Here is a 71,553-nt window from a genome sequence, read left to right as displayed (position 1 = left end):
TTAAATATCTAGTTTTTTTTAGTTACATATATACTCTTTCAACTGTATCCACTACAAGAAACACGGATTGTAACGTCATTTGTTTATATACTTAACGTCGGTACTAATCCGATGTTAATAATTTAACGTCATTTTGTTAAACGACTTAACAGTGACGTAAAAAAATTTCCCGACACTTGCAGAAGTGACGTTATATTTAACGTCAAAAGAATAACGTCGGTTCTTCTCACTTTAGCATCGGTTTTAGTTTGACGTTAACTCTTTAGCTTTGGGTCAATTTATATAACCGACGCAAGTATGCATTATTTATTTCTTTTTATACTGTCCCATTATTTTTTAAAAACAATACAAATATGATTCAACAAAAAAATATGTAAAAGCCGATTCATATAAATCATTCCAGATGTCTATTGATCAAAATACAAAATGTAATTTTGTCACTGTCTTACAAAACATAAACATAATATCATAGATACATTTACCAACTCAAAAATTCCATAGAGTAAACCCCAGAGCCATAAACATCTTTGGAATTGAGATAACCAGATGGTCCTTTCATGTTGGCAGCATGTTCTTCATTATAGTCCAAAGTCAGCTACCTGAAGTAAAAGACAATCCACCATGAGCAAAACTCGGAGTCGGGGTGGGGTGGTTTAGACAGAGATTTCAAGGAGAATGAAGATATATTTACCTAGATATTTGACCCATGGATTGACATTAACCCACCATCAACTTGTTTCTTGGATGATTTGATCTTTGTGGATTATAGGATGGACATCCTAGAAAGAATTTAATTGAACTTGAACATGGGTTCTGAAGATATGTTTTCTAGATACGCATTAAACTGGTGGATAGTTTTAGTAAATTACCCCATCATGAAGATACTGTAGAGTCTAGACATTCTTCTCAACCTTCCATAGAAATGCCAACGAACACCAACTCTTCTAATATAGCCAACATAATCAGCAACTGGAAAGTAACAAAAACAACATCATTGTCTGCTAATGTATCAATATGACTGATGTAGTGGACTCTAAAAAGATTCTTACTTCAAACTATGGAGTGTAAACGAAAAAGAAATCATTAAGAGAGCAAAGTTCAATAGATAATTAAGCACCATTGTTCACTTTCCCTAGCTATTTATGAAAACTCCTAGAGAAATAACAAGATTGTAGAACTAGAATCAAGGGCTGTATCAGTATAACTAAACTATATAGTATTAGTTTTTGTGAAGTGATCCCAACCTGTTGTTGGTGTTTATATGTTCAATTGAATATGGTTTCCTAATAAGTGGAAGAGAATAATGGTTAAGTGCTAACCTTTTGATGCCTAGCAATCTTTGCGTCCTCTACTTCTTAATATGATCTTTTGGTAGTCACCTTATATATAACACATGACCATACCTCAGGACCTGCAACACAACTATTCTCATAAGCACTCAAAATTCAAGACCTGCAACGAAAAGTTATTTTTCATAACCAGTCTTGAGAATTTTTGGGTGTGGTAGAGCTCTGAGTAGCTAAACTTGTTCTCCATTCCTGATTTTGGATTCATTTGGCCACAATAATGAATCAATACACTAAGTTGGGCAAACAGAACAGTAGAATCAAGTAATATACTACCATCTATTCGAATCACTAACTCTCAATCTTATCAATTTTCTCATGATTCCTGCAAATATCTCCACTATAGTAATATTCATTATTGAAAAATTCTTCAAAATAGAAATCTAATCAAAACCTTACCTTCTACTTACGATTTATGAATCCTACCCAAAAAAAATCTACAAAACTATCTATCCCTTACCGGTACAATCCAAGTTATTCATTAGAACCAGAATCAAATTATCAAATGCATCTCAATCGACTATAGGAGAGTACTCTCAGAGAAAGAAAAAGCAAACCTGGGATCGAATTGAGATTTAGTTCTTTGTCTAGGGATTTGAATGTCGATGGAGATTATCAATTTGAACGAATCGGAGATGCAAAAGTACCAAGAACTCCATAGAAGTTTCAGAAATTCGAGCTTTTACCGAATCAGAGATAAAATAGTATGAGTTCATCTGGATCGATCCACAACTCACGATTCTATTCAAACTTATTCGTTTTGTTAAGGAAGAAATATATGTTAAGTTATTTTATGTTAAAAACTTAAAATTGAAGTCGGTTTAGTAACCAACGCCAAATCCCTTCCCAATTTAATTTTTAACGTCGGTTTTGAAAATTACTCAGAAAAAGTGACGTCTTCTACCGTATTCGTTGTAGTGATCTTCACTGTTTGATTTGGCAATAAATAAAAAATAATAATAAAAATTAATTACAATCTTAAATCTTTATAATTTTGTTAAAATTTGTTTAAAGTTTATTTAACCCTGTGTCCCGAGAAAATAAATGATTTAAATTATATTGGAAATTAGAGTGAAATCGGTTAATTTCACTAGGTTTATGAAATTAGTCAATTTATTAATTAAACCAAAAATATGATTTAAATAATTATTTGTTTAGCTAAATCTTGGTTTGGTTAAAAATTAAACCAAAAACTAGGTTTTTTAAGGACGTTTCGGTAGTGGCGAGAGAGTAGAGAGGGCTGAGGTTGATTTCGGTCGAGAAAGGAAAGGGTATCAAGTCGATGTTGTGTTGATATGCTCATGTCGTTGTGTACTTGTGTGTTGACGACATTTGTTGTGAGTAGAACGATGACAAGGTGTTTGTTGTTATGCTTATTTTTCCGTTACGGCTTCATTGTGGTAGGGTCGTCGGACTCGTGAGGAAGAGAACCAATATGGGCCTTGGAGTCACCTTAGTTATGATGTGGCTGTGAGTTGGTATCAGAATAAAGAGGGAGACGGGGGAGAAAAGAGAAAGTCGTGAGTTGTAGGGAGAGAGAGAACATGTTTTGGCGGAGGTGGTGGACCACCAGTGGTTCTGTACAGCCCTCACATAGCTGAAAAGGAGAAAAGAAGTGAAAGAAGGTCGGAGATAAAGGCAGTGTGGAGGAGCCGACTTTGGAGGCTCACCGGCGCCAATACTGACATTGGTTTAGAAAGTTGAAGTTACCGGCGTAATATACCAAGAGTGCATAGCAATTGGCGGACTGTTATTTGGAGTTAAATTGAAGGAGTTATGAGCATTACTTCCTGGACAAGTAATCGCTGTAACTCTGAAAATCTGGGTTAAGTATGAACCCTAGAAACTATTCCTAGACGGCTCTTCTACGCAACGTTTGGAGGTCTAACACTAGTTTGATTGGGATGAAACTTGGTGGAGGGACTCATGGTAATACATGCTCCTTATCTAACGGTGGGATTGTGTTTATAACAGTTAGTCTGTGTTTTATTCGAGTATTGATATGGAGGTTTTATAGTTTGAATTGTTATAGCCAACAAGCTCGGTACGAGCTGGAACCTTGCATGAACTTTTATGGCTTATGGTGTTAGGTCATGGTGATTGGAGAACCAAGTTATAGCTCAAGAGTGCGGGGTTCAAGCTAAGAGCATGAATCGAAGGGTTCATCAGAAAAGGGTTATATGGCTGGATGGAATAAAGTATTCCAGCCCACCTCACTTGTTACTCGGTCGCTAAGGGTTGTTGGTTGTGCGACTCAGTAACTAGATGATGCGGTGTTTGCGGATACATGAATAAGCAAAGCTTGCTCGGAAGGTAGAGTCAAGTGGCTTGTCCGGTCAGATGTCGAAGGAGTATGATGGAGGGTGATCGGAGTCTACGAATGTGAGGTGCTTGTGGAGCTGAAGTACGTTCGTATGACAATGGTTGGTTGAATTTGTGGAATTGTTGTAAAGAGTAATTTCTACGCCGGTTGTCTCGTCGGAATTATGAGGTTCCGGTGAGATTCTTTTCCATGTGTCATGTATGAGGATTGAGAATCCGGATGTGGTCGTTTTAGTTTCTAAATGAACTCAATTTCGAATTTTGTTTATATATATCTCACGTATATCCTCAGTTTCCCTTTTAGAAAAGGTGAAAGATATTCTTTTTAACAAGTAATAAATGTTTCAAATATTTTACCGCATAATAAAAATGACATTTTCCTTTTATATAGAAAAAGAACTAATTAACACATTCTTCTTTTTCAGGGATCCTCGATATTTTATTCTTCAACCTCAAGTTCACTTACTTCATAACTGTTAGTTCTTCTCCATCTCATGTTTTTTTTTTTGGGAGGTTTTAACTTTCTCATTTTCTTCAATAAATCTATATATGTTGAGGCTTCGATTCCATTTATTTCAAAGGTTGTAATTACACTCATTCTCATATTTTGCTTTGTTTATGTTCTAATCATGATTTTATGAACATTGTGGAGATTGATATGTATGTACTCCTACATGGTTTGGGAAAAGATATGTAACATCTATGAACCGAAATCCTGGTTTAGGGGATACATCGGTTGATGCACTATGTACATCGGTCGATGCATAGTCGGTTTTCGTGGACGAGTTTTAAGTTAAACGCTGCGTTTTGGGTTAGGGAAAACCCTTAACTCGAGTTTTTGTCTCATTAGTCATTTTGGCCGCTTTTGAGAGAAAAGAAAAGGAGAAAAAGTGTTTTTGGGTGTTCTTGAGAATTTTGGGAGATTTGAGGCTGTTCCAGTAGAGATCTGTAGCTGGGATCGTTGTAGGAGATTCCTAGGAGCGTTGTTTTGCTTGTTTAAGGTTCAGAATTTTCTTGGCAAAGGTGAGTACAGGACCATGGCTTATCTAAGCTTGAGATTTCTCTGATCTGCTTGTTTATGTGTTTTATGGCTTGTTAGAACATTGTTTAAGGCTTTGGGAAGCTTTCTTGTGGCTTGGGATCGAGTTTGATGGTTGTAGGAACAGAGATCCGGCGAGACGCTTCGGGGAAAACGATGCTCGGCACGTGCGTCGGTCGATGCATTGCGAGGACGATGCGTTTAACCTAGGCGCATCGGTCGATGCCATGCGGAGGCGTCAGTCGACGCAATTAGGGATTTCGTGCAATGTCGAGCATGCGTCGGTCGATACAGTGTTAGTGTCGGTCGATGCAGGCTAGTCTTGCATCGGTCGATACAAGCTCATGTCAGTCGATGCAGCCCTTGTTGGTGTCGGTCGATGCATGTTTGGTGTCGGTCGATGCAGTCTGTGGTTTGTTTGTTGATTGTTGTATGATGGTTAGAGTATCTCAATTGCTTGTGTGTATAGCCCAATAGATAGGAGGATTGCCTCACTGAGTGTTTGTCAAATACTCATGCATCTCAATTTGTGTTTGTGGTGCAGGTAAAGGCAAAATGTGATCGTGAAATCAAGGCAATGAAGAGGAGGATGTTCTAGGGACTCGATTGGTTGTTGTCTGGCATTCTAGGTTGCTAGAGTTGGGTCATTAGAACATTACTAGGTTGCTGGTTTTATGTTTCCTGCTGTTTGGTTAATGGATATTTGCTATACTTATATTGGTTAATTAATTATTGGATGTTATTGGTTTAATATTATGGTTTATGTTATCCGTTGTTGTGTGAATATGGTTAGGTGGCTAGTGGATATGAGACCACTAGTTGTAGAGTATTTATTATTATTATTATTATTATTATTATTATTATTATTATTATTATTATTATTATTATTATTATTAATATTATTAATATTATTATTAATATTATTAATATTATTATTATTATTATTATTATTATTATTATTATTATTATTATTATTATTATTATTATTATTATTATTATTATAAATAGGTCGGGTCGTTTCAAGATAATGTAAAGGTATTCTTATACTTTCAAATAATTTTTCTATATCAAACAATATTCAAAATATATAATCCTTTAATATTTTATGTAGAATGAAGATATTTTCAAGCATCATGATAATTCAAATGTTTATTTGCTAGAGCCAACTTACAATCATTAGTCTACATGTAGAAATGGCAACATAAAGAAGAAAACCCTTTTCAAGGTAAAGGAATAATGTCCTCAAGACAATAGAAATGAAATAACATGGAACAAAAGCAAGATTTGTTTCATAAACGCGGAAGAAATCATTGCTCGATTATAATCTTCGATCATATCACTATTTTTGTTGGACATAATTTTAATCATATAAATTATAATAGATAAATTCTATTATAATTGTGATATATTCTATAAATAATAGAGAATTATGCATTCTCTAGAACATTGAGTCAATACCGGTCGTAACGGTAAGCATCAAGCCAATGCGGGCCGTAACGACCAGCATGAAGCCAATATGGGCAGTAACGGCAAACATTGAGCCAATACGGGCCGTAATGGCAACCATCAAGCCGATACGGGCCGACACAACAATTAATGAGCCAATACGGGCTGTAACGACAAACAACGAGTCAATACGGGCTGTAATTGGACTTTGGGACCGACTCTGATTTGCTACGACATTATCAAGAAAATATTTGACTCAATCTCGTGTAGAGAATATTCGAAACGACTTTATCTCATCTAGAGGCGGTTACTCAAACCCAAATCCCATGAGGATCGGGTAAAAAGACTTCTCTATAAAAAGGGAGCGATATCGACACAATACGGGAGGAAATGGAGAGCAAAACAAGAGATCCAAAGCATAGCCACACGACTCAATTCCAAAAGCATTGCTAGGGTTCCTAAATTGACTTGTTGTGCCTTAAACTCTTTTATTTGAACTCGATACTTTGATCAATAAGAACGACTATTCAACATCTATTTCTTGTTTCTGTAGTCTCTAAACGAATCGATTATTTTTGCCCAAACAATTGGCGCTAGAGAGAGGGGCTAGAGTAAATTACGTGAGATGACAGGAAACAGAGGCGATACGGCTAACATCGATGCGAATGTCGCTGCTCAGCTTGAAACTCTGACTACTAAGCTGAACGAGACAATGCAAAAGCTATCACAGATCGAGGCAGATAACGCTATGCTACGGGAGGAGAACGCTTCGCTGGTGACAGCAGGGAGAGTTTTTACCGAAGCAAGCTCTAAATTTCGCGGCGTGCAAGTGAATCGGATGCAAGACCTTAACTCAACGCCTAGAACCAATAATCGAACACCCACAACGGAAGACGAATGGCTGGAAACTCCTCGTTAGGAAGAGAACAGCGGAGGAAACATTGAGACAAGGCAGGAACGTGAAAGCCTAATCCAAGAAGAAAATTTGGATCAACAAGGAGTTTTCAACACAACGTGCATGACAGAAATCGACCATGGACAATTTGCCCACTTGGAAGCAATGTTCAACAAACGTTTTGGAGAGATGGAAGCGATGATCGAACAACTACCAGGTGTAGCTCAGCCAATCCGGAAGAGCATCTTACACTCGTATGCTGACACACCGTTCTTTGATGAAATCGCACTCACTGAGATGCCGAGAAAATTTGTGCTACCAACAATGAAGATGTATGATGGAACATCCAACCCGGATAACCACATAGCACAATACAAACAACAAATGTTCACGACGGCCATTCAAAGAGAATATCAAGAAGCTACCATGTGCAAAGGATTTGGCTCAAGCCTTACGGGGGTTGCACTTTAGTGGTTTATCAACTTGCCAAACAGCTCAATAAATTCGTTTGCATCATTGACGGACCTTTTTGTTGAACAATTCGCAAGTAGCAGGAACCTCAAAAATACAGCGGATGACCTTTACGAGGTACGACATAAGAGAGATGAGTCATTACGTGCCTACGTGGGACGATTCAACAAGGAGAAAGTGTTGATACCAAGTTGCAACGTGTCTACTGCCATATCGGCATTCAAGAGAGGTTTAGTCCCAGATGGCGACTTGTACAAGGAGCTAACCAAGTATCAATGTAGAACGATGGATGATGTGCTCTCACGGGCATGGGCACAAATAAAATGGGAAGAAAATACACCATATCGACATCGACATTTGTCAAATTTTGACTATCGCGTAGTGAGAAACGAAAGATCAACACGAGATGATAAGCCTTACCAAAGACATCAAAGCGAATACACTAGCATTATAAGTAATGGTGAGGAATCTTATCAAACTTTAAACAAAACTGAAAGTGAGGAGCGCAAATCGTCAAAATGACAAAGACGTCAATGACGTCTCGATTTTTACGGCATGGTGATATCAGGTTATTGAAAGGTTTTATAAGTTATTATTCATTTTCGTTTTTAGTTCTAGTTTTACTTCTTTTTTAACATTGATATATTTTGATATAAAATAACTAAGTTTTTAGTAGCTCATTACCCATTTTGAGAGTATACTTTGTCAACTTGGTAGCCATATGTTGATGACAAAAATAAGTAGAAAAATGCTTACCCTTGGAGAACCAATGCTAATGAATCGACAGACTTGAAAAGTTTATCAATGCTTACCCATGGAGGAAGCATTTTTCAATATGATTGTCGCTGCTAACCAATTGAGGAAGCAGGCGCTAGCAAATTATGTGACGAATCACTGGATGCAAAAACTTGACAATGAAACACTCGTTAACAAGAATCTTATGGTGAGACACTTGATGCACAAATCTTCAAGACGTTCTCTACTAAAACTTAGAACTCATGTCATGAACATGGGCTATAAATCTTGTTGCAAGACAATAAAATCATGTTATTCGATGTGAAGCTTGTCACGATACAAGATAAACATGACTTACAACACAAGATATGGTCCTGAAGTTGTTCATATAGTAGTGAGGCCATTGATACACGAATACGTGAACGATAGGCTCGCTACAAAAATTGGGTAATCACCTGAATGCGAAACATTCGCTACAATTGCCTATTAGCGAGACGTCGCTATAGGAATGTAATAAATCTGGAATCCACCTGATTGTCGGGTCCAAAATTAGCAAACTTGACAGCAAAACAGTTGCTAACAATAAATTTGTTATGAAGCACTTTAATTGGGTCACGAACCCGGATCATATCACGAGCATGGCGTTAATGATTTGGCTATGACAAAATCGTCAATGTACAACCATTATAATTCATCCCCTGAAATTGCTATGACCAATTGTCATTTTGAAGCCAATGTAGAGTCAATGTGTACCCAATTCAAGAAATTGGTTAGGAACCACATTGTCATTTTGAATCTAATGTAGAGTCAATGTGTAGCCAGTTCAAGAAATTGGTTAGGAACCACATTGTCATTTTGAATCCAACGTAGAGGCAATGTGTAGCCAATTCAAGAGATTGGTTAGGAACAACATTGTCATTTTGAGGCCAATGTAGAGTCAATGTGTAGCCAATTCAAGAAATTGGTTAGAGACCACATTGTCTATTTAAAAGCCAATGGAGAGTCAATATGTAGCCAATTCAAAAAATTGGTTAGAGATCATATTGTGTATTTAAAGCCAATGCATGGTTAGGAACCACATTGTCTATTGAAAACCAATGTATAGTCAATGTGTAGCCAATTCAATAAATTGGTTAGGAACCACATTGTCTATTTATAGCAGATGCATCAATGTGTAGCCAATTCAAGAAATTGGTTATGGTTGCACTGCCGTTTCTGAACCAATGTGGAATCAATGTAAAGCCAATTCAAGAAATTTGTTATGGTTGTTTTGTCATTTAGGAACCAATGCGGAGTCAATGTGTAGCCAATTCAAGAAATTGGTTAAGACCAAATTGGCGTTTTAGAGCCGATCCGGGGCCAAAGTGCAGCCAATTCGATAAAATGGATATGGCCAAATGTCGACTTAAAAGAACACTGAGTCAACCGTGTATCCGATTCAAAGAATTAGAGTCAATGTGAAGTCAAGTTGTAGCCAATTCAGGTCTTGCCATGGGATAAACATCGTCCCAAAACTACAAAACTACAAGATCACGATGTGGATCACGGCATCGTTAATGGAAGGCAGCGAATTAATCAAGTGCGAGAAAACGGCTACATCTAAAGGTATGTCATTACTTATACAAATATTTAGCTTTATATTTATAATTTATTAAAATGATACCATTTGTCTATACTACTCTCTAAATTCTTAATAAGAAAATAGAGAGTGGGGGGCAAACTGTTGGAAATAATTTTAATCATATAAATTATAATAGATAAATTCTATTATAATTGTGATATATTCTATAAATAATAGAGAATTATGCATTCTCTAGAACATTGAGTTAATACCAACCATAACGGTAAACATTAAGTCAACATTGAGTCAATACCGGTCGTAACGGTAAGCATCAAGCCAATGCGGGCCGTAACGACCAGCATGAAGCCAATATGGGCAGTAACGACAAACAACGAGTCAATACGGGCTGTAATTGGACTTTGGGACCGACTGATTTGCTACGACATTATCAAGAAAATATTTGACTCAATCTCGTGTAGAGAATATTCGAAACGACCTTATCTCATCTAGAGGCGGTTACTCAAACCCAAATCCCCTGAGGAATAGGGTAAAAAGACTTATCTATAAAAAGGGAGCGATATCGACACAATACGGGAGGAAATGGAAAGCGAAACAAGAGATCCAAAGCATAGCCACACGACTCAATTCCAAAAGCATTGCTAGGATTCCTAAATTGACTCGTTGTGCCTTAAACTCTTGTATTTGAACTCGATACTTTGATCAATAAGAACGGCTATTCAACATCTATTTCTTGTTTCTGTAGTCTCTAAATGAATCGATTATTTTTGCCCAAACAATTGGCGCTAGAGAGAGGGGCTAGAGTAAACTACGTTAGATGACAGGAAACAGAGGCGATACAGCTAACATCGATGCGAATGTCGCTGCTCAGCTTGAAACTCTGACTACTAAGCTGAACAAGACAATGCAAAAGCTATCACAGATCGAGGCAGATAACGCTAGGCTACGGGAGGAGAACGCTTCGCTGGTGACAGCAGGGAGAGTTTTTACCGAAGCAAGCTCTAAATTTCGCGGCGTGCAAGTGAATCGGATGCAAGACCTTAACTCAACGCCTAGAACCAATAATCGAACACCCACAACGGAAGACGAATGGCTGGAAACTCCTCGTTAGGAAGAGAACAGCGGAGGAAACATTGAGACAAGGCAGGAACGTGAAAGCCTAATCCAAGAAGAAAATTTGGATCAACAAGGAGTTTTCAACACAACGTGCATGACAGAAATCGACCATGGACAATTTGCCCACTTGGAAGCAATGTTCAACAAACGTTTTGGAGAGATGGAAGCGATGATCGAACAACTACCAGGTGTAGCTCAGCCAATCCGGAAGAGCATCTTACACTCGTATGCTGACACACCGTTCTTTGATGAAATCGCACTCACTGAGATGCCGAGAAAATTTGTGCTACCAACAATGAAGATGTATGATGGAACATCCAACCCGGATAACCACATAGCACAATACAAACAACAAATGTTCACGACGGCCATTCAAAGAGAATATCAAGAAGCTACCATGTGCAAAGGATTTGGCTCAAGCCTTACGGGGGTTGCACTTTAGTGGTTTATCAACTTGCCAAACAGCTCAATAAATTCGTTTGCATCATTGACGGACCTTTTTGTTGAACAATTCGCAAGTAGCAGGAACCTCAAAAATAATGACCTTTACGAGGTACGACAGAAGAGAGATGAGTCACTTATATTAATTGATACAATTTAACAACATTTATAATAAATGATACAAAACTTAACATCATTTTTTTACAAATGATACATATTAACATTGATAATAATAATTGATGCAAATATTTTTTAAACTGATGCAAAATATTTTCATTAATTATACATGATGCAAATATATAAAATAAGTAATGTAATACAACTTTTTTTTAGTGAATATTCATGCGATTAGATTTGTGGGTATGCTTAATTTTTTTTTTTGGTATGACTCAAAATTGGTTCGACTGTAAAACAATAATATTAATTAATGCGAGGATGATTTGCTCGTAGAAGTTTTGACATGGGTTTTCCTTTCCACTTCTATTTTCTTAATTAGCACTCTTGAACAATTTTGTTTAGCAAACAAATACCATCTTTTCAAATAGTAACAAACTTATTATATGCAATTAAATATAGTTATGATGAGTGAGTCTGGAGACGATCTTAGGGTTTTGAACGGAGGGGACCAGGATGCCACGATGGAGGATATTGGAGGTAAGACTCGCCCCCCTGGGGACCCGCTGGACGCTCCAGGGACATAGGTGAGGAAAGTAGTCGGGGGTAATATGGGAGGTAGGCCGGTTCAAGAGCCGTAGTGGATGCGGCTTTTGTGACGGAGAGGGTATCATTAGCTTTTCCGGATGGTGAGGATGGTGAGCCAGTGGTTACTATAGGACCAGAGGTACTGGAGGCAATGAATGGCTTATGGAAGAACTGTATGATAATGAAAGTTTTAGGGCAGAGTTTTTTGATCTCGGTTCTGAGTCGGAAGTTGAGAGAGTTGTAAAAACCGAGTGGTATGATGTCTGTCCTGGATTTACCAAGACAATTTTTCATGATTCGTTTTGGTAATGAGGAAGAATACTTGGCAGCTTTGACTGGAGGACTGTGGAGGGTCTTTGGGCATTACCTGCTCGTAAATGGTCACCAGGTTTTGATCCGCTGAAGGACGAGATTGCTACAAAACAATGGTATGGATGCGTCTTTCGAATCTTCCGCTGAACTTCTATCACAGTGAGATTTTTTCAGTGATGGCTAGGGGGTTGGGGAATCTGATTAAAGTTGATAATACTACTCTAAATGTCGAGAGAGCTCGTTTTGCTAGAGTTTGTGTTGAAGTCAATTTGAAGAGACCACTTAAGGGTACCATCATGGTTAATGGTGAGAGATATTTTGTTGCGTATGAGGGGTTGAATACAATCTGTTCGGGTTGTGGGTTGTATGGTCATCTTGTTCATAATTGTCCTAAAAGGGTGCATAACCAGGAGGTGTTGTCTCCGGTGGTGGCGACGATGGCACGTGAGGCTGTTAGGGAAGTCACTCCGGTGACAGACGGTTTTGTTGCTGTTAAACCGCGTGGTCGGAAGGTGGAAGCTCCACGAAAGAACTTTCTATTGACGGTGATTGGTGATCAAGGAAATCTGAGACGTAATTTTCATGATTCGAGGAAGGAAAGTAATCCCGCAAATATTGCGATTTCAAACAGCTTTGGAAGGCTAGCAGTGGATTTGGCATCTCCACAAGAGAAGGAAGGTTTAATGTTGAGTGAAGCGAATAAAGAAAATATTGATCAATCGAATCAAGTAGTTGGGGAAAAGAATGGCGTGAGCGGGAAGGGTTTGATATTCGGATCTCATTCGAATTATAATGTTAGTGGGCCTCGTATTGGAAATGACGGGCCAAAATGGGCCCAAGGGAAGGGGTTGTCGAGAAATATGACTCGGTCCAAACATTCTAAGGTCCATCAGCCTGTGATGGGACTCATCTATGGTCCAACGAATGACGATACAACTCTGACCTCGAATGGGAAGCGGTTACGAGTTGAGGTAGAGACTGTGGGGAGATTAGGGGATGTGTTTGTCTCTGGTCACCCTGAGAGAATGGAATCAGGTGCGAGTGCTGGTGGTGGTCTGTCGCAGGTTCATACTGAGTATTCGAATGCGGAGCCAGGATGTACGGAGATGGTATTGCGGCTTGCACCATCGAAAGAGGGAGGAGGTAATGGGACGCCATAATGGATCGCCCCGGTTTTTCCTATATCTCTGTCGTATCTAATGATTAATGCTCTATTGTGGAATTGTCGGGGGAGGGCAAATAAACCTAATTTTAGGAGATCAATTCGTTATCTGTTGAAGAGGTATGCTACAGATGTGTTAGCTATCTTTGAGACACATGCCTGAGGGGAAAGGGCAGGAAGGATTTGTCGGGGATTGGGGTTTGAGAATGTGTTTCCAGTTGATGCTGTGGGGCAAAGTGGGGGGTTATGGTTGTTATGGCGTTCGGAGATTGGGGATGTTACTATTGTCGAATCCTCGGATCAGTTCATCCATGCTCTGGTGGTGAATGGTACCGAAGTGCTGAATATAATTGTGGTTTACGCTGCTCTGTCAATGAGCAGGAGGAGTGGTCTTTGGGATCGCTTACGGGATGTGGTTCGTATGGTCATGGGACCAGTGGTGATCGGGGGGGCGTTTAACACAATTGTCTACCTCGATGAGAGGACTCGAGTAAATGGCTTGCTAGCCGCGGATTCACTAGCTTTTGGTGAGTGGATAAATGAAGCTTCTTTGATTGATATGGGCTTTCGGGGAAATCAGTATACCTGGAAGCAAGGCAGAGCTGAGAGGTCGTTTGTAGCTAAGCGGTTGGATCATGTGCTTTGTTGTGCGCATTCGAGGCTGAAAGGGCATGAGGCGGTGATTACACATCTTCCGTTCTTAGCATCAGACCACGTGCCGCTGTATGTGCAGCTTGTACCAGGGGTTGTGGGTAATGCACGGTGCAGACCGTTTCGGTTTGAAGTTGCATGGCTTAATCACCCAGGATTTAAAAATTTGTTGGTGGCATCTTGGGACAGGAACCTTAATACCTGTGATGCCTTGCAAAGGTTGGGAAAGACGTTGGGAGAGTGGAATAGAGAAGTCTTTGGTGACATCAACTTACGAAAGGAGAAGCTAGTGAAAGAAATTAAGGAAGTTCAAGATAGCCTTGCGGTGAGTCAAACTGATGACTTGTTGCTGCGCGAGGACCTTTTGTTGAAGGAATTTGATACAATTTTGGAACATGAGGAGGTGTTGTGGCTGCAGAAATCAAGGGAGAAGTGGATTGTTCATAGTGACCATAACACAAAAATTTTCCACCTATCAACTATCATAAGAAGGAGAAGGAATCAAATTGATATGCTAAAAGATGGTACAGGCAGGTGGATTACAGAGAGGGAAGATCTGGAACAGCTTGCCATTGTGTTTTTTAGCAAATTGTACTCCCTTGATGATGTGGTGTTGAATGAAGAGCAGTTGTCGTGTGAGGGCTTCTTCCATTTGTCGTGGGATGAGAGGGTTACTTTGAATAAACCGTTTACAGCTTTGGAAGTGGAGAAAGCGATTCAAAGTATGGGCAAGTTTAAAGTTCCGGGACCGGATGGGTTTCAACCAGTATTTTATCAACAGTGTTGGGACGTCGTTGGTGAGTCTGTTGTTCAATTTATTTTGGAGTTTTACCACACATGATGCTTACTTCCGGAGATGAACGATGCACTTGTGGTTCTTATACCTAAGGTGGCACGTCCTGAAAGGATCACGCAGTTTCGGCCAATAAGTTTCTGTAATGTTTTTTTAAGATCATTACTAAAATCATGGTGGGGAGGTTGAAAGGTGTGATTGCTAAGTTAGTAGGGCCAGCGCAATCAAGTTTTATTCGCGGAAGGTTGAGTACAAATAATATTGTAGTTGTGGAAGAAGCTGTACACTCTATGAGAAGAAAGAAGGGACGCAAAGGGTGGATGCTTTTAAAGTTAGATCTGGAGAAAGCGTATGATAGAATACGATGGGATTTTTAGAGGAAACGCTTAAAGCCGTAGGCTTGAATGACACATGGGTTGGTTGGATAATGAGCTGTGTTTCTGGACCGGATTTGAGCTTACTATGGAACAGTGAGAAAACAGCACCTTTTAAACCATTGGACGTTTGTGACAGGGTGATCCTCTCTCACCATATTTGTTTGTGTTATGCATGGAGAGGTTGTGTCATTTAATTGAGAAGAAGATTACGATTATGGCTTGGAAACCAATACGGTTGTCTAATGGTGGTCCTCCGCTCTTGCATATTCTATTTGCGGATGACCTGATATTGTTTGCTGAAGCCTCTGTGTCACAAGTTCGAGTGGTACGCAAAGTGTTGGAGCGCTTCTGTTTGGCAACGGGGCAGAAAGTGAGTTTAGAGAAGTCTAAAATTTACTTTTCAGATAATGTCTCTCGCGAGTTGGGGCACCAAATTAGTGTTGAGAGTGGTATTCAATCTACAAGGGTGTTGGGGAAGTATTTAGGAATGTCAGTCTTACAAAAAAGGATTAATAAAGACACTTTTGGGGATGTTCTTGCGAAGGTGTCAGCCGGTGGCAGGGTGGAAGAGTCAGATGTTGAGCTTTGCAGGCAGACTTACTTTAACAAAGTCAGTTCTGTCGTCAATCCCCATTCATACAACCGAGTGTAATTAAGCTGCCAGAATCTACTTTGGATAAGTTGGATTGAATCTCTCGTGATTTCTTGTGGGGCTCTACTCCGGAGAAGCGTAAGGTGCATCTGGTAGCGTGGGATAAAGTTTGTTTACCTAAGCGAGAGGGTGGTGCGAGCTAAATACAAAGTTGGAACGGTTCTGGAACCTCATTGGACTACGGTGAAGAGTAACTGGTCGTCTACTTGGAGAAGCGTGTGTATGGGGTTGCGAGAAGGGATTTTGAAGGGACTGAGTTGGGCAGTTGGGGATGGTAGACAAATACACTTATGGACTGATAGGTGGGTGATGAATCGACCGTTACTTGAGGCAAGCTCTGGAGGACTGCAGGATGGTTATGAGGAAGTGGTGGCTTGTGATTTGTGGTCTGATGGGCTTGGTTGGGACTGGGCCAGGATATTACCTTTTTTGGTGGAGGATCACATACTGGAACTATCTGCAGTGGTGCTTGATAAGGTGACAGGTGCGAAGGACTGTATGGCGTGGGGAGAGACTGTTGATGGTCGTTTTACTGTTAAGTTTGCGTATGAGATGCTAACGAGGCAGAGGTCACTGGAGCAAGATATGGGGACGTTTTATAATCGGGTTTGGAAAGCCGCAGTGCCGGAGAGGGTGAGAGTGTTTCTTTGGCTTGTTGCGCGACAAGCGATTATGAATGCAGAAAGGTTTCGTCGACATCTGACTGATTCTGCGATCTGCTCAGTATGTAAAGGGGGTGTTGAGACGATAATCCATGTACTTCGGGACTGTCCGGATATGGCAGGGTTATGGCAGAGGGTTGTTCCGGCGAGTAAGCGTCGGCTATTTTTCACTCAGTCATTACTTGAATGGCTGTTTGGTAATCTCGGAGGTGGTGGTGGCGTTGATGATTCGTATTGGAATGCTCTGTTTGCTCTGGCTATCTGGTGGGCTTGGAAGTGGCAGTGTGGCAATGTGTTTGGGGAGAACAGAGTATGGCGTGACAGAGTGAAATTTATCAAGGAGGCTACGAAAGAGGTTTTCACAGCTCGACGGGTGAGTGAGGGAGGTCGTCGGGAGCGATGGGAGATTTTAGTCAAATGGGTAGGTCCGCAAGAGGGGTGGGTTAAGCTCAATACTGATGGTGTCTCTCGTGGTAATCCTGGTTTAGCGGCTGCAGGTGGGGTTCTACGGGATGCAGACGGGGGTTGGTGTGACGGCTATGCTTTGCATATTGGTAGATGTTCGGCTCCCTTGGCTGATTTATGGGGCGTTTACTACGGGCTTCTTATTTCTTGGGAAGGAAGGAGTAGGAGAGTTGAGTTGGAGGTTGATTCAGAGATGGTGGTGGGTTATCTTAAGACAGGGATTGGGGAGACTCATCCGTTGTCCTTCCTGGTGCGGTTGTGCCATGGCTTGTTATCAAGAGACTGGATAGTCCGTGTGAAACATGTGTATAGAGAAGCTAATTATCTTGCCGACGGATTAGCGAACTATGCCTTTACTTTATCTTTAGGTTTCCATTCTTTTCGTACGGTTCCGAGTGCTGTTGCGTCTCTGTTGCACAATGATGCTTTGGGGCCTGCGTGTCCTCGTAGTGTTTCTATTGTAAACGATTGAAATTTGTCTTTTTGAATAATAATCTTGGGGAGATCTCTCCCTGCTGCTTTACCAAAAAAAAATACCATCTTTTCAGATCCTTGCCTTGGTAACCAACTCTTTTTTTTTGTTATTGATGATTAAATTTGAGAGGAATGTCACATGTTGAAAGAATAGAGCGCCATTTGTTAGTTTTTAAGAATATGATTTTTTTTCAAATTTACTTTATTTTATGAGAATTTTTGAAAAATACCCCTTTTCAAAAACACCCTTTTCATCTATCCATTTTCAAAAATACTCCTTTTTAAATATGAAAAATTATAAAGTTTTATATAAGGTTTTTCAAAAGGTTTACAAGGTTTTAAAATAATTTTAAACAGTTTTTAAAAGGTTTTTGAAAGGTATTTATAAAATCTATAAAAAAAATTTACATCCATACAAAGGTAATTTGTGTATATATTTATAAGGTTACACACTAATTTTGAAAATTTGCAAAAAAATTTAGTGGCTTTTTTGGTAAAGTTTAATAGAAGGAGTATTTTTGAAAAATGATATGCAAAAGAGGTATTTTTGAAATTTCTTCATATTTTATAAGATAAATCATGGTTTGGATTTTGGAGTCAAAAGAGACTTTTGTATGACTATTTTTCATTTTATAAATGAATTACCTCATAAGTTTTATAAGGCCTGATGGTGGATCCTAATTCTCTTATCGGCCTTCGTGGTTATATTAGGGCATTCCCATCAGTGATACTGAGTGAGTGTCTCTTCATTTAAGAAAAAATGAAAAATCAAGAAAAATAGGAGAGAGGGTGTGATAGTGTCTCTGCACAAACAAATTAAGACACTCTAGGATCTTTATTTGCGAGATGTCTTCTTTTTAGTGGTTGACATTTTTAAGGAAATCAATTGTATTAAAATATGAATATTATTAAACTTTGACCCTATTTAAAGATATTACCAATGGAAATGCTCTTATAGGAGTTATAGGTATAAGATCTTAAATTCACCAAGAACAAGAACAAGCCTTTAAATAGGATTATAAACTTGATTGAGGGATTAGGTACTAAGAAGCAACATTTCGAATTATAGGTGAAGCAAACTACTACAAGCGCTAGATCATTTTTGTTTTCTGAAATACAGAAGAACCATACTCTGATCTCTTCTAGTTTATTCTTATTTTGATTTAATAAAGATGTCGTTAGGGCATAGGTGGGATGCTCTGCTCGTGTCTGAAGAAGTTCTCTGGATCAACCTTCGATTTAATACTCACCAATCTGTTGAAATTGTTTTTGAAGTAGTTAGCTCCCCAGCCTTGAGCTTGTTTGAAGCAAGTTTTTCTGTCTTTCGTGTTCTTTCCTAGGTCTAGATCTCTGTAGTTCACGTAAGCTTGTCGTGGATTACTTGAGACATACGGCGTCATGTAATTGTAGAAATCCCTGATCCAATTCATGTGTTTGCTTGGCCTCTTGTCGCTGTCCAGCCAACTCGTTACGTACTGAACCTTGAAGAGAACTCCTTTCCTATGCGGAAAAGGGATTTGAGATTCCGGGATTTTCGCCATCATTCCACCGTAAGGGTTCCATATCATCAATGGAATATCTTCTTTAAGTAGCTTCTGGAAGATCCCTTTAAGCCCTGATTCGGGGATTGGGGTTTTAACGAAATCCGATTTGGCTTTGAAGTTGACCTTTGGGAAAGGCGACTTCCCTTGAAGCAAGATATTAGTAGGAGTGTGGGTAGGGAATCCAGAAATGTAAGCGATGGATTCAAGCCAGCTCATTTCGATACAATCTTTTAGTGTGAGCCCTAGCTCCGGGAAACTCTTCTTCATAACTTTCATCAATATGCCTTTCCCGCCAAGAAACAGACTGTTGTACGACATGGTGACTGTCTTGTTCCCACCGGTTCCAGCTACGTTGAAGAGCACTCGGATGAATAGCTCTTCAACGAGCTTGTCCGCGACTCGTTGCCACTTTGTAATAATCTTGTGGCCAACGTCTTGTTGTAACGTTTTGGTGATGGTGAAGACGGTCACGGTCTGAGGAACAGGAACAAGTTTGATCTTCCACGCTAGAATTATTCCAAAACTCCCTCCAGCGCCTCCTCTAATAGCCCAAAATGTATCCTCACCCATCGCGGCTCTGTCGAGTAATCTACCATTGGCATCAACGATCTTCGCGTCTAGAACATTGTCTGCACCAAGACCGTATTTTCTCATCATAGAACCGTATGCACCGCCAGTTATGTGCCCTCCTATGCCTAAGCTCGAGCACAAACCCGCAGGGAACCCATGGACTTTGCTCTTCTCCGCAATCCTACAAGTAACAAACATTTTGATCAAATCTTGTTTTTGTTTTGTTTTGTTTTGTATGGTCATTGTTGCGTTTATTACCTGTAATAAAGTTCACCAAGTGTGGAACCAGATTGAACCCAAGCGCTGTTGTCTTTGATATTAATGTCGGCCTGTCTCATCTTTGACAGATCCATCAATATAAACGGTTTGACGATCTGTGAGACATAAGACAAGCCTTCATAGTCGTGACCACCGCTTCTAACACGTAGATGCATTCGGAGTTTCTTGGCACAGATGACGGAAGCTTGGACGTGAGACTCATGAATAGGGCTGATTATGAATCCCGGTTTAGGCAAGGATTTTTTTAAGAACCGGATATTCTGAGCCGTCGATTCAAGGAATTGGCTGAACATAGAGACGTTTTTCGCAGGAGCAAAGAACGTTTTCTCGAGTGGGAAATAGACGTGTGTGTTTCTTTGGACACAGTTGATGAATTGATCTTGTAGGGAGGCTAACGAAGAGGTTGGTGTTATGGTGTATAATGAAAAATATAAGGCCAAAATCGAAAGAAATGAAAATACAGGGAATTTTCTTGAAGATCCCATTCTTTCTGAAGTAAGTTTCTTCTGTTGCTTTATGGTTGTTTGCTACTCTTTTGCTCCTAACAGCATCTGCGGAAGTAAGTGTATTAATATGGAAAAATCTAAACCTTTTTACACGCTCTCTTCTGTCTTAAAGTTTCCACAAATGTACAACTTTATTTTTTCTACTCTATGAAAAATCATTGCGCAATGGCCTAAACTCTTTACATAAAGTAGTCACTGAACAAATAATATTTTACCAAGTCAAGTTCTTTCATCATGGATCGTTTGATTTTAGTGATACCACAAAATCTCAGTGCCATTAAAAGTTTAAACAAAGAAAGGCCATTCTTAGAGAGACTTACCAACTTGACCGTAAGCGTTGTGGAGATGAGATGAGATGAAGGCGACAAAGATGGAAGAACATTCAAGGGTGTGACTGGTGTGGTGTGTTAAAGAGTATTGAAGACTAGAGAAATATATAGTAATAGAGAAGAAAAGAAAAAGACTAAAAGAGATGGGAAACGAAAAACTTTCACCCAACCTCCTTAAGCCTTTTTCTATATTATAATAATAAATTAAGTAAATTTATTTATTGATAAATGTTCACTCTAGAACAAATTATAAGTTTATGGATAGCAATTATGTTACTTAACGTTACTCCCTATATAATAAAACGGAAATACACAACATTGTTTTGTATACTATATAATTTTAATAACTATATAGTGATCCACTTAAACGTTTATAGTAATAAAACAGAAACGAGATGGGCGATCTGGAGGTGACAAAAGTTTCCGGTGACCAGGATGCGACTATGACTGATATTGGGGAGAAAAGACAACCACTGGGAGATCCGTCGGATGTGCCAGGAGTATGGGTGAGAAAGGTGACAGGGAGTATCAGTGGGGGGATGTCGTGCCCGGAGAGGGTCCTAGCAAATGAGTTTGTGACGGAGAGGCTACGGTTGGATTTTCCGGATGGTGAGGATGGAGAACCGGTGGTCACTATTGCAAAGGAGGTGATGAATGCGATGAATGGTTTGTGGTAGAAGTGTATGATTGTAAAGGTACTTGGTCGGAGTGTTCCTATTACTGTGATGAGTAGGAAGCTACGGGAACTATGGAAACCAATAGGTGCTTTCATTGTTTTGGATCTTCCAAGGCAATTTTTTCTGATCCGGTTTGAAAATGAGGAGGAATACTTGGCGGCTTTAACAGGTGGTCCATGGAAGGCGTTCGGGAGCTGCCTTATGACCCAAGCATGGTCTCCGGATTTTGATCCTTTGAAAGATGATATTGAAACAACTCCTGTTTGGGTTAGGTTGTCAAATATTCCAGTTAATCTGTACCATAGAGCCATTCTGATGGGGATCGCTGGAGGGTTGGGAAGACCGATTAGGGTGGATTTGACTACTCTAAGTTTTGCGAGAGCTAGGTTTGCACGTATCTGTGTGGAGGTAAACCTGAAAAAGTCATTGAAAGGGTCAGTGGTCATTAATGGTGAACGGTATTTTGTGTAATATGAGGGGCTCACGAACATATGTTCTAAATGTGGGATCTATGGGCACACGATTCATGGGTGTCCAAAAGGGGCTCGGGAGAGGGTAGAACCGGAGAGGGAGGTGGATCGGATGATAACACCTGCTAGTCGGGTGTCTAGTGATGAGAATAATGAGTCGGATGGTTTCACGGTGGTTCAAGGAACGAGGAGGAGGTCGGAGCGGCGAGGTTCCTTGTCAGTTGAGAATTCAGGCGAGAATATTGATCGCAATCTGCAGGATATTACAGGAAGGAAAGTTTCTGAAAATGTTGAGATTGCGAACAGATTTGGAAATCTGGGGGAAGATATTGGATCTCAAGAGGGAAGGGAAGGAGATATGCGTTCAGTGGGAAATAAGGAAAATGTCAATTTTTCGAATAAAGTTAGAGATGGAAAGAGTGTGGTACAAGTAAAAAGAGAGGAGGGAGATCAAATTTTGCCGAAGGATACAGGAATGGATCGAGTTAGTTTTAAGGCCCAGTGGGCTGGACCTAAAAAATAGAATAATCTTAATGGGCCTAAAGTTAAATCTGGTAAAGTTAACAGGCCTAGTAGAGGGTTAGTTTTTGGTCCATCAAGTGGTTCTGTGGAGCTATCCGCATCGGGTAAGAGATTGCGGGTGGAAAAGGCGAACGTTGGCCGTCCGGGAGGGCTAGTTGACCGGGGTAGGGACGTTTTTGGGGTTGGGCACATTAGCCAGAGTGATGTTTTGGTGGATGTGCCAGTTTTTGATGGAGGTAGGGAGACAAGTATAGTTGCAGTATACGACCCTTTGTCGGACATGTCGACGGAGACGCGTATTGCATAATGGTCTTCCCTGGTGGTTCTTGTCAAGTGGAGAGTATTAAAGATGAATTGTTTATTCTGGAATTGTCGGGGGGCTAACAAACCCAATTTTTGAAGATCGATTAGATATATGTTGAAGAGACATAGTATGGATGTTTTTGCGATTTTTGAGACGCACGCAGGAGGACACCGAGCCAAACGGATTTGCCAAGGTCTGGGGTTTGAGAATTCAGTTCGTGTGGATGCAGTCGGTCAGAGTGGCGGAATTTGGATGTTATGGAGGGCAAGTGTGGGGGTGGTTACTATTGTTCAGGGCTGTTGAGCAGTTTATTCATGCTAGAATTGAAACTGGTGAGGAGATTCTTCATTTGGTGATTGTTTACGTGGCTCCAACTGTTAGTCGGAGGAGTGGGTTATGGAGTATGCTGAAGGACACAGTTGCTAATATAGATGGCCCTTTAGTGATTGGAGGAGATTTTCAATACTATTGTGCGGTTGGATGAAAGAACTGGGGGTAATGGCAGCTTGTCACCAGATTCTGTGGCTTTTGGGAATTGGATAAATGAGCTGGCTTTAATTGACTTGGTGTTCAGAGGAAACAAGTATACTTGGAAACGAGGATGTGTGGCAAACCATTTTGTGGCTAAAAGGTTGGATAGGATTTTATGTTGTGCCCATTCAAGGATAAAATGGCAAGAGGCGACGGTGACCCATTTACCGTTTATGTCATCGGATCATTTGCCACTGTATCTGCAGTTTGTTCTAGAGGGGAAAGGAGATCCTCGTAGACGCCCATTCCGGTTCGAAGCTGCATGGTTGGAGCATAGTGGGTTTAAGGATCTACTTGCAACCTCTTGGAATGGATCCTTAACAACATCTGAGGCACTTCAGCATCTTAAGGTAAAACTGAAACAATGGAATAGAGAGGTCTTCGGTAATGTTCAGAGACGAAAGGAGCAGTTGATGCTCGATATTGCAGCTGCTCAGGCTGAGTTGGAAGTGACTCAAATGGATGCTCTGTTAGTAAGGGAGGCGGAGTTGATTAAGGAGTTTGATAGAGTGTTGGAGCAAGAAGAGATAATTTGGTTTCAGAAGTCGTGGGAGAAGCTGATCACTTTAGGAGATAGAAATACCAAGTATTTCCATACACAGACTATTATTCGGAGGAGGCGGAATAGAATCGAAATGTTAAGGGGCGCTGAGGAGAGATGGGTATCCAATTCTAATCAGCTGGAGAAGTTAGCTGTGGATTATTTTTCCCGACTATATTCCATGGAGGATGTTGATCCTGTGGCTCCAAAGTTATCTCATGTGGGGTTTACAGCTCTGAGTCAGGGGGAGATCACTGAGCTACACAAACCAATTTTAGCTTTGGAAGTGGAAGGTGCGGTTAGAAGCATGTGACAGTTTAAAGTACCCGGACCCGATGGCTTTCAACCGATCTTCTATCATAAGTGTTGGGAAGTAGTTGGGGATTCAGTCATCCGTTTTGCTTTGGAGTTCTTTGAGTCAGGTAAATTGCCTGCTGGAACTAATGATGCACTGGTTGTTCTTATTGCCAAGGTGTTGAAACCAGAGAGGATCACTCAATTTCGACCCATAAGTCTATGAAATGTTTTATTCAAAACAATTACTAAGATCATGGTAGTTAGATTGAATAAGGTGATTAGCAAGCTTATTGGGCCTGCACAGGCTAGCTTTATTCCGGGACGTTTGAGCTCTGATAACATTATCATTTTCCAAGAGGCGGTGCACTCCATGAGACGGAAGAAGGGACATAAAGGCTGGATGGTGTTAAAATTAGACTTGGAGAAGGCTTATGACCGTATTCGCTGGGATTATCTCGAGGATACACTAGTAGCAGCAGGTTTTTCTGCAGTTTGGGTGGAATGGATAATGGGTTGTGTGATAGGTCCGATTATGAGTATTCTCTGGAATGGTGAAAAAAATGAAGGATTTAAGCCAGCTAGAGGGCTTAGGCAGGGTGATCCCCTGTCGCCTTACTTGTTTGTGTTCTGTATGGAGCGCTTATGTCATCGGATTGAGTTTTCTGTAGCTTCGATGGAGTGGAAGCCAATCAGGTTATCTCAAGAAGGTTTGTCACATATTTGCTTTGCTGATGATCTCATTTTGTTTGCGGAGGCTTCAGTGGCGCAAATTCGTGTTATTAGACAGGTGTTGGAGCGATTCTGTAGTGCGTCTGGTCAGAAAGTGAGTTTGGATAAGTCCAAGATTTTTTTCTCGTCCAATATAAGCCGGGAGTTGGCTAGTTTGATCAGTGTAGAGAGTGGGATCAAGGTAACTACAAATTTAGGCAAATATTTGGGAATGCCTGTCTTGCACAAACGAAATAATAAGGAGACTTCTGGTGAGGTGGTGGAGAGAGTAGCTTCACGGCTTGCTGGATGGAGGGGAAGATTTCTGAGTTTTGCGGGAAGGCTAACTCTGACGAAATCAGTACTTTCATCTATCCTGGTGTATTCGATGTCTACAATATTACTACCGAGTTCGACAGTTAAGATGTTGGACAAGTTATCGCGTAATTTTTTGTGGGGAAGTACCGAGGAGAAGAGAAAGCATCACCTTGTTGCATGGAGTCGTGTTTGTAAGCCAAAGAAAGATGGAGGACTTGGAGTTCGGTCCGTGAAAGAAATGAATAAAGCATTAATCGCTAAAGTGGGCTGGAGATTGCTACAGGAAAAAGATAGTTTATGGGTAAAAGTGCTGAGAAGCAAATACAAAGTGGGGAGTGTACAGGATCTGCGGTGGCTAGTTGTTAAGAGTCATTGGTCCTCTACCTGGAGGAGTGTAGGAGTGGGGTTGCGTGAGGTGGTTTGCTTGGGGTTGAGTTGGGTGATGGGAAATGGAAGAACCATCAGATTTTGGAAAGATACTTGGTTACTTGATGAGCCGCTAGAGGGGTTGGTAATAGGGAAACTGCCGGCTGGCTATGAGTATCTCACTGCCTATGATATGTGGAGAGAAAGGGAAGGGTTGGATCTAAATCGAATTATGCCTTTTCTCCCTGACTATGTTCGGTTGTCTCTTGCGGCTATAGTGGTGGATACAATAATAGGAGCTTGTGATAAAATGTCTTGGAGTGGTAGTGCTGATGGCAGGTTCTCTGTTAAGTCTGCATATGCGTTTCTAACTCAGGATACTTTACCTGGACATCGATGGGGAAATTTTTTTGAGAGGGTATAGACAGTAGTTGCTCCAGAGCATGTGAAGACTTTTTTGTGGCTGACAGGGAATCAGGCTCTGATGACGAACATGGAGCGCTATCGCCGACATTTAAGTGATACGAGTGTTTGCACTGTTTGCAGGGGAGGGGAAGAAACCATAATTCATATATTGAGAGACTGTCCTGCAATTATGGGAGTTTGGCAGCGGCTGGTTCCCTCACGGTCAAGGGTTGAGTTCTATTCGAAATCGATTCTTGAATGGTTATTTGAAAATCTGGGAAGCAGGAAACGGGTGGGTAATATTGAGTGGGCTATGTTGTTTGATGTGGTTGTTTGGTGGAGTTGGAAGTGGAGATGTGGAGATGTGTTTGGGGAAAATCGGAAATGCAGAGATCGGGTGAAGTTTGTGAAGGATATAGCACGAGAGGTTCTATCTGCCCAGTTACAGCAGGGAGGTAAACAGCGACAGAGTTCACGGGTTGAGAGACTTATTTCGTGGAGCTTTCCGACGGCTGGTTGGATGAAGCTTAATACTGATGGCGCATCCAGGGGGAATCCGGGTCTGGCAACGGCTGGTGGTGTTCTACGTGATAGTGCAGGGAACTGGTGTGCGGGCTTTATGTTAAATATTGGAGTGTGCTCAGCACCACTAGCTGAATTGTGGGGAGTATATTATGGGCTGTACTTGGCTTGGGAGCGTCGTGTGCCATGTTTGGAGGTTGAGATAGACTCAGACATGGTGGTGGGCTTTCTACGGATAGGGATTTGTGATTCACATCCGCTGTTCTTCTTAGCACGATTGTGTTATGGCTTTATTTCAAGAGACTGAATAGTCCGGATTAAACATGTTTACCGGGAGGCTAACCGTTTTGCTGATGGGTTAGCTAACCACGCTTTTTCTTTACCGTTGGGGTTTCAGAGATTAGATATTTGTCCTACTGTTGTGAACTCCATCCTTTTGGAGGACTTGAACGGGTCTGCGTATCCGCGTAATGTTCGTGTTTAATTTTTTGCTTTAATAATATGGGAGACTTTGTCTCCCCTCTCTTACCAAAAAAAAAACTATATAATTTTAATAAGTTGGTTACAAATAGGTTATAGATTAAGTTTTATATTATTTGTATAGTCTGGATTTATTGTTTCCAAAATTTTTAAAGAGAATATTCTAAAGAATCATTTGATATCATCTAACTTACCATATTAATTTCCTTTATTAAATTATTCAACAAAGAAAATCATTTGATATCTAACTTAACATATTAATTTGTTAATTATTATTATACTTCATCTCTCATTTTTAATATATGAGTCTATTTTGTAAAAAAAATAAATTACATTTATTTATTATAATTAATAAATAGTTTTATTTTTGGATATACCATAAGTTGAATTTTTTAAAACAAATATAAATGATTCAATCTATAAAATATTCAAATTTTATTAATATTATTATTTAAAAATAATATCTATTGAATTAAAAAATTTAGTGAGTAACGGGTCAAAATTTGAATATTTAAATTCAATTTCATACTTTTTGTTGAATTTTATAATTTTATATAATAGAATAAACTTTAAATAATTTATTTTGAAATATTTTTAAAATATTGAAACTTGATATTAAAGTTAGAAACTATAAACACTCTAACTTGGTTTGTTATAGCAATTTCAATAATATGTCACTATAATATGAAAGAATTTCAAAAAACCAAGTATATTAAAACAAAAAGTATAACAATATTAAATTACTCATAATATAATAACTCGCTTTTTAAAAACAAAATTCACAAAATTATGTCCTATAATGATATTCAAGTCATGAGGTATAATATACATTGTTGAAATAACTTCACGTACATAAACTAATACAACATATTAAAATTTTACTTTAAAATAGAAAATATACAAAATTTTGTATAAAATAAAATTTAACTGGTGCTATAGCACGTGTACTTATCTAGAATCATTAACAATATAAAACATACAAAATAAGTGTCTTTTTCAAGTCATCATATTTAGCATATTATTTTATTGCATCATATTTTATCCAAAAAACTTTTAAAAATAATTACATACATTATATTTTATAAAAAAATTACAATGTAAATAAAATGAATTTCAACCCAAGCACGGGTCTTAATCTAGTGACTTAATATAATTTGGATGATTTTGTTATTCATTTAACTGTTACAATGTTTTTTTTTAATCTAGACGTCTAATTTATCACATGGTAGTTATGCTTTACAATTCCAAGTTTATTATTTAATTTTATTAGATAGTTATATGATATATTTAGACGATTACAGTACACAATAAATACTATTAAAGCCGTTCACTATGTGGTAGATTAGATATCTACTAACACAAAAATGTGGATGAAAATAAAATATAAAAAGACTGTTAAATGGCAGATTGACAATGTTGACTATTATTAGTATTACTATACTTTTTAAAACTTTAATATTTTCTATTGTCATTTGTCAAATTTACTATTTGTCATTTACCTAACTAAATTTTGTTTTTGTCATTTAACCAACTCACTATTATATTCATGTGTTTTGAGTCAAATTCATGTGTAAATATGAAAAATAGGCCATAGATTTCCCCATTTCTTTCAGGTCAATGAAGACGAGTGAGATTAGCCAACTTATTCAATGTGACGAGAGCCATTGTCTCAAGTGACGCAACGTGACGGACATTTTCTCCTCTCATGGGCCTCAAAAAACGTTGCACTTGTGTTTGTAGAAAACTGAAAGTATACGTTTACTAGTAGGGGTAGCAAAATATTCATGTTATCCGTGTTTTGAGCTGTTTTTTAGTTTACATATAATTCAATAATTTCCCGAAAATCTAAAAACTTCAACGTTTGTATTAAAATTCAACTATTATATTATAAAAATCAAAATTTTAATATCTGATTTGCTCTAGATTTATAAATATGTATATTAATATTTATATAAATATGCATAAAACATGTATGAATTAATAGTGTTTACAATTGTGTTAACATTGTTGAAAACCGTAACCACGATAGATGATAAATTGGAAAATAGTAAATTTTTTATCAACTATAAAATAGTATGAGTACTTTTAGTAATGAAAAAATTGTATTTTTTAGTAAATATTAAATAAATCACGTTTTTTAGGATTTTTTTTTCTTTTTTTAAACTTAATTTAAAGACTTTTAAAATTATACAAGTTGGAAAAAATTAAGCAAATTTTTTTTGAGAAGGTTTGACAATTTTCAGTTTAATTGATTCTCTAAAATATACAGCTTATTATTATTATAATAAAGTAGATCGAATATCCCGATAGTGATAAAGATGCTAGTTGTACTTAAAGCCGAGAACTCTACAGTTTAGTTAGCAACCCCAATTACTTACTACAGAAGTATGGATATCTAAGCACACTAGAAAATATACCGGTTAAGACATTTGATATCATAAGAAAAAAGGACTGAATAAAACATCAAGATGTTCATTCTGCTCTCATCCTCTAAGTTTAAGAAGGTTTTTTTTTTTTTCATTCTTCTGTTTGTGTTGCATGGTTGGTAAAAATCCCATATACCGACACGATCTTGTACTCCTAGATTGACTTTTGGGGTTAGGTCGACGTTTATGGTCCTACCTAGGTACAAACTCCAAACCCACCAAGGCACCAAATTTGTCAATTTGTTTTTATTTTGGTGGAAAATGTGTGGACTGGTGGTCCACATAACCAGACATGATATAAAAAAACAAATCCGTTACACAGGTGCCGATATTTATATCGATCAGTCCATTGCAAACGTTTTCAACTAATTTTGTGTAGATTATAAATCATGCTCAAAGATCAGATAAAGACATTATTTGAAGAGAGGAAATAATATTAGAATTGGTGATTGACACAATTATAAATACTTTTGAAATATCAGGTGGGGCATTTTACTTTTTTTTTTGGTTAGCACTCAGCACATTTTATTGATAGGAATGTGTGTCTGTGTGGGACATGTCAATTATTTCCATTGATGTCACTCTATGGTTTTTATAAGTATTCAAATTATTAGGTGGTAATCGGATTTTTGGATGTTGCTTATCGTCTAGAACGTTTAAAGACTTTAGACGTTAATCATACACAATTGCTACAAGTATTATTATTCGTCGTGTTCGAATTTTGATGTTTTGAAACCTGTCATTTTGAGCCATCAGGTGAGACACAGACACACCGATTGAGCATTCATATTTTATAGAAATGTATAGCAAGTTCTCTTGTTTTTCCCTCTCTGCCATAGTGTCATGACTTGAACCCATAAGATAGAGCTAATCAGCTAAGCCCTTAAGCCAAATGTGCTACAAGTCACAAGATCAGCTTAGAGCAAATTAATCAATTGAAAATATCTATTTTTATTTTAATGGTGGAGTATGGGACAATACATGTCACTCATTTCCAATTATTTCACTTTTTGTACTTTATGTATATACCCACTCAAAATTTGACATCCCAGTTTGAATATTTAGACCAAACCGGTTTACAAAACGTCGGTTTAATTTTGGTTCAGTTGGTTTAATTCAATTATTAAAGGAAACAAGTTTGAAAATTTTAAGTAAAAGATTTCATAATTGGAATGCTTTGTTCATCACAGAAGAAATCCATTGGATCAACGTTAGTTTTAACTCTCACCAATCTATCGAAATTGTTTTTAAAATACTTAACACCCCAAATCTTTGCTTCCTCGTACTTTGTCTTCATACTCATCTCAAGATACGTTCCCAAATCAATGTCTCTAAAATTAACATAAGCTCTTCTTGGAGATTTTGAAACATAAGGAGTCATAAATTTGTGTACGTTCTCTACCCACCTGAAGTATTTTTTTGTATCAGTCTTGTTCTTATCTTCTCCTTCACTCCAATAAGCCAAATATTGAATCTCATAAATATTCCCTTTTCGATGTGGGAATGGTATTTTAGATTCCGCAATTTCACTCATTTTCCCACCAAATGGAGTGAGTATAATCTTAGCACGCTGAGCCTCTCGTGCGCAGAACCGTCTCCAGAGATACTGAATTGCGGATTTAGGTATCGGTTTTTGAATAAAATCGTCTTTCCCTTTGAAAGATCTCGAGGTTCGTTTTCGTTTCGCAAGACTATCCATCGATTCTTCTTTGATAAAATAGAGAACAGACTCAATCCAACTCATTTCTCTACAATGTTCACCCTCAAGACCTAATTCCGGAAACTTCTTCTTCATTAACACTAACAGATCGCTTACCGGACCGAGATAAAGTCCCGGGAACGAAGCGTAGACCTTAGTTTCCTTCTGTAACATAGCTCTTATGAACAGATCATTAGGAACCTTATCCGCGATATACTGCCACCTGTTAAAGACCGAGACAGCCTCTTCTTCTGATGTTTTATTGACAAGAAAGACAGTTACTACCGTTGGAACATCTACCAATATAATCTTCCATGATATGATAATGCAAAAGCTCGACCCCCCGCCTCCACGGATAGCCCAAAAAAGATCCTCACCCATGCCTTGTCGGTCAAGAAAGCTTCCGTTGGCGTCGACAATATGTGCGTCGATTATATTATCCGCAGACAAACCATATTTTCTCATCAACGTTCCATACCCTCCACCTCCGAATTGCCCTCCAACGCCAACTGTTGGGTAAAGACCGGCCGGAAAGGCTAAAGATTTGCTCAACTTCCCAATCTCGTAGTACAATTCCCCTACTGTTGCTCCGGATTGGACCCAACCGGTCCGGTTATCAATATTTAATGTTATAGACCGGAGATATCTCAAATCAATGACAACGAACGGTCTGCTTTTGGCGATGTAAGAGAAGCCTTCGTAGTCATGACCACCGCTCCTAGTCCTGACGTGGATACCGTGAGACCGTGCGCATCTAACCGTGGATTGCACATGGGTGACTTGAACCGGAGTAATGATTGAGACCGGTTTAGGTGTTTCAAGAACAGAGAATCTTGGATTTTGTATGGAAGAATTCAAGATTGAGTAAAAAGAAGGGTCTTTGGTTGTGTGTATGATTCTTGAATCAACGGTGTAGTTGTTTATATTGTAAGAGAGACACTTGAGAAAGTCTTCGTGGTTAGTCCACTGGGCTGAAATCGAAGGAACATGAGAAAGAAAAAGATTTAACAGGAGAAAATTTGCAATGAGAGAATGAAAAGTTCTCAAAAACTCCATTTTTGATGCATAGATAGAAATCGAATCATAGAAACGGTGACGAGAAAAGCATAATGTTCCTTTTGAAGAACTTTATTTTGTATTTATATATCAAGTGGCTATGAGTTAAGATTATTTTTTATAATATCAAAATAAGCTAAACAAGTGGTAATGTAAACTATTGTTGAAGAAAACGATTGATTGGGTGTGATTTCTGAAGAAAATAAAATTACTTCAAAACTTTTAAAAAACATTGTGGAAAATGTGGTTTGAGGCCAATTCTAAATTTCTAATTTTATTCTTTAAAAGGGAAATAAGAATCTAATATATTTAATTGGTAATAATGAGACAAAAAAGTTTATAAATGAAATTTGGAATGTGTTCATAGATTCTGAAAGTAAGAAAACTTTAATTGATACAACGAATATATATAGTCAAAAGTTAAAATAAGAGAACTTTTAAGAGAAAAAAAATTTGAATCTATATGAGGTACAAGATCAGTAGAATAAATCATAAAAATGCAACAATGATACGTAACATATAAGTTGAGAGTAATACACATTATTATTTATTGAAAATATAAGTTTTTATACACGAGTAGAACTGCGATACTACACCATAATTAAAAAAACATATGTTTACCAATTCTACGATATAAGGTAGACTTCATTGATAATAAAAAAAGGTAGACCTCAGTTATAAATACATAGTTGTAGTACTAGTTGAGGCTCATATGTCCAACTAGTGATACGAAAAGGGTCTTTGTCAGGCAAGAGGTAGTGCGGATGTTAGCTGATGAAGAGGAGTTTCTAAACAAACCATGAGGACAAGAATAATTTCTATTTATTGTTCAAAGCATTCAGACAAATTCTCATTTTCATGATGCTACACAAAAAAACAATTGCAGTGCAAGGATTTGCACATGACATACTTCATTGGACATCATAAAGAAATATTTATTGTTACGGGCCAAAGAGAAAATTAGAATAACGTTGATAAAATATAAAAGGAATTTGTATTATTTATATCAATATCCCTATCATCGTTTCTAAAAGCATTCTCAAAATCCAAATTATTGTTTCATCCACCACCTGCATAATCTAGCTTCGCCATTTCCGCCGTTAGCTGTTGATGTTCAAATGTTGTCCAATCAATTAATTATTTTCTCAAAGCAAACGATCGAAGTTTCTCTTTATTAACGAGTTTGTGACTTAGCCAAATACAATATTAAAGAAAGGCTTGTAGACGAGCTACAAAAACTGGCCGAAGCCGAGCAAACATGCTACTTGCAAAGCCAGCTCTTACTCCTATGGCCACTACTCCAAAATTGTCGCGACACTCGGGCATTAAGCTTGCGGATCCAAGTGAGTATCAAAGTATTGTGGGCAGTTTTCAATATCTAGCTTTTACGAGACCAGATATTTCATATGCAGTCAATTGGTTATCTCAGTACATGCATTCACCAACTGATCAACATTGGCAAGCTGCGAAACGTGTTCTTCGGTATTTTCTTAAAACGGCATAATCCTCTCTCTTTACAAGTTTATTCTGATGCAGATTGGGCAGGGGATGTGGATAATTATGTCTCCACTAACGCATATGTGACCTGTCTTGGTCATAATCCTGTCTCCTGGTCCTCCAAAAAGCAGAAAGGAGTTGCGCGATCATCAACAGAGGTTGAATATCGGTCGGTTGCTAATACGGCTTCGGAACTACGATGGATCTGTTCTTTACTTGCGGAGCTTGGTCTCTCTTTACCATCAACGCCAACTGTCTACTGTGATAACGTTGGAGCTACTTATCTGTGTGCTAACCCTGTTTTCCACTCTAGGATGAAGCACATTGCCATTGATTACCATTTTATTCGGACTATGGTTCAAGATGGAGCTTTGTGGGTTGTCCACATTTCCACTCGTGATCAATTGGCCGACTTACTTACCAAACCTCTATCTCCTACTGCATTCAAGGACTTCACTTTCAAGTTATGAATCATTCTCTCCATTAGATCAATTACCTTCTATGAATATAGGATACGTATCTCTAGTTATGTTAATTAGTATATTGTATTTATTGCTGTACATTTACTCTAGTTCGATCATACTCTGTATAAATACAGGTCTTCATACTCAATAAAGATTATCCATTCATATATATATATATATATTACAATATTAACATCATTTCCATTTTCCTTGGCAACAACTATTTGTGTATTTAATGAAAAGTTGTGTGTATCTTGTAAATTTCCCTCTACTTGTATTACATTATACAGTGCTTAATATAACATGATTAACGTGGTATTAGTAGTTGTCACATACAGTAATTAATTAAAATGTCATTGTTTCATGATATAACGTTATATAATTACCTCCCGACTCTTAATGTTTCGGGAAAGTTCAACTTTTTTTGTTCTTTCATATGTATGAATACTTTTAGTTCTAAAATATAGCTTGTAATATCCGTGTTCCGAAATTATATTTTTGTTTGTGTTGAATAAATCAAAAGAGTGGATTTTAATTAATTTCGGTTAAATTATCGGTTTAATTAAATCCTGGTTTAATTTAATTAAACCAAAAATCTTTAATATCTCTCTAAAAGTCACGCTTTTCTCTTTTTGTGCTTTTGTCGACATTGTCATCAGAAAAAAAGAGAGAGAGAGCTTTGGTTCATTTGGTGTGAATGAGAAAGAGAAAGAGATCAACAAAGCTCTGTCTTAGAGAGAAAGAGAAGGAACATAATCGTCAGGGATTGGGAGAAGGAGGATCTGACTGCTCAAATCGTTTCGAAAAGAGATATAGACAGTTTCGTGGGGTGTTTCTTCTCAGTCGCAGATTGAGACCAGCGGGTGTTTCAGGATCGATTGCGGTTGCATCTAAGATATGATCGTGCTGAAATTTTGTGGGAAGCTTCTGGACGTCTAGAACTTGCTTTTCACCGGAGGGATTGGAAATTTAACGGAGCGAGATTGGTTGTTATTGGATATTGGAGAGCTTCTCTTTTGGCTATAGTTATTTTTGTAAATCACTTGTTAAGGTAATGTGTAGCGTGGAATCATGGCGATAGGGAGGAGGATGATCTAGGGTCTCGATTGTTGTGTTGGGTTTATTTTATTTTGTTGTTGGAACCATGTTAGAAGTATGCTAGGTTGCAAGTTTATATTGGTTATGATTGGTAATGTATTTTATCATATTGGAGTTGGTTTGGTTTGTCTTCCGCTGTGCAAGTTGAATTGTTGTTGGTTTATTGTTTGGGTTGTAATTAAATATTATGGAGTATTTAATTATATAATTATTATTACAAAAATCGGGTCGGGTTATTTCAGTTTGGTATCAGAGCCCTTCTAGGATGGTTAAGTGGGTGGTTTAAAGCGGTTTAGGGATTTAATTGGTGGAATTGATCTCTATGTGGGTTGATTCATGATGTTGTGTGATGGAATTGATTATGAGTAGTTAGTCAATTTTTTTTGTGGTATGGAGTCCTAGTATCATCCTCTTCGAGCCTTCAATGAGATTCCACGGTAAGATGTGTGCTTTGTGTGCGGTTTTGAATTGTGTGCTTAGCCTTCTGTTCTGGTTAGTGCAAATGTTAGAGGTGGTGCTGTTGCTGGTCGTGGACGTGGACGTGGTCGTGGCAGGGGTGGAGTTCCGACAATTAGTGAGTCTGTTGAGCAGAGTGTGACAGTTGAGGGTGTCGACGAGTCGCATGGCTTCCAGGAGGGGTCCATGAGTGTGGCAGGGGGTACTGAGAGGACCGTAGGCACTGATGGAGTCGGTGTGGGCGATGTCGGTGCTCGGGTGGCCGGGGATGCTAGGGTTCCGGGTGCGGGAGTCCCAGCAGGTGGAGCCCCTGGAGGAGGCGTTGACCAGGCGGGCTTGTTGACACAACTGTTGGAGCGGATATTGAGAGTGGTACCGGCTCAGGCTCAGGTAGTACCGCCAGTGGCAGTGGGGGTGCAGCAGCCAGTGGGGGTGCAGCAGCCAGTGGCTGCGGATCTAGGAGTTCATTCTCGTTATGTGAGTATGCTGAGGGAGATGAACTACATCGGTACTGAGCGGTTTTTGGGTGGTTGATAATAGGATTTTCACCCAGGGTATCAATTCCCTATGCAGTTGTAGTACAAAGGGTTATCAATCCAAATGGTTGTTATGCTAGCAGATAAGATATAATCAGAACAATGCAAGGCAAGCCAAGCAATAATAGGGGTTTTGTCTAACAACCTCAGGTGAACAAAAATAAGAAAACAAAAAGAACAAAAGTCAAGATCAACTCGAAGTACCACACGATGCAGGTGATTGAGTACCTGATCGGGTTGATGGTTGGGTTGATATAAAAACAGTAAACAATCAAAATGCGAAAGATCCTAAGGATGGGGTAATCGGTTCATAAGTATTCCTAATCAACCTAGAATGTTTTACAGGCCTCAAACAATCTATTCCCTAGACTATGAATCCTTAAACCTTGCTAAAACACTATCGTGATAGAAACAATCAACCTTATTCACTTCCCTACCCAACTCTCGTTGGAGAAACATGACTAAACAGACATTAAAATCCGATTCATTATTGTCAATAAACTCCTTACACATCTAATCTCTTAGGCTAAGTGAGTAAATCTCTAGCATTAGCTAATTCAGGCATTTCATCGAACACCTCTCGGACGGAAATGCCTAGAATCTAATCTCAACCTCTCGGTCTGAAACTAGCACTAAGAACACTAACCCAGAAGGGAATTTTCATAAAAATAATCAAGCTAAAACATCCTAACCGATTAAGATACATACTAGCCTATCCCATCCCTAGAAACTTTGATTCACTATTCAGATCTCATGGCAAAGAACATAAACCCAGATATAAATAAAAATTGCATAATCATAAAGATGAAAAGGAGATAAATGTTTAATTAAAAAAAAACAATAGCAAAATGTAAACAGAATTCAAGTTGAAAGAATAACAAAAACTGGAAAAGAAATGCTATGAAAAGTGTAGAAACGGCTCTCGCCTCTTGTCTGTCGAAAATAGGGTTAAGAGGGGGTATTTATAAGGAAACATGTTGATCTAGCCACGTCAGCAGGTATCCGACCATGCTACACGAGGTGGAACTCGAGCTCCACTTCGGGTGCATGATCGGATAGGCGATCGGGTGGTTCCTATATACGCTCACTAAAACAGGAATAACTCTTGAACCGCACATCCGATTGGCCTGAAATCACCACCACTGAAAGAGAACTTGATTTCCTATAATTTGGATGAAGAACTCAGAAGCAGAATCGCAAAGTAAAATCTTGAAGAACTCAGAAGCAGAATCGCAAAGTAAAATCTTCATTCAAGTCGATATTTGAAGGTCTCGTCATGAACTCGACCAAGTGCTATGTGGCAATGATCGAGTGGTATGGTCGGGTGCCTCCTTTTTCCTTCTTGATGCTTCAGATCCTTTTGTGTAAACCCTATAAATGTAACCAGATCATTCCTTGTGATAGCTGCAACTTGTCAACCCTTTTTTGTTCTTTTTAGGTTCTAAAGTACCTGTTTTCATCCAAAATGCACAAATGCAACAATGCAGCACCCTAAGTAGTAAGTAGCCTAAATGCAAATTCCTACGACTAACGACCTAAAAATGCTAAGGTTAGGGTATATATAATGCACAACATGGATGAAAAAAAGGTGTCTAAAACAGGTAAATATGAGAGTTATCACATCCCCAAACTTATCTCTTGCTAGTCCTCTAGCAAGGAAGTAAGAGGATGAGGTTTGAAAATGGGGACTCATAACCTCATAGTACTAAGCGAAAGATTCTTGCTTTAGTCCTTAAAGATAGTTTAATGGTACTAAAATCAATCAACATACTTACAAATATTTTTCTATGCTTATTACCATGTATTGATCTAGTTCATCCTCCAACTAACAGTAAAGACTTGCAATCCCAAAGAACATCTCTTTCACATTCATTAAAGTGTTTGGCGAATTCTTGCAAATGGAAAGTGAATCAAGCTCAATCAGTTTCAAGGATAAGGCTTTTTTGTGGTACGTTCCAAACAATATCTTTAGGTGGCTTACTCTCAAAAGAAAGAATGCTAGACAGTTGTGAAAACTATCTAAGATTGAGAACAATTGAGGCATACAAAGCTTAACTCTTGATGATCTACCCTTTTCTCATTCACTTTCTTTTTATCCAACACCCTAGAATGAAACCGCCTACAACCTTGATTTTAACTCCTTTTTTTTTTTCAATCCCTAAGGTTTTTAATTTTGAACAGCTAGCTCTTTTTTTCTTCTTCTTTCTTTTCTATACTCTTATATTTTTTTCCTTTATTTTTTTTCTATTTTTTTTTTCTTGGAGACTATAGCAAGACTTTCCTCTCTTTTTTTTTTACTTAGAATTAGAGCTAATTAAACTGAACCTTAGAGACTTTCTTCTTTAGTTTTTCTTTTATTCCTCAATCCACCCCCAAATAAACATGCTAGCCACCTATCATTCAAAACCGATTCTATTAGCTAGTCCAAATGATTCTAAACTTAGCTAAAACAAGAGCCAGCTCTTTGTCGTTCTCAATACTCTCAAGGTTTCACAACCTGTAGCACTATAAAGGCTGAAAATGCCTCACTCAACAAATCACAACAAGGCTTGAAAGAAAAAGGTTTGGGTTCAAGGGTAGGGAAATCAATTCGGGTTAAACGAAAAGATTGGCAAAAATGGAGTATTAACCCGAATTTTAGAGTTACCATGAGCGAGCATTCAAGTTCCATAAGCAAGATAATTGAAGTTCAGGTTTAGTCCAATAATATAGAGATGAAACAATGTTCAAGCAAGTTTCACACAAGTGGAAGAAGTTTTCAAAAGACACAAGGTTTTAAACAAAGATTTTTCATTTTTTTTCCAAAGATTGATCTAGCAACAATGAATTGTGATTAAGGGTTATAACTTCAATCCTAAGGTTGGACTTTAAACAAGGTGGTTTTTATCATTGTCCCCTAAAATTCATATGCAACAATCCTTATGAAGCGGTCTAGACTCAATCCTAATATGTAAATGAAACTACATGAACACTCTTATTTATTTATTTTTTTTCAAAATTGTTTTGGGTTTTTTATGCAAATAGATGCAGATTCAAGTGAATAAAACTAAATGAGAAAATAAGAAAATAAAAACCAATGTTAAATACATTCTAGGATCCTCCCCCAAACTTAAATTACACAGTCTCTGTGTAAATAAAAGTTGGAAAAAGAAACCAAGAATCACAAAATGAAAGAAAATAAATGCAATGTTATTTACAAATGTTTGGATGAATGTGGTACCTCATGGGTTGGTGAAGAAAGACGTCACAACAGCTTCCATGCTTCCCAATGTACACTCAGGCTTGTTCTCAGCTCCAGTGGTTGCTGGATTTGGCTCATCAGTGAGCTCGTTGATGTGTGCGGACCTGTTGCTCGGACCATCATCCGAGTCATGCATCGGGTAGGGCATCGAGTATCCCATCGGGTTTGGCATCGGATAGGCTCTAGCTCATTCAAATATCCCCTTAACACTTAATGTCTTTTATTCCTAGAATTCAAAGACACTAAAGAAAAGAAATCAAAACAACAAAAAACTTAAGCCATATTTAGAAGGATACCTTTGGGAGTTCCTCACAAGTACGCTTGTTTAAAGTCACTAAGCGTGACTTTTTACCCGTATCATGCTTTGGAAGGGTCATAGAGAGGAGATGAAGTCCACTCTGTTCCCTGAGATTTCATTTTTCTTCTTTTTTCAGGATCAATGCTAAAAGTGTAGTTCCTCCTTTGTATACTCAGTCTTTGCTTTGCTTTCTTTGAAGAAGAACCACTGACTTTCCCTTGAAGTTTCTTGATTTTCCCACTGATCTTCTTCACTGTAGTTGTCAACTCCCTCACAGAATCCTTGAGAATGTTAGTAGTTTGAAGTGCTGACAACCCATCAGATACGGGATTTCTTGACTCTAGCTGTTGAGGAAGCTTGGAGATTGAATCTGGGCATTCTGGGAGAGCTGGAGTGTGACCCGACCATGAACCCGACCATGGGGTCGAGTTATGGGGTTGTGTTCTCCTTGGAGCTTCCTCACATGCTGCGAAAATCTCTGCTTTTGGTCCATTTACACCCTCAAAGATTTCAGACTCAGTTTCATGATCTTTCTCTTTAATCCAGAAAGTCTGTCCATAAATAGTTGACTTCTTCTGCTCAAGCTCTTTAACTTGTGGCTTATCCTTCATTTCAGCATGTTCTAACAAATGTTCATGACTCAAGACCATCATTGCTGGCTTATCAATATAAGCCTTGTTCTTTTTCAACATTTGCTCTTTAAACCGGCTTGGAAATGGCAAAGGTGGCTGATAGGGAGGAGGAATGAACCAAACTGGATTTTCAGGATCTTGAGAAATGACTCGATCAAGCACTCGACTATGTGCTCGACCATGTGTATGGTCGAGTGGTGTCTCAAGCTCAGTTCTCTTCTCATTCTGCACTTCTGGTTGGAGAAAATCCTCCCCATCTTGGTTGTCACTGTCCACGGTAAGTTTTTTAGGTAGTTCTTTGAGAGATATAGCTTGGGCAGTGGCAAACTCTTTGAGATTGTTAATTGCAGTCTCATTGAATAGTCCTGAAGAAGGAGATGCACTCTTGCTCTCTAGGTGAAACATTCTGCAGGTTAAAGATTCAATCTTGATATTAAGGGCACCATATGTGCTTCTATCTTGTTATTTATCTCTGTGAGCTTTTTACTTGTTTCCATAGCTCTATTAGCTTGAACTTGTAGGATTTGCTGAAGCATACTCTTCATCTCCTGATCTTGAGCAGGAGCCTGCTTGGGTTGTTGTGGAGGATAGTTTGGGACCATAAACTGCTCATCTTCACAAACAACATGTACTTGCTTCTGTTTGGTTAGAAGTAGTTTATCCAGCTTCTCATTTAAGGCTTTTAGTTCTTTTCTATGCCTTTCCTCAGAATCAACACCATTCCTTAAGCTGGAATCATATTCCTCACTGTAATTTCTATTGCAGTGAGCAAGATTCTCTATTAATCCCCAACCTTCATCGACATCTCTATTCATGAAACTTCCGTTGGAGGCTGTGTCTAGAAGTATTTTGATACTGGGAATAACACCTCTATACAAAGTACTCAACAAAGATGCATTGTTGAATCCATGATGTGGGCATTGTCTATGGTAGCATTTGAAGCGCTCCCATGCTTCAGTGAAAGACTCGCCATTCTGTTGGAGAAATCCTGAAATTTTGTTCCTCAAACGTGCAGTCCTTGAACTAGAGAAGAACTTTGCAAGGAAGACCTTCTTACAATCAATCCAAGAGGTGATTTTTCCGGAAGGTAAAGTCTTCTCCCACTGATGGGCTTTATCTCCTAGAGAAAATGGAAACAATCTCAGCTTCAAGGCATCCTCACTAACTTCATTTATATTGGTAAGACTACAAATCCTGTCAAACTCATCAAGATGTGCAAGGGGGTCTTCAGTAGGCAGTCCATGAAATCTGTTGCTCTGAACCATTGAGATCAGAATACTCTTGCTTGTGAAGGTTGTGTTGTTGACAGCAGGAGGCACTATCCCATACCTCTGGGTATGAATAGTGGGAGCATCACTATCACCAATCTTCCTTCTCCTTTGAGGTTCACTTTCATCATGTGGGTTTTCCATTCCCACTTCTTCTTGTTCTACTCTGATATTGTCCCTGGATATCTCAGTTCTTTTGGCAAACGGTTGGTGTACAAGTACCCGATCAAGAATCCAAATGGTCACACGAGCACGTGCTCGAGTAGACAGGTTCGGGTAGGGATTCAGGTGGTGGATCGGGTAAGGGTTTGGGTGGTGGATCGGTTAAGGGTTCGGGTGGTGGATCGGGTAAGGGTCGGGGTGGTGGATCGGGTAGGGGGTCGCGTCGGTTAACCTGAGGTCCAAAACAGACAAGCAAACACTCAGTACCGAGATATAATATAAAGAACTTGATCTAGCAAGTGCTAAAATCCTAAATGTAACAAGAAACAACCAAATGGCAACGACGCCAAATTGATAACAGGATTTTCACCCAAGGTATCAATTCCCTATGCAGTTGTAGTACAAAGGGTTATCAATCCAAATGGTTGTTATGCTAGCAGATAAGATATGATCAGAACAATGCAAGTCAAGCCAAGCAATAATAGGGGTTTTGTCTAACAACCAAAGGTGAACATAAATAACAAAACAAAAAGAACAAAAGTCAAGAACAACTCGAAGTACCACACGATGCAGGTGATTGAGTACCTGATCGGGTTGATGGTTGGGTTGATATAAAAACAGTAAACAATCAAGATGCGAAAGCTCCTAAGGATGGGGTAATCGGTTCATAAGTATTCCTAATCAACCTAGAATGTTTTACAGGCCTCAAACAATCTATTTTCTAGACTATGAATCCTTAAACCTTGCTAAAACACTATCGTGATAGAAACAATCAACCTTATTCACTTCCCTACCCAACTCCCGTTGGAGAAACATGACTAAGCAGACATTAAAATCCGATTCATTATTGTCAATAAACTCCTTACACATCTAATCTCTTAGGCTAAGTGAGTAAATCTCTAGCATTATCTAATTCATGCATTTCATCGAACACCTCTCGGTCGGAAATGCCTAGAATCTAATCTCAACCTCTCGGTCTGAAACTAGCACTAAGAACACAAACCCAGAAGGGAATTTTCATAAAAAAATCAAGGTAAAACATCCTAACCGATTAAGAATACATACTAGCTTATCCCATCCCTAGAAACTTTGATTCACTATTCAGATCTCATGGCAAAGAACATAAACCCATATATAAATAAAAATTGCATAATCATAAAGATGAAAAGGAGATAAATGTTTTATTAAAAAAAGCAATAGCAAAATGTAAACAGAATTCAAGTTGAAAGAATAACAAAAACTGGAAAACAAATGCTAAGAAAGTATAGAAACGGCTCTCGCCTCTTGTCTGTCAAAAATAGGGTTAAGAGGGGGTATTTATAAGGAAACAGATTGACCTAGCCACGTCAGCAGGTATCCGACTATGCTACACGAGGTGGAACTCGAGCTCCACTTCGAGTGCATGATCGGATAGGCGATCGGGTGGTTCCATTCTTCGATTTGGATGTATATACGCTCACTAAAACAGGAATAACTCTTGAACCGCACATCTGATTGGCCTGAAATCACCACCACTGGAAAGAACTCAGAAGCAGAATCGCAACGTAAAATCTTCATTGGAGTTGATATTTGAAGGTCTCGTCATGAACTCGACCAAGTGCTATGTGGCAATGATCGAGTGGTATGGTCGGGTGCCTCCTTTTTCCTTCTTGATGCTTCAGATCCTTTTGTGTAAACCCTATAAATGTAACCAGATCTATCCTTGTGATAGCTGCAACTTGTCAACCCTTCTTTTTGCTCTTTTTAGGCTCTAAAGTACCTGTTTTTATCCAAAATGCACAAATGCAACAATGCAGCATCCTAAGTAGCCTAAATGCAAATTCCTACGGTTAAAGCCCTAAAAATGCTAAGGTTAGGATATATATAATGCAAAACATGGATGAAAAAAGGGTGTCTAAAACAGGTAAATTGGAGAGTTATTAGTGGTACTGACCCTACTGTTGGAGATGCGTGGAGGACGAGAGTGGAACTTAACTTCCAGTCTCTCCGATGTCCTGAGGAGTTTTGGGTGGACATAGGGGTCCATAACCTGATTGGTGATGCTCAGTTGTGGTGGAGATCAGTGGCTGCTAGGAGAGTGCAGAGGGAGATGTCTTGGGCTGACTTCATCGAGGAGTTCAACCGCATGTATTTTCCTAGAGAGGCACTAGACCGTTTGGAGATGCAGTTCCTACAGTTATCTCAGGGGACTCGGACGGTGCAGGAGCTGGACTTGGAGTTCAGTCGACTTCTGATGTATGGTGGTCGGGCGATGCAGTCTGAGGTTGCTCAGATTAGGAGATTCATGAGGGCGCTTCGTGAGGACTTGAGCGTCCACTGTAGAGGGAGGAGTTATGCTACAAGGGCAGAGCTAGTGGAGACTGCAGCTGAGATAGAGGATGACTTGAGGTCATAGGTAGTGGTGGTCAGTCCAGCAGTTCAGACAGAGGAGATATTGGAGCATAGCATTCCGAGCAAGGGTAACAAGTCGGAGCAAAGGTATTAGAGGAAACGGGAGGACACGTCGGTGACAAACCAAGGTGGTAAGGGATGTTATGGGTGTGGGAGCACGGATCACAGGTTGGCAAGCTGTCCCAAGAGGAGCGAGACACAAGGGAACATTCGTGTGTGCTTTTACTGCAAGGAGGTGGGACATATCAGGCCTCAGTGTCCGAGATTTCAGCAGTTTATAGTGGGAGGGGTGCAGCCGAAGGAAGGGTCGGGCACCAATCCCGGAGTTTAGATTTCTTTCTGTTTTGTTGGTTTTGTTAAGTTTTTGCGTTTTGGAATTGTAAATGTTGGTTGCTTTTGAGAATTTAATAAGATGATTAGTTCTTACGGAAATTTTGATGCATAATGGTTGAATGTTTATGCGTTTCTAGAAAAAGAAAGTTTCCATAAATAGAGAGTTCCAGGAAAGGAAAGTTTCTATAAATGGAAAGTTCCAGAAAGGTAAAGTTTCTGAAAATGGAAAGTTCTATGAATAGTTAGAACTTGTCTATTTTTGGAAAAGGGATGTGAAATGCCTGGAGTGGTGGGAATGTTTAGAGGTTGACCTGAAGAGTGGTCACAGATGAAATAATCATTTCTCATGAATTTTGATTGGTGATGTCATGGTGCTACGAGTTATGCGGGTTCTAAAAATGGGAAGTTTTATGAATAGTTAAAGCTTGCCTATTTATGGAAACTGCGGTTACAAATAAACAGGAAGTTCTATGAATAGTTAGAACTTATCTATTTTTGGAAAGGGCGTGTGAGGACACCCGAATGGTTGAGATGTTTTAGAGTTGGCCTGAAGAGTGGTCATGGTGGTGGTGATATTCCGGTGAGGGAATATTGTGGTTGGTAAGACAATTGCGATGTTTTACGCGAACCATGGGAGGTAGTTCCGGTCGGGAGATGCTTATAGACGGTAGGACTTGTTTGCTCATGAGGAGATGATTAGTTCTCCTGGGGAGATGATTAGTTATCCGGAGGAGATGATTAGTTTTCCTAGGGAGATGATTAATTCTCCTGAGGGGATGATTAGTTCCCCTGTTTCACCGCGGGCTTAACGGGTTGCGACCCTGAGAGCGGCAGAGGAGATGATTAGTTCTCCTAGGGGATGATTAGTTCCCCGGAGGGGATGAGTAGTTCCTTTGGTACTGAGATCTTGAGGATGTCGACCCGAGAGTGAGACGGTATGGCTCGAGAACGACGGTCTGAGAATGCAGGCGGTGCAGTTCGAGGGTTGCGATCTGAGAATGTATGAGTGAGAGAGCAAACAATGTCTAGAACGTGGTTATGAGCATAGTGACTGGATGTAGACCTCAGAGGTCGGGAGTGATCTCGTGTTTTGGGTTGTGCTGACCAGTGGGGTCAGGTTTTTGTGGACCGTTGGTCACGGGGGTGTGCGGACAGTTGGGACAGTTGCATGGAGAAACCTTAGCTGACGTTGTTCAGTCGAGTCGGTGGATTTACGGACTGTGGTGACAGTTGCACGGAGGTCCTTGGTGGATGGACAGTGTTGCGGGATTCGAGGATGAATCCTTGTTCGTGGAGGAAAATTGTAACATCCGTGTTCCGAAATTATATTTTGGTTTGTGTTCAATAAATCAAAGGAGTAGATTTTAATTAATTTCGGTTAATTTATGGTTTAATTAAATCCTGGTTTAATCTAATTAAACCAAAAACCCCTAATCTCCCTCTAAAAGTCACGCCTTTCTCCTTTTGTGCTTTTGTCGACATTGTCATCAGAAAAAGAGAGAGAGAGCTTTGGTTCATTTGGTGTGAAGGAGAAGGAGAAAGAGATCAACAAAGCTTTGTCTTAGAGAGAAAGAGAAGGAACAGAATCGTCAGGGTTTGGGAGAAGAAGGATCCGACTGCTCAAATCGTTTCGAAAGGAGATATAGGCAGTTTCGTGAGGCGTTTCTTCTCAATCGCGGATTGAGACCAGCGGGTGTTTTGGGATCGATTGCGGTTGCATCTGAGATCTGATCGTGCTGAAATTGTGTGGGAAACTTTGGACGTCTAGAACTTGCTTTTCACCGAAAGGATTGGAGAGTTAACGGAGCGAGATTGGTAATAGTGTATATTCTCCAATACCGTCATTTCTATGTCTTCTCTGTTCAATTCTACCATGACTGATGACTACTACTCGGTCTTGAACTCTTGATTTAAAATCTTCCTCATGTGAGAACCATCTATAATATCCTGATATAAATCTTGTCCAATACAGATGATATATCCTTCGCTAGAAAGCTTTCATTATCATTTGACACAAGGGAAAAACATAATACCTCTAGGTTAGTTGCCAAACGCATGTGTGAACTACGTATGTGTTTCAAATATCTCCAGTCTCTTTATCAAAAAGTTTGTACATCGTGATCCACTCTCTATAGCCGAAAATGCGTCGAAATTAACCAATCTTCATAATTATTTTCTAACGAATTACCTATTATTTTTCAATGAAGTTGTTTTGTCGGTCCCGATGAAAATTTTGGACATTAATAACAAAAAAGTTAGTCTATATATAAATAAACATAATAATTAAAATTCAGTTACTTTAATGATTTATATTAATATGCAAATAAATTAGTAGGTATGCTTAAACTTTATATTTCTGGTTTCAATCTAGTATTAAATTGCATTTAATATATGTTTATAATATTACCATTTGAAAAACACAATGGATTTAGTATAAATTAAATCTTTATATAGAAATCATTTATTATTATTTGAAAAATTGAAAATTTTAATTCATTACAAAAAAATACGGTTAGTTACGTCGTTTTATATCTTATTAAACGTCGGTATAATTTAGATCATGTTCAAGTAAGATCGTAAACCAATCGACTCTCTCTCTCAAAGCGACGCCTTTCTACAAAAACCGTTTCCGATCATAGTTTCCGGCCGGCGCTGGCTTCTCCGGCGTCGGTCGGCCCCTTTTTTCTTTTTTTCAGTCTTCCAATTTATCTTTTTATATAGTTTTAGATTATTATTTCGGCAAATCCGTTTTCTCCAAATCTCTATCTTTTGCTCCTTTGGAAAGATGGTGTGGTCAGATCTGAGTACATCACCTTTACTGACACCATTCTCGACTTGTATGGTGTTTAATCACACCCAAAGTTCATCGAGAGGCTTGCTTTTGAGGCGGAAAAGGGTTGTGTCGGTTCGTTATTGTCGCGGTTGGAGTTCTACCCAAACACGCGTTTTCATTCTCTTCTTGTTGAAAAGTGTATCTCTGACCTTACTCAAGCCTCAGCCCAAGAGTAATTGTGTCAGTTTCTTTCCATCTCCGATTGATGGTTGTCTTCTCGTCTCCCACATATCTTTGTTTCAAACTTATTTGTTTCTTTACTACATGAGAAACAGAGATAAGATTAGGATTTGGGATCCGGGAAAGAATGTTGGTGATTCCACAGTTTGGGTGATGGATTTAGGACTGCATCAATTTGGCTATTCTTGTATTGGCGTAATGAAATTGAATGAGAGTTTGCTCACATGTAGGCGACAATACAGTATTGGTAATGGTCGAATTTGGAGGTTGAAGAATGATTTCACGAAGCTTAGATGGATTTTTATTGTCATAATAGGGTCACAAGAAATGTGTGATGTGTTTGATGATGTTCATGTCACGATGTTGATCGAGTTTGTACAAGGGATGGAGACGACTTGGTTTGTTATCGTGGCAATGATTTTACATTTGCAGAGTCAAAAACTTATGACTATGACTATTCAGATTCATTGCTTTTTGGATGTTGTTGATAATGGTGTTTGGCGAAGTGTGAGATCAAACAAAGTGAAGAATATTACAAGGTCGAGATTTCTCAAAAAGACTTTCGTACAGAAGCATTGGTATCATTATGTCGATATTTCAGAATTATTTTTGGACACATTGGGTTTACAGTTATGATTCGCAAAAAGAAAGTTCAGCCACAAGATGTTGTAAGCAAACCGTAACAGAGGAAAATCAAATATGAAGTTGGACAATAACCGATCTTATGAACGGTTAGCGAGTAAGACTACTCTTCGGAAAGCATCGTCAATCTCCCTTCTATTGTATTTTTCTCAGTGTATGGCGTATACATTTGCGTATGTAATAATTGTGTTACAATAATTCTGTATAACGGTCTTTTGTAATTTTCTTTGTTTTGAATTTAATGAAAGTTTGATTTGCGAGAAAAAAAAAAAAAAAAAAAAAAAAACGTCGGTATAAGTAATGTAAGATTAAAACCATCGGTTTAGAAAGCGACCTAATATTGTGTGACGTTAATATTTCTCAGTTATTTGTCAAAAAAAAAAAAAAAAACGTTAGTTATGAATAAGTTCGTAAAGGTCACTAACCATAAGAAATTAAACCAAATAAACATAGGGAACATATTTAGACTGGACTTTTGTGTAATAGGCCCAATGACACTCATGTACAAAATTTTAAAATTCTGGAAAATTAAACAAAAATTGAAAGCCAATGTTTTAGTCGGCAAGTTCCTTCCAGGTAAAATTTTCAAGTCGGTTCAGTAAGTGACTTACATAAACTGACGTTCTCTGGCGTGTTTTTTTTTGTAGTGATTATGGTAATTTTAGTAAGTATTTCTATATATTTGAAAAAAGAAATTTGTATATGGAATTAAAAGTGTTTGACAAGAAAAATAATAGAATTATACAAATGAAAACTAATTAAAATGTTGAGAATAATTGTATTGTAGGTTACATTTGATACAAACATCAATGACTCTCGGATAAATCAGTATCACTCCAACATTCACTACAAGAAAACATGGCGAATTCGGACGGATTTTCTGACGAAAAAAATCCGTAGGAAATTTCCGACAGCTTTCCAAGAGGTTTCCAACATATTTCTGTGGAAATTCTAAGGAAACGACGATTCTCAGAAAACCCTCGGAAATTTGTTATTCCGTCGGTAATATCTTGGAAATTTCTGACGAAAACCAGGTCGTCGGAAAATTGTCGGAAATATTTCAAAACTTCCGACAGCTTTCAGAGGGAAAGAAGACCGTCAGTATCTTCTAACAGATTTCCAACGGATTACTGAGAACTTTGCGATTTTATCCGTTGTGATTATATCCGTTAAGATTATATCCGTTGCGATATAGCCGTTGTGAATATATCCGTTGAATGTGACCGTTAAATTTTTAAAAACCCTCGGAAATCCGTTGGAAATCTCTTGGAAATTTTGTGTATATATATTCAAGTTATGATTCACTTGTTTGGTAAACGAAAATATACACAATACCAACAATATCAACAATAATGTCTTCTTCAGATCCTTATGGTTATTTTCGTTCATGGATGGATAAACCTAGATATAGTGAAGAGACGGACAAACTTACAGAATAGTTCAAGGAAGGTCTTAGACAATTCATGTTATTTGCGTCAAACCAGAGCATAACGCGAGAAACAGGTACTATATCTTGTCCTTGTCCAAAATGTCAGAATTATAAAAATCTGGAGGTCCATTAGTAAAGAAGCATTTGTTTAGGGATGGATTTATGCCGGGTTATAAGATATGGTTTTCGCATGGAGAAAGTGAAGCAATGGTAGATTATGGCAGTATTAGTCAACATTATATTTCGGGTAGTGTAGAAGAACCATAGAAGTAGATGTAGGTACATTTCATATGGAGAACGATGCGTTTAGGGAAAATGCACCCTCATTAATTCAGGATGGAAATAGAGTAGAACAGCCGAATTTAGAAGCCCGAAGATTCTTTGATATGTTAGATGCGGCAAATATGTCATTGTATGATGGTTGTAAGAAGGGTCATTCACCATTATCAGCTGCAACTAGGTTGATGGGCATAAAGACAGATTGGAATTTATCAGAGGGTTGTGTGGATGAGATTACTGATTTTGTGAAAGAAATTTTGCCAGAGAATAATCTTTCACTATGTTCGTACTATGAGGTGCAGAAACTCGTAGTTGGACTTGGTTTGCCATATCAGGTGATAGATGTGTGCAGTGATAATTATATGATTTATTGGAGAGAAGACGAAGGCCGCACTTCATGTCGTTTTTGTCGTAAACCTCGGTATCAGGACACAAGTGGAAGAGTTCCCATACCATATAAAAGAATGTGGTATTTACCGTTAGCAGAGAGGTTGAAAAGATTGTATCAGTCAGAGCGTACATCAGGAGCAATGAGATGGCATGCAGAACATACATCAGACGGTGTAATTGCGCACCCATCGGATGCAGAAGCATGGAAACATTTTCAGTCACTCTACCCTGGCTTTGCGTATGAGCCAAGGAACGTTTATCTTGGTTTGTCTACAGATGGTTTTAATCCTTTTGGGAAACATGGGAGGCAATATTCATTGTGGCCAGTTATCGTGACACCTTATAATTTAACGCCATCTTTGTGTATGAAACGGGAGTTTCTATTTCTCACCATTCTTGTTCCAGGTCCAGATCATCCGAAGAAAGCACTTGATGTTTTTTTGCAGCCATTGATATATGAGTTACAAATGTTATGGGAGCATGGTGTAGAAGTGTTCGATGTTTCAATGAACCAAAATTTCAACATGTGGGCGATGCTTATGTGGACTGTAAGCGATTTTCCAACCTATGGTATGTTATCTGGATGGACAACGCATGGACGGTTAGCTTTCCCGTATTGTCAAGATAACACCGATGCAATTCAGCTGAAACACGGACGTAAAACGAGTTGGTTTGATTGTCACAGACGATGGCTCCCTGAAGACCATCCTTATCGTTGGAGCACCACATTATTTAAAAAGAACAGACAAGTCTTTGATAGTCCACCTCCTGAGTATTCTGGCGAAGAAATTTTGAATCAATTAAGAGATTTGGGTGCTGAGAAGACAGTGGTTTGCGGTGGTAATGGGCACGATATTGTTGATGGATATGGCGATCATCACAACTAGCACAAGTTTAGTATCTTCTTCGAATTACCATATTGAAAGGATCTTTTGTTGAAGCACAATCTTGATGTCATGCATACAGAAAAGAACATTTTCGATAATCTCATGAACACCGTACTAAATGTTCCAAGAAAGACAAAAGACAATTTAAAGTCTAGATTGGACTTGCCTGATATATGTTCTCGAAGAAAACCAACACCGCGAAGCTTGTTTTAAACCGTACAAAGATTTATAAAGCCGACATACCTTAGTTGGATCATCACAATGAAAACCTTGAGATAATTTCTTGTAAACCTCCTCTGTCAAATCACCGTGTAAGAAAGCATTGTGTACATCCATTTGATGTACACACCAATCACGAGCAGCCGCAACACCAAGAAACAAGCGCACCGTACTCATCTTTGCAACCGGCGCAAAAGTCTCATCATAGTCGACGCCTTCTTGTTGACGATTACCCAATGTGACTAAACGAGCCTTGTATCTCTCAATTCTTCCATCGGATCGATATTTAATTTTGTAAACCCATTTGTTGCCAATTGCTCTCTTCCCAGGTGGTAAATCCACAATGGAAAACGTTTTATTGACCTCGAGGGAATCAATTTCAGCTGACATCGCATCACGCCACACCTTGTCAACCACGGCTCTGTTATATGTTGTGGGTTCCATTCCAGCAGTCACAGCAGCAAGAAAAGCTTTGTGAGATGTGGAGAAACGATGGCAATCAACATAATGCTCAATAGGGTAGAGAAATTTTGAGTTTTCACCCGTCATATCAGATTGTACACCAACAGTATTGGTAACAAAATTCTTTAGAGTTACCGGTTTTTGTTTCTTGCGGTGACCTCGTCCAAGAGCTTCTTTGGTCGCTGCAATTGCCGGTTCAACAAGTTGTTCTTGAGGCTCTATAGATGTCATATCTGGAGGTACATTCGCAAAAGACGAAGATGATGGTTGAGGAACAATTATTGAATCACTTACTTGAGGTGGATTTGACGGAGTTACTATTGGGCTTGTTTGAGTAGTAACAAAGATGACATAAGGAAAATCTGATTCAGCAAAGATGACATCACGAGAAACAAAGAATTTGTGTTCCTCCAAATCATAGAGCCTCCACCCTCGCTGACCATGAGGATACCCAACAAATACGCATCGCTTTGATCTTGAATCAAATTTATCTCCCTTATGATTTTGGTTGTGTGCATAGCACAACGATCCGAAAACGCGAAGATGAGCGTAGTTTGGCACCATCTTGTAAAGCAGCTCATAAGGAGATTTTCCGTGAAAAAGCACTGACGGAGTTCTGTTGATTAGATAAGCTGCAATCAGAATACATTCCCCCCCCCCCCCCAAAACTGAATAGGCAATTGTGATTGAAATCTCAAAGCTCTAGCAATATTCAAAATATGTCGATGTTTCCGTTCGACTCTTCCGTTTTGATGTGGAGTTCCAACACATGAAGTTTCATGATGGATTCCGCGTTGAACAAAGTAATCCCGCATGCATAAGAACTCTGTACCGTTATCACTTCTCACCACCCTGACATGTGTGTGAAACTGACATTCAACTAAAGCAAGAAAACTCCTCAAATGTTTCTGCGTTTCACCTTTGTCAACCATCAAATATATCCACAAACCACGTGAGAAATCGTCTACTATTGTCAAGAAGTAGCGAGCACCAGAATGGGACGGGGTTCTATAGGGTCTCCAGACATCACAATGTATAAGATGAAACATTTCTGAGCTTCTATTATCACTGAGAGGAAAAGTTTCACGAGTTTGCTTAGCTCGCATACATGTGTCACATACACTGTCCAAAATCTCTCTATTACTTGACAAAATATGATTAGGTAGCAAGCTAACTACTTTGCTTGATGCGTGTCCCAAACGCCTATGCCAAAGATCCATGGAAACTTTAACGTTGGTGTGTACCGCAGCTACCGACTCCATACTTCAAAACAAAAAACTCCCTTCTTCTCTTTTACCAACTCCAGTCACCATCCTCGTAGTGCGGTCCTGTATCACAAGAAAGTGATCAGCAAGTTGGACAACACAGTGATTTTCATCCATCATCTGCCCAACAGAGATCAAATCCGATGTCAACTCCTTAACATAGAAAACTGATTTCAAAATCAGATGTGAACCTAAACGCACAGTCCCTTGACTAACAGCCACTCTCTTATTTCCATCTGCTAGTATGATAAGAACCGGAGACATGGTGCATAAATCACCTAACAAATCCAGCTTTCCGGTCATATGGTGGGAAGCACCTGTATCTAGGATCCAAGAAGGAAATTCAGAAGATGTACCTGTCAAAGTCTCATGGCCGCTGGTTTTGATGATATTCTCACCGCTTCTTCCTGCATTGAGGAGTGTAACAACTCCACGCCACTACTCATCAGTTAGACCGCTCACAGCATCCCTATCACGGTCTGTGATAACCCGATTTGCACGCTCAAGCGATGTTACTCCAGTTGTTACAGCATTTGCATACGTAGGCATGGTTCTAGTTTGTCCTCCACTGAAACTAGGACCAGAGCGGCCTCTCCCTCGACCAGATTGTCCTCGTTGTCTATCACCCCACCACTCCGGATACCCAATAATAACAAAACAATTATCTGGTGAATGACCTCCTCGGTTGCAATGCTTGCACAATTTTCTGTTTTGAAGCTTCTCGGAGCCTGTATCAAAACGCGGACGAGACTGAGTAGTAAAAGCACTAACTTCAGATCTTTCTTCTTTAAACGTTCTGTTGTTCAACATATCTTCTTCTTGCCTTACGATGTTATAGACTTCTTCTAGCCCTGGAAGAGGAACACGAGACGTCAAGCTAGATCGAATCGAGTGAAACTTACTTTCATCAAGCCCATAGAGAAATTGGTGAACCATGTCGTCTTGTCTATCTTTCTCTTGTTCAACTTCTAGATTACACACACATCTTCCACATTTACATGTGCGAAGTGGACGATAATTGTTGATATTATCCCAAATCTTGTTGAGTTTTCCGTAATAAGCTTCTACCGTCATACCTTCCTGTTTGCAATTAGCAAGATCGGCTTTTATTTTCTGATTTTTTGGACCATTCGAAACAGAAAAACGCTTACGGATGTGTTCCCACAAGTCTCTCGCCACATCACGGTGGGAGATATTTGTCAAGAGCTCTGAGTCAATAGTCATATTCATCCAAGAGACAAGCAAAGCATTGATCGTTAGCCAATCTTCCAGTGAACCTGCTGGTGGCTGAGGAATGGTTTCATCAAGGAAACCAAACTTCTTTCGTGAACGCAAGGCTGTCTTGAAAGCACACGCCCATTCATCATAATTGTTTGTCTTCAAAATCGGATGGGAGATCACAGCTCCAGAGTTGTCAGCCGCGGTCAAATCATACGGCGAGATCGTCCTTCTCACCTCAGCCACTACCGGAGGCACTTGAGCTACAGTCACCAATCGGAGGTGCTTGAGTTTCAGCCATTACTTGATAGTGAAATTAGCAAAGACAGATTTAGAAAACCAGGATTATGCTCTGATACCATGTTAAAACTTAGACAAGAAGCAGAGATTGTGTTTTTGTTGTCTTAATCTTATTCAGGCGATGAAAGCCAGTACTTATACAAGAAGAAGATGAAACCAAAGTAAAAGAGCTTACAAAGGAAAAGACCAAAATGAGGCAAATAAATATTGACTAAACCCATTGACTAAACTCTAATCGATGTACGTAAGTAATATAAAGTAGCAATATCTTCAACAATACTCAAAACACTTAATATTCCGATTCTTTCTTTCAAAGATCCCGTTAGCAATAGAGAGTTTTGTAAGGTTTGTCATCGAACCTTATCCGGAAATAGAATTACATGCGCTAAGTTTGGGTGAAAAATCGAATACTGGCCTACTGGAATAATAACCGAGAGGTTTAGTCGATGATCGAAAAAAATAGAAACTAGAGAAAATTGGGTAAAAACATTCGAGTTAAATTGAAAATTATAATTAATCCCAATAGTTCATTGACTCCTTAGACAATACACAATAGTCAAAGTTTGTTGTTGGTAGAGTAAAGAAAACTCTTTAAGCTCTATATGAAGCTGGTACAGTCGAGCTCCGAGGTGACCGGTCGTAGATAAACTAGAAGTCAAGTTTTCATCCCAAACACATATAGACCGAGTCAAATGAAAAAAATTGATCAAGCAAAGTGGGATTTTGGCTAAGAGAATTCTAGTGTTTAAGTAACTTGGTCATGGTGAATGAACAAGTAGCCAAGTTATGACAGAGAAATAGAGCATATTCGGTGAGTAATCAAGCTAAAGCGAGCTGACCTGGTGAATAATCCTAGTTTCGAGCTAAGTGGATTAAAGATGGATAGAGTGATATGGTCGTACGCAATAAGAGAATTTTCTTACAAGTTATATTTGTGGACAAGGTGGTGGTTATTCTAACCAAACATGATTTTTATAGACAACCTTTTGCCGTATTCTGTTGATATAGGACGAGCCTATAATGGCCCTGTCTGCCCACTAGAAAAAATTGCAAGTAAAAATTTGTACGGGAAGGTTACCAATTCAAATTGATTGGAAAGAACTATTTAGTCCAAAGATGGACAAGTATTCTTGTGGGAACATCTTATCTATTATGGGTGCATTTAGAAGAGTTCGTAAGAATAAAAGATGGTTTTAATAATAAAGTGTTCAGCCAAATGGTTCAAAAGAGGCAGAGATATTGAATAGCTGATTAAATAAACATGGCAAGTCTCCATTACATGTAGGTGAAGATGTTCGAGCAGGCCCAAAACCAGACCATGTGACACTGAAGCAGCCCAGTCTTGATCCAGATCTTACAACAACTTTGGTACGTAGCTTCTCTCTTATAGTCAAAACACTAAGATTCCATAATAAACCTGTCATTTGATCATCTGCGGTCTGTTGCTATGAGTTTTTGATCTGGTTCGGTGGATTTTGGGCGGTGTGTCAACCGTTAAAGCATACATTTTTACAGCGAATAACTCTTGTGGGAGACCTTTTTGATCCTGCAAAATGTGATTTTGAAGAAAAAGACTGTAAAATTTCTAAAACAACGGTTCTTTAATTTTATGGGATTTAGATTTTAAAAAACACTAACAAGAATTCGACCTTTGTTCTATAGAGATGCAACCCACATCCGCGAAAGAGTTGTTTGAAGTAGGGATCCGATCTGGTGATGCTATGATCCTCTTTATCCAAAACAAATCCTACAGAAAAAATATATACGTGTAGTTTTTTGTCAGGTCATAAGAATGTCAAAGTGTCGGTTAAAAAGAGAGATCGAGAGAAACCTTTTTTAGCATTATTCTCCTTCACGACGAAAAACCCACCAGGTTTCAAGCAGCCCTGAGATTAACCAAGAACACCACATGAGATCAAACAGCAAAAACACAGTGCATAGAAACTACAAATTTACTCAACGTGTAGTGGAGTGACTGAACATAGAAACAAAGTCTTTACCTTTGCGCGGTTAAAGAAAGAAACAAAGTCATCGTCCGTAAGATGCCCAATGCACCATTGAACCCATATGACATCATATCTTCCAGCAGCTGGAGTAAACTCCTATGATCATATAACATTCACAAAGCAAAGGTGAAGAAGAATCGAAAAACAAAGATAAAGATATAAGGAGAAAGCATAACAAAAAATACTTCAAGAAACGTTACCTGAAGAGGGATACAGAAAAAGTTGGTTGCTTTGTGCGTTTCTGAGCCCGCAGATGCCAAGTTTTCACGTGCTGCATCCAAAAATTGCTCTACAGGCTCAAGAAGATCAACCTGAAGATCAAAACAATACAATATCAGATAACAGAGAAGAACAGAAACTAAAACATGAAGCATTCAAGAGAAACAAAAACACTTCACCTCGTTAAAATATCGAATCAGAAGATTCTTGGTGATTCTCCCATTACCAGAACCACAATCTACAAAAATATTTGTGGGATTTGTAAGAAACACATAAGTAATAATCCAGTGAAGCATTCCCAACAAGAGAGGAGAGTTACCAAGAGCTACTAAATGCTGATTAGCTCCACCATTTACTAATCTTTCTTGCATAAGAGTCTTAAGAAACACTTCACTTCCTATAATATCAGCATCATTCACATGACCATATCCTCCTAATACTCCATCAACAGAAGCTTCAACACCCTTTAATTTAACAACACAAACACACAAATCAAATCTAAGAAACAATACAGGAGAGAACTAAAAACAAAGTAAAGGTAAGGTTTTTGAGAACAGAAGATTTAGAAAACTTACTTCCCAATAAGAAACACCATCTCTGTACCATTGGGTTTTTCTAGTTTCGTCTCCTTCTTCTCCAATTTCTTCTCTCCACATGTCTTGTACGCTATCAAACTCTTTCCCTTCAGAATCTACGCCACAAATCTCCATGGAAACAGAAAAGAGTGTTATAACGCTTCTTCTCTCTTTCTTCCGTCGGTACAGATACGGTGGTGAAGCAAGTTTCGTCGTCGACGGCGGCGAGATATGGTTTTGGTGGTTGTGGCAATGGAAGTGGCCAATTGAAACGAATGGGCTGTATAGAGACAACAACATTCTTTTTTTTTTTGTTGTTGGGCTTTTCGGGTTTCGTGGCTTTGTTTCGTTTATGAAACCCGGGTCTCGGACTATCCAGAGTTTCACCCGATTAGGTTTTGTCAGAGGTTTATTTTCTCTTCTAAGAACTTATTTTTTTGTTGCACAAAAATATCTTTTATATCCCCTATATATTAAAAGAGAAACATTTTGGTAAAAAAGCTGATGTATCAGCATTACAGAACTCAGTGCACTATTTAGTAAAATTCCTTCAAATTTTTTAATTAATTACATTTTTTGCCATTGCATTTATTGGCAAAAAAAAAAAAATCCATAAACAAAACCCTACACATGCCTATCCTCATCTATATATACATTCTTCGAGCCTAATTAATAGCCAGAACAAACAAAAAAATCTATCTTCAATAATCACATGCTTCTTTCTCCAAGCTTTACGTAAATCATGTCTCATCATGGTTCGAGCGTAATAGCCAATACCAGTCATCTACCAATATAATTTATGATGAACATCCTCCTAAGTTCATTTATAATGTCATGGAAAAACGGTAGCAGAATAAAGAAAAACATGATTTTTTACCAATTGCAAACCTTTACTCGTTAAGTATTCAAAGTTTTATGATGATCAAGTTGTCAGTTTAATTTCTTTACATGTCCAACTCCTAACTAACAAGATCTATCTTACATTTGAACAGGTTTCAAAAGCGGTACGTCATGAAACAAATGATCAGACATCAAATATCAAGATTTTGTTTCAGTATTTAACCAAAGGAAACAGTTTACAAAATCCCAGAAAGAGAATCAAAATAACCCATGAAAACTACATAACTACTTCAAAGAAATAAAGGATTTCATTTGTATTAATATTTTGGGATAAGCACGACAATGTATGGATTTTATTATTAATTGTATTTCATTCGAATAATTAAATAAATTAAAAATATTATTCTTTCTATTCCTCTTAAGAGTTAATCAAGTACAACATTTTAGTTGGATTTCATATTGACAATATTCAAATCTTTCTATTTTTCACGTAACTTTTTGCCTCACACTAATAATTATATAATTATACCGCTAAATATTCTGTTATTTTGAAAATTCACCCTATCACGTAATGTCGAGAACAAATGCATACTAATTTGTGCTAATAAGAAAATATATCTATGGTGATGATTTTGTAAATCAATACTTATGCATGACATACTTACACATAAATTTGTTGATTGATTCACTATTTTTGGATAAATTTTCCTATGATACTTCAGAGATTACCACTATCAATTAAACAGAAAACAAATATTCGATTACTAAGAAACTGCTAAAACCACTAGAAAAAAGGGAATAAAATCTGACAGGCTTAACCATATACTTTTTTTTCAATTAAGATGATAATAACGTTTTTCTCCTATGATATAGGGGATTATCAATCAAACAGAAAACGAATATTCGATTCCAAATTAACTGCTAAATTCAGTTGAAAAAAGGACGGGAATAATATCATACAGGTCTATTAATTTACTATTTTTAATTAAGAGGATAATTGCGTAATTTCCTAGATTATAGATGTAAATGATGTATGATTGATTATTGCAATATTAAACAAACGAATGCGATTACTCTAATTGAAATTAACATTTTCCCAAAAAATCAGGACATAATTAATCAAATATACTGCAAACCGAAATAAAATCAAATCGACGTAAGTTAATCCTTTGATTTTCCTTTAAAAAAGGAATTTAATTAAAAACACCCTCACCATAACTAAAGTAATTGCGCCTAAAAATCGGAAATCATTTACCTAATCTAAGATTTTGTTTTTCAATCGAAACAATTTACTTGGAGGGAAGTGGATCTTTTTAAAAAATAAAACATAAACCATCATTGGACTTACTACCCCTATATATGATTTTCCTATCATCATCATTTCCACCGGTTCACCATTAATCATATTCAGAAGTTACAAACACTCTACCTTTTATTTATTTGGTTTACATTCGATCCAAATCCGCCATCATGTCAATCTAAAATTTATGCTGAAACGATTAATATTTTAAACTTGATACAATATATGTTTGTATTATAAATCTTATGCTAAATAAATATATTTGTAAATATAATATTTCAAACATAAATTTCATCCCGTGCAACGGGTGATTACTTAGTTATAAATTACACATCACCTGATCAATCAAAATTTCTTACATATATTTTTTTATAATTTAACTCTCATAAAAACAATTCTAAAATAAAATTAAGATAGTGCAAGAAGAAAAATAACTAACAAAAAAATTAACCTAATTTTTTTATTTTGCCAGTTGTAACAATTATCTTTTTATCTTTTTATCTTTTCTTCCATATCTTTCTAATCTTGAAGTAATTAAAACACGACTATATCTTAAGAGTCAATCCCAACACTGATGCCGATGAATGTTCTCATAATTGGTGCTTGAAAGTTATATAATGAGAACAAAACAAACAATAAAAAATCGTTAGGCGTTCAGTAGGGATCTAGCGCTAGATCACCGAACCATATACGTTCATATTTTTTAATATAATTTTACAGTAAACATAATCTATAGAATATATAATGTTTAAAATGTTACTTATTAGAACATTTTTAATATATTTACATCTAGTTAGTATGGAAAATAATTTAGTTTAGTTCCAATAAAGAAAAAAATTTGGAGCTAACTAAATCATAGTTTACAATAATAATTAAGCATCTTTTTCAATATTGTATTTAGTTAACATTTTCATTTATTCAAAACGATTTCAAAAAAAAAAACATTTTAAAAGAAAAGAAAACATATACTAAACCGTGTGACCGATTATTACCAGTTTTGAACTCTTAACCCGTTTAATCGATTTTGATTCACCGATATCCTAAAATCGAGGCGCACGTTATCCAATTTTTTGAACCATGTGTATATATTAATTAGTCCTGAACATGGGATCAAAAAACTTATCGAATTACTAAGGGGAGGTATTGGTTTAGGATTTAGAAAAAATTTTAATGACTTTATGTTTTTGGTGATTGTTAAAATCATAGAAAATTGAAAGTTAAAAATGAAGGATTCTAAGAGATTGTTTAGAAAGTTTTTTAAAATCTTGATGATTTGTTTTTTCTAATCTCGTAAAATCTTTCTATTTGATGAAAGAGTTTTCATGACTTTTGTTATGAAGGAAATGATATAAAATCCTAAACCAATAACATAAAATTTGAATTCATTAACAATCCAAGATTCTTTTGTTTTACCTGAATAACATAAAACTTTTAATGACTTTATAAAACTCTTAATCCAATAACACTAGATTTATCAAGATTTTAGATAACTTTTTACAAATCCACAACCAATAACACCAAATTTTTAAAGAGTTTTTAAAAGTCTTGATTGAAAAACAACATATTTTACCTAACTTTTAAAGTCATTAAAATTCTTTCTAAATCTTAAACCAATACCTCTCCTAATTGTGAGTTATACTATTTCAGTATGTTTAAACTTTAAAGTTGTAATCAAAATATGTTGACTTTTTGGGTAGATATTTAAGAGTTTATAGAAATAAATTGTATTGTTGTGGAAGAGTAAGTTTAATCATTCTGTATTAAGAAATAGTACTACAAGTTTTCTTTGATAAAAGTGAAGAACTTAATTGTTTTATGAAACTTAAATAGCAACGATAATAAATGTTTCTGTCAAGATAAGACCAGTTAACCACATCTCACGTTACCAAATTCATGTATCAACGTTCCGTAAGGGTTTCGAGATTGGTTTCTTGATCTAGTTACACTTGCTTGCTCTTGAAGAAACTGCTTTTATTAAAACATTTAAACCATGAAATCTTTATTCATTCGAGACACACATTACATATATCACAAACACACAGAGAAATCTTGAATACTTGGAGCATCATCAAGTATTCAATAAACACAGATGATTTCACGGATAAAAAGACTAGCTCATAAGGTTATTTTTAGATATCGTCAACGGACTTAAGCAGAGGAATGCTCTGTTCATTGCAGAAGAAATCTGTTGGATCAACACTAGTTTTCACCTTCACCAACCTCTCGAAATTGTTCTTGAAGTACTTAACTCCCCAACTCTTTCCTTCATCGTACTTTGTCTTATCTTTTCCAAGATACATCCCCAAATCCATATCCAAGTAATTGACATAAGCTCCTCTTGGAGATTTCGAAACGTAAGGTGTCATAAGATCGTAAACACCCTCAACCCATTGGAGATACTTCTTTGTGTCGGCCTTGTTCTTGTCTTCCTCTTCTCTCCAGTAAGCCAAATACTGAATCTCATATAGATTCCCTTTTCGATGTGGGAATGGCGTTTCGTGCTCTGCGATCTCACTCATTCTCCCACCAAATGGAGTTAGTATGAGCTTTGCAAGTCGAGCCTCAGGCACCTCTAATCGTTTCCATAGCTCATGAACAGCCGCCTCGGGTATTGGTTCTTGAACGAAATCGTCTTTTCCTTTGAAAGATAGAGATGTACGCTTCCTATTCGCAAGAACACCAAGTGATTCTCCTTCAGCGAAATCAGCAAACCAGAGTACAGACTCAATCCAACTCATCTCTTTGCAGTCTTCGATCTCAAGCTTTAACTCCGGAAACTTCTCTTCCATCAAAGCCACAAGATCGTTCACGGTACCAAGATAAAGTCCACTGAACAAAGCATGCACCATGTTCTCGTTCGATCTCTCCAACGTTACGCCGATAAAAAGATCATCAGTAACCTTATCCGCAACGTACTGCCACTTGTTGATGACCTTAACAGCTTCTTTCTTCGATGTTTTCTTGACTTTAAACACGGTTACGGTTGAAGGAACATCGACTAACTGAATCTTCCATGACAGTAAAACGCCAAAGCTTGATCCCCCGCCTCCACGAATCGCCCAGAAGTAGTCCTCTCCCATTGCTTGGCGGTCAAGTATCCTCCCACTCGCGTCAACAACAAGTGCATCGATTATGTTATCGGCTGCTAAACCGTATTTCCTAAGCAACGTGCCATAACCTCCGCCGCTAAACTGTCCTCCGACGCCAACGGTTGGGTGAATACTGGCTGGGAAAGCAAGAGATTTGGCTGTTTTCCCAATCTCAAAGTACAACTCGCCAGTGGTTGCTCCGGTTTGGACCCAACCAGTCCGGTTATGGACGTCAAGTGATATAGACCGAAGTTTTCTCAAATCGATGACAACAAATGGTTTGTCGTACGAGATGTAAGATAGACCTTCAAAGTGGTGACCGGCGCTGCGGATCTTTACATGGATACCGTGCAGCCGTGCGCATCTGATCACGGCTTGAACGTCACTTGCTTTAACCGGAGTTATGATTGAGACCGGTTTAGGTGTTTCGGGAACCGAGAATCTTGGGTTTTGTATGGAAGAATCTAAGATGGAGAAAAAGGAAGAGTCTTTAGAGGTGTGTATGACTTTGGATCCGACGGTGTTGTCGTTCATCCGGTGATAAAGACACCTGAGAAAGTCTTCGTGGTTAGTGGTATGAGCTGAAACAAGTGGAGGCAGAGGAGAAAGATACACTAGAAAGAGTAAGAGAGAGAGCAAAAATCTTGAAAAGTCCATTTTTTAAGATAGGTGATGTTGGAGAGTGAGTGTAGAGATGGGAGTGGTTTTATAGGGAAAAGGAGTAGAGGGAAGCCCTAGCTTTTAGGACCCTATAGAATTTTGACGTCGAAAAACAAAACCCAAATTATAAAAATTGATTAATCGTCATTTAAAGTGAGTAGATTGAAATAGTTTTTTTCATCTTTCTAAACACGAAAAAATCAGAAAAAAAAATATAAAGAAAGGTTTATGAAAACTATCGAGACGATAACCGTTAGTTTCAATGTTTGCACCATCATCAAACGCAGTGTTTGGGGATGATTGTGCTTGTAATTAGCGTTTAAAAGCAATCATAAAAATGTTAAATATTGCTTCGATTCGTTTGAAATTACTTAGATTTCAATTTTTTTTTTTTCTGTAAGCAGTTAGTATTTTTTATTTTAGTTATAATAATAACAAAGAAGATATATATATATATATATATAGAAAATTATTTTGTGTCTTTTTTTCGTATATAATAACCAAATTTTTTAATAAATTCTGTAATAATAATGAAAAAGTTTTTGAATTGTTATGCTTATTCATTATTGTTTATATGAAAAAATTATTTGATATATCATAATAATATTATTTTGTGTTTTATGCTTTTTATGATTTTATATTACAGTTAATTTGTTATTTTTATTTTAACGGAAATTGCATGTGCTGGTGGATCTCCCGTAAACCTCTTGCAAACGCATTTAATTTCAACCACTAACTTTTACTACATTGTGTAACTATTACTAAAAATATTGTTAACGAACGTCATAGAAATATTGTCGGATCAGTCATAACTTTTATTTTCAATTCTTATCGTCTTAAGATTTTAATATTGTTAACGTCATAAAAATACATTGTTTATCTACTTAAAAAATGATTCTCCTTTTATGAATTATGTCCCCATTTTTTTTTGTTAACTTAGAGCAAATCATCAAACCTATAAAGGGGTCCGAAACTAATCTCTTGAGAGAGAGTATCTCACAGATAGGGTTCTCCCCAGGTTTATAAATGAGCCGTAAGCAATGAACTCATACCCATATAACTAAAGGGATAAAACTAGCAATTATATCCTTATTGTGCGAGATTAGGTAAAAAACCTTGTGGAACTTGACGTGTAATCAGTTTATGGGTGAATGAAAAATAGTAGTTGAGCCAAAAAAAACAAAAAAAAATGATTCTCCTTGTTTATAGGATAAAGTTGGTGTGGATGTGGATAGCACTCTATCATGTTTAGAAAATGGAACACCTCATAACCGTCAATAATTATGTAGTTATTAATATACCGTAAAACATTTTTTTATATCTTTATAATTAAATTAACTAAATTTTATAATTAAATTAACTAAATTCGACATGTGTAATATTTTAATATATATAGGTGTTAACAAAATAATAAATAATAATTTATCATATTGTAGAACTGGGTTAATAATATTTTAAATCTATTTGAATGTCAATCTAAATTTATCTGACAATATAACCCGGCCGTTCCATGATATTTTAATAAGTTTATTGTTTTATTTGTATGTAAACATCACTATAATTGAAAGTTTGAAACATATAATTAAAAAAAAACCAACTAAAAAATAAAAACTAGTTAGTAACTAGAATTTGCTGACGGAAGTTATCATAAACTATTTGACGTTGGCCAGGTACTATATGTATTACAAGATAATGGAGTAATAGTGACTATAATAAAATGAGTGAGATGCATTGGCAGCGAGGGAGATACAATTACATAATTAAGCACTTACATGTTGTTGTGTGTGGAAACAAAATATTGCAAGCCATTTTTAGTTTTGTGTGCTGATATTTTTATTTCCAATCATAAAAATCAACCAAATTACATAGGATTAAATGATTAATACATGATGCGATGAGTCTTCTACGTGTAGACTTATATTTTTGCGTACTTTGATACTCGGCTTTTGATTTTTAGTGCATTTGCAGTGGTAGTTTTTAAATGAGTTTTTCATCCAAAAAAAATGTAATTTTTTTTTAAAAAAGTAAGAAAAAAAATGTAAGTCTTTCAGATAAGAAACTTTAAGAATTTTGTGAAAGACTCAGTTGACAAATGGCTGAACGTAATTGGTTCTCTCCCTCTGTTTTTTCATTTTATACATGTTTTTCAAATTTTAATGTTATTAGATATTTTTGTTTTTAAAAAAAAAACATTTTGACAGTAATTTTTACAGTTAATTAGATTGTATTTCATCAATATATTTGGTATTTTTAGCTAAAACATTCTATATGTTTGAATGAATAGAGTAATATTAATCTAAAGAGATCGTAAATATGTTTCCTTCTTCCACAAAATATAAATTTGAATGTTTTCTAGATTATTTCAGAAAATCTTAGTTAAAAATATATATACTTCTTCAGTTTCATAAATATATGTTTGAAAGTTTTATTTAATTTTATATTACTAAAAATCACTTTTTATTTCTTCTCAAAAGGATATATTGACCAGTTAAATAATCTTGGATCTGGAAGAAGCTTTTACCAAATTTTATCCTTTTAAGATTTCAATATTGTTAACGTCATAGATTTTTTTTTATGTACTTAAAAACTGACTCTCCATCTTTTATAGAATAGAGTAGGTATTGTATCATTTATAAAATGGAACACCACAAAACCTTTAATAATATATATAATTTTTTTCATGATAACAATAGATACCAAAACACGTGATGCAAATATTTACTATATATATATATGCAAGATATTTACTATATATATCTATATGTTATTCTATAAATTAAATATGAAAAATACATATCTCTTGACACTCATTAGTACACTGATATAAGAAGCAAATGTTTTGTTTTGCGGAGTATAATATTTAAATTTTAGATGATAACCTACATATACTTTTAGATTTTATTTGTTAATTTTTAAAAATATCACATTTGATCTTCACACGCATCTTGCAATACAATTAACAAATTTCCTGCAGCTTTGATGATATCAAATACTTCTGCTCTCGTATCATCCTTTGTGTTTACTTTTGTTTTCTAACTCTTTCATGAGCTTTCTTTGAAATATCTAATAAGCATCAGAGAGAATCTTTAAGCAATATCAGGTTGCTGTTTTAATTATATCATGCAAAAATCAAATGATTATGATTATTGATTATACACTAAATATATTCTATGCTAGTAACTTTTAATATTTTGTTTATTTATTATATCTAAATATCATATTAATTGATACATACTCCATAATTAAAAAATGAAACATAGTTAGCATCTTAAATTTGCTGACAAAATTTAATTTCAAATTTATTGCTTTGGACAGGTGTTATACTATATGAGTAAAAAAGAGTCAATTATAGCGAGGGAGGTACGCATAACTACGCACATGCATGTTCTGCTGTCTCGTAACAAAATATTGGAGACCATTTTGATTTTGCGTGCTGATATCTTATTTACAATCATAAAATTCAACAAAAGGTAATTAAAGACAGTTATTATAATTCCCGATTAATCCCCATATCTCGGACGCGTAGCCGATAGGCGTTAGTCCATCGCTTAACTATTTTCAAAACATTAACGACTAAACAATGCAATGAGTTTTTTTACGTGTAACTAACTTTTTCGTATACGGGTTCTTTGGGAACCCCTAAAACATAGTTGGTGGAACTATAAGATATATGATTCGTGTTTGTTAAATAGAGAAGTGGCGTTACGAAGATCTCTTTACTGATATCAATCCTTTAGTTACGGCAAGATGAGGGAGGGCTTGGTTGCAAATGAAGTGTGTTGCCTATAACTAATTATTTGGAGAGTTGTCTCCCATGGGAAATCTCTGTGGGTACAGTGGGTTGACATGGACCTGTTAAAACGCACATCTTTCTGGGCTGTCATTGGAGTGGTCTCTATTACTCTGGGAATGCGAAACTTTCAAGAGGTTATCATATATTGTTCTCTCATGGATATGCAGACTCATGGACCTCTTTTTACTTGGTGCAATAAACGAGAGGAAAGGCTAATTTGTAAGAAGCTTGATAGGGTGCATGTCAATGCGGCTTGGATTCATACATATCAGCAATCTTATGGAGTCTTTGAACCTGGTGGCTGCTCTGACCATCTTCGATTCGTATAAGATAGGAAGAGATACTCCATGCCCGCAGAAACCTTTTAAGTTCACTAATACTTTGATCCATGACCATGGGTTTAAGCCTCTTATTCAGGAGTACTGGGACAGCACTGAGCAGCTTTACCACTCTACTTCTGCAATTTTCCATTTCTCCAAGAAGCTCAAAGCACTTAAACCAAAACTTAAAGTTTTGAGCCGTGATCGGCTAGGAGATTTAACGAAAAAAGCAAAGGAGGCCTTGTAATGAACCATATCACGAAGTACGTACCGGACACGAAGAACATGTACGGAGGACGAGGAGATGTCTTGGGAAGACAAAGAAAAGAAAAGATTTGAGAATGGCCTAAGTAACTTGTGCCTAAAGTTACCAAGTCGCGGAAGGGCCCAGAGCCGAAGAACGGACGGAAACCGTTGGGACATCCGGACCAATGGATGATGAATGATCAAGGACAATGGTGAAAAGACCAAAGGAAGGAAAAAGAAAGTAATGACCATGGAAAAATGGTACAAAAGACGTAAAATGGACCATGGGAACGGAATGTCCATGTACCAACCGAACGGTCAATGAACCATAGACAAAGGTTGGATCGGACATACGGGATGGAGGTCCGAAGATGGACAAGACAACCGAGTGTCACGGACGAAGAGGTCCGAAGATGGCGTAAAAGTTGGTGTCACGGTCAAGGGGACCGGGGATTACCGAGGAAATGGACTTACGGACGAAGGGTGGTTCTGCGGACGAGTACGGACGTACTTGGGACGCAAGAGAGACATGGAGGGACGTGGGAAGTGGAAGAGTCTCTGCATGAGAGAGAGACACCACGTGTCACCAGATTAAACCTCCTTCGCCAGCGAGTGAGATGCACACACGAGTGGGAGAGAGTACATGCAAAAATTGTGACATTTGTCACTTGATTTTTGACACTTGCTAGCCCAGAGAATCGAGTGGAGGGCTTATAAATAGCACCTCTAATCTCTCATTTCCGACCAAAAGCCTTTCTAGACAATTAAACTCTGCCCAAATTTTCTCTCAAATCTCTTAAAGAAGAAATCTCTTGATTTCGAGTGAAGAGGAAGAAGAGGAGAAGATCTTGGCGAAGAGAGGAGCTAAAGATCAAGGAAGTGCTGTCAGATCGGCGTGGCGTGGTGGAGTTCTAATCGGCCAAAGTTCTCCAAAGCTAAGGTGAGTTGTGGATTTTGGGGACCGGGAGGTGTGTAAGCTCTCTAGCTCATGCATCGGCCCTTGTGTGTTGCATTAGTTCCTTGTTGCATGTAGATCTGTAGATTGCATGTAAACAAGAGAGATTTTAAGGTATTTTTAAATCATTAGACTAGATGCAAGTGTGAAATGCCTTGCATGCTAGATCTAAAGGTTTAAAATATTTTGATGGAAGAATAATTTTGAAAATCTCATACAAGTGTGAAATGCCATGCATGTTGGTTTGAGAATTTTTCTCGGTCATGGGGATCGGTGGAAAAATTAGTAATATTTTTCTTACTTACAACTGAGTAATTTGAGGGTTGAATCATGCATATAAAAATTTATTTTTATTTTTGCATGAATTTTTGGGAGAGGTTAAACTCCTAGACTTGATGGGAGATCGGTCTAGTTGAGGGGGTGTTATATTTGGTGAGTCCATACGAGAATCTCCTGTGTGGAAAGAGCCGTATGAGGACCCAAAAATATAAGAAAATAAAGTTTAACCTCTAGAGTGGGAAATGTGGTTGTTGGTGAGGCCATGCGAGAATCTTCGGGGAGGAAAGAGCCGCATGTGTACCCAAAACCAGAGAAATGTAACCTCATGGTGTTGATGGGAGATCAGACCATTGGAGTGTTGTTTTCTCAAGTCATGCGAGAATCTCCGGAAGGGAAAGAGCCGCATGCATGTGAAAAATATGGGAGTTAAGATGCATGAAAATTTGATGTTTAAATTGAGGTTAAAATTTTGGGGTTGGGAGCATATAGGATGCATGCATGTTTATTGTTTCTTAAGTTGCTTGATTGTTTTTCTTGTGTCTTAAGCCTTGTGTGTGGTGATTGATGATTGCTTGCGTGTGACGCTTGCATGTTGTGTGTGGTATGGTTGTGCTTAATTCTTGGAGTCTTGAGTCCTAGAGTTAAGTGTTGTCCTAGCTAGATCGTGGGTTAAATATCTCGGTTCGTAGCTAGAGATCGTACTCTGTTCCTGACGTGTGTGGAAGTCCGGTGAGCTAATCCAGAGGAATCTCATGGCAGGACGGATTCGGGTCTAGCTAGCTACTAGCGTGAACCGCATGACGATGCATCATTGTGTACCCAGTTGTTTACCTCGGATGGGTAACAATGCGGAGGATTTGGGGTGTGTCCGGTTGGTTGCCTTTGTGGTATCAACCTGGAAGAGTGTTGGGACGGAACAGAGGATCGATGGGCCCTAGGTTGTGATGGAGTTTTCTCTAAGGTGTGGAGTTGTTTCCTCAGGTTGATTGTGATATCCCTGGGAGAAGTCTGGTTGTGTTAGTCATGGTGTGGATACCTGACTTGGGTGTCAAGTGTGGTCAAGTGATCTTTATGCACTGATAGCTTTTTCCACCTCGGCAGTGAGTGCGGGTGAAGTGGCGTGGAGGCCAAGATAGAGTCAAGGTCTAGACGAGTCGGGTCTTGTTTGTTCCTTGCTTAATTGCTTGTGTGTTGTTTGCATGCTAAGCTTCCACATTGCGTGCTTTGATTGTGGGGTGAGTTGTGGGATAGTTGGATGTGTTGAGATAGCATGTTATAGGGGGATAGCATGTTAGAGGGTTGCCCAACTCACTGAGTGATCTTAGATTGCTCACCCCTCTGCACAATTGTTTTTCATGCAGGGAAAGTGTTTCTTTTAAGGGGGCAGTACCGAGTTTAATGGATCGGATAGGATGTTTTCGTGCTGTGTTGCAAAGTCCTTGCTTCTTCTTGTTATTTTTGATTCTTGTTTTCTTTGTTAAGTTGGATCCAACGCTTTTATTTGGTGTTGTTATTGATTTTGTAAACTTTATTCTATATATAACAAATCGTTTATTTTCATAATTCGGACAAGTGGAGCTGGTACGGATTAGTCCAGGCCAGCATAACGCTGCGTAGGTATCGAGGGTTGCAAAGCCTAAGGAACGTACGTAGCGGATAGATAGCTGCCGGTGAACTGGCTGGGGAACCTAATTCGTTGGTGGACCCTTGGCCGGATCGCTAGCAGTTGTCTTGTTGTGACGACCTCCGGGACGGCCCGCAGTTAGTCCGGCCGTGTGGACGGTTCTGGGGCGTTACAGGCCTATTCCAATTTTTTTTTTGCGAGGGTGAGACTCTAACTCATCCCACGGAGGTGAACATGCATCAAGATTCTGCAGCTTATACTCGATGGTTACATATTTCGGAACTGGAGGAGCGTTATTTAAAACAGAAATCAAAGCTTCATTGGTTACGCATTGGGGATCGTAACAATAAAGCATTCTACAATGCTGCAAAGGCTCGTGAGGTTCGCAATGCTATTAAAGAGGTCACATGTGTGGATGGGTCTGCATTTTATTCATGAAATGGGTTGGATTGATATTAGTCTGGATACAACAAAATAATTCTATTAGAAATAATAAGTAAATGAAAATGAAGTAGAAGAACCCAGATTCCAAATGAACAAATTCTTTGCAGACACACAAGAGGCGATCAAAGCGGAAGTAGTCCGCTTCTTCCATTCCTTTTTGGGGTATAAGCCATAGCAGTACACAGGAACTACAGAGGAAACTATCGATAATCTAATAGATTTTCGTTGCTCTGATTCAAAGAGGACTAATTTGTAGAAAGAAGTCACAAAGATTGAGATTTGGGACGTTCTTTTCTCTATGCAATTGGAGAAGAGCCCTGGCCCTGATGGATACACAGTGTAATTGTTAAAGGAATCCTGGTCTATTGTTAAGAGAGAATTTGTGACATCAGTTCAATTCTTCTTCCAATTTGGTTTTCTTCCCAAAGGGGTTAATACTACTATCTTGGCTTTCATCCCTAAGAAAAAGAGGTAAAAGAGATGAAGGACTATCGCCCAATATCCTGCTGCAATGTTATCTATAAGGTTATCTC

The 71,553-nt window shown here is 38.0% G+C and overlaps 5 protein-coding genes, 1 non-coding gene and 3 pseudogenes across 8 annotated transcripts; 4 read left to right on the top strand and 5 right to left on the bottom strand.

The window, feature by feature from the left end:
- Positions 1–11,971: 11,971 nt before the first annotated feature.
- Positions 11,972–15,387, top strand: LOC147934843 (uncharacterized). Its single transcript, XM_087472824.1, has 6 exons — positions 11,972–12,044; positions 12,182–12,332; positions 12,422–12,520; positions 12,589–13,547; positions 13,743–15,014; positions 15,203–15,387. Exons 1-6 carry the CDS (start codon positions 11,972–11,974, stop codon positions 15,385–15,387), a joined length of 2,739 nt encoding a protein of 912 aa, XP_087328950.1.
- A 3,254-nt stretch (positions 15,388–18,641) lies between these two features.
- On the bottom strand, positions 18,642–21,027 carry LOC104725001 (berberine bridge enzyme-like 26). Its single transcript, XM_010443590.3, has 3 exons — positions 20,860–21,027; positions 20,013–20,584; positions 18,642–19,935 (listed from the first exon to the last, which is right to left on the bottom strand). Exons 2-3 carry the CDS (start codon positions 20,516–20,518, stop codon positions 18,819–18,821), a joined length of 1,623 nt encoding a protein of 540 aa, XP_010441892.1. The 5' UTR covers positions 20,519–20,584; positions 20,860–21,027; the 3' UTR covers positions 18,642–18,818.
- Positions 21,028–21,263: 236 nt separating this feature from the next.
- On the top strand, positions 21,264–24,433 carry LOC147934842 (uncharacterized; annotated as a pseudogene).
- Positions 24,434–30,580: 6,147 nt separating this feature from the next.
- LOC104725000 (berberine bridge enzyme-like 27 pseudogene) lies at positions 30,581–32,280 on the bottom strand (annotated as a pseudogene). Its single transcript, XR_015571069.1, has one exon. The product of XR_015571069.1 is annotated as a berberine bridge enzyme-like 27 pseudogene (transcript).
- A 9,035-nt stretch (positions 32,281–41,315) lies between these two features.
- On the top strand, positions 41,316–41,422 carry LOC147934841 (small nucleolar RNA R71). Its single transcript, XR_015573415.1, has one exon. It is a non-coding gene; the product is annotated as a small nucleolar RNA R71 (small nucleolar RNA).
- An 8,518-nt stretch (positions 41,423–49,940) lies between these two features.
- LOC104728603 (uncharacterized) lies at positions 49,941–51,206 on the top strand. The gene has a single exon (XM_010447561.2). It carries the CDS (start codon positions 49,941–49,943, stop codon positions 51,204–51,206), a length of 1,266 nt encoding a protein of 421 aa, XP_010445863.2.
- A 2,384-nt stretch (positions 51,207–53,590) lies between these two features.
- On the bottom strand, positions 53,591–54,732 carry LOC147934840 (uncharacterized). Its single transcript, XM_087472823.1, has 2 exons — positions 54,675–54,732; positions 53,591–54,633 (listed from the first exon to the last, which is right to left on the bottom strand). The coding sequence occupies exons 1-2, from the start codon at positions 54,730–54,732 to the stop codon at positions 53,591–53,593; spliced, it is 1,101 nt and encodes a 366-aa protein (XP_087328949.1).
- A 1,113-nt stretch (positions 54,733–55,845) lies between these two features.
- LOC104724999 (alpha N-terminal protein methyltransferase 1) lies at positions 55,846–57,793 on the bottom strand. The gene is made up of 8 exons (XM_010443588.3): positions 57,471–57,793; positions 57,215–57,359; positions 57,075–57,133; positions 56,877–56,987; positions 56,671–56,772; positions 56,502–56,556; positions 56,320–56,417; positions 55,846–56,216 (listed from the first exon to the last, which is right to left on the bottom strand). Exons 1-8 carry the CDS (start codon positions 57,768–57,770, stop codon positions 56,091–56,093), a joined length of 996 nt encoding a protein of 331 aa, XP_010441890.1. The 5' UTR covers positions 57,771–57,793; the 3' UTR covers positions 55,846–56,090.
- Positions 57,794–61,579: 3,786 nt separating this feature from the next.
- LOC104724998 (berberine bridge enzyme-like 28 pseudogene) lies at positions 61,580–63,417 on the bottom strand (annotated as a pseudogene). The gene has a single exon (XR_015572619.1). The product of XR_015572619.1 is annotated as a berberine bridge enzyme-like 28 pseudogene (transcript).
- Between the last annotated feature and the right edge of the window lie 8,136 nt (positions 63,418–71,553).

This window comes from Camelina sativa, chromosome 11 (genome assembly GCF_030686135.1).
Source record: "Camelina sativa cultivar CO46 ecotype springtype chromosome 11, ASM3068613v1".
Lineage (NCBI taxonomy): Eukaryota > Viridiplantae > Streptophyta > Magnoliopsida > Brassicales > Brassicaceae > Camelina > Camelina sativa.
Note: the sequence above shows the minus strand (reverse complement) of the source record. Positions and strands in the feature narration are given on the sequence as shown.

Coding starts and splice junctions, on each gene's coding strand:
- LOC104725001 (XM_010443590.3), bottom strand. CDS start 20,518: ATGGGATCTTCAAGAAAATTCCCTGTATTTTCATTTCTTTCGATTTTG. Junction 19,936..20,012: donor CTTGGTGAACTTTATTACAG/GTAATAAACGCA, acceptor TGTTACTTGTAG/GATTGCGGAGAAGAGCAAAG.
- LOC147934843 (XM_087472824.1), top strand. CDS start 11,972: ATGAGTGAGTCTGGAGACGATCTTAGGGTTTTGAACGGAGGGGACCAG. Junction 12,333..12,421: donor AGTCGGAAGTTGAGAGAGTT/GTAAAAACCGAG, acceptor AATACTTGGCAG/CTTTGACTGGAGGACTGTGG. Junction 12,521..12,588: donor GAGATTGCTACAAAACAATG/GTATGGATGCGT, acceptor AGTGATGGCTAG/GGGGTTGGGGAATCTGATTA.
- LOC104728603 (XM_010447561.2), top strand. CDS start 49,941: ATGGAGAACGATGCGTTTAGGGAAAATGCACCCTCATTAATTCAGGAT.
- LOC104724999 (XM_010443588.3), bottom strand. CDS start 57,770: ATGTTGTTGTCTCTATACAGCCCATTCGTTTCAATTGGCCACTTCCAT. Junction 56,988..57,074: donor TGATTCGATATTTTAACGAG/GTGAAGTGTTTT, acceptor TTTGATCTTCAG/GTTGATCTTCTTGAGCCTGT. Junction 56,773..56,876: donor TTTTCTGTATCCCTCTTCAG/GTAACGTTTCTT, acceptor ATATGATCATAG/GAGTTTACTCCAGCTGCTGG.
- LOC147934840 (XM_087472823.1), bottom strand. CDS start 54,732: ATGGTATCAGAGCATAATCCTGGTTTTCTAAATCTGTCTTTGCTAATT. Junction 54,634..54,674: donor TTTGCTAATTTCACTATCAA/GTAATGGCTGAA, acceptor TGGTGACTGTAG/CTCAAGTGCCTCCGGTAGTG.